A 71,634-nucleotide genomic window follows, 5' to 3' on the forward strand; every position below is an offset into this window, starting at 1 on the left:
GGAGGGTCCGATACCCTCCCTCTAGAGGTCCAAGGGAATGACATGTGAAAAGAAGCCAGTACTAAAACTGAGAAGGAAGATAGATGAGAACATCTTGTGTACTTCCTCCAGTCTCAAGAAGTGAAAAGGTAAAGATGCCAGAATAAGCCCCATCTGGGAAAGTAGGCAAGTAGAGTACAGCCAATACGGCCCAGAACGATGCAAAAAAAGTCACTGATATGCAACAAAGCCCTGTGACACAGAGGACAATGGACACTACATAACATAGACACAACCTACAGAACATAGACACAAGTTGAAACTGCCCAGCAGTCTCACCTGATGGACCCAAGATTCCTACTGCAAGATGAGCCAGAGGCCGATGATGCCAAAGGAAAGAAAGCTCTATGGCAATAGCACATGATAGCAAAACATAAGTCCTTACAAGAAGTTGGTACCAAAGCTGTTAAGAGGATGCTCAAGCTCAGTAGGCCTAGAGAAGAAGGCAACAACTGCTGGGGGACCGGGGCGATCGCTCCGGACCCAAAGGCGAGCTCCTGGGCCAAAAGGTTTTGCGATGACATCAAGACTCAGAGAAGGCCGATGACGTGAAGCTCGTGAGAACACGGAGACGGGTCGGAACCGTCCTGCCCGGCAAAAGGTCGGGTGATGCTGAGGAGAAACCCTCTCCCTTTACTTCTAAGGGGCCTATCCCTCTACAGCCCTCTCCTCTAAGCTAACTTCAAATTGCCTCCTGCAAGTCCAAAGGGTTTTCCCTTGTCCCCACCACCGGTCCCAACACTTAGCTTTTGGAAGACGAGCCGACAAAATCCATCCTCAATGGAAATGAGCACACGGGCGCCATGGATGTTGATACGGTCCCCAGGGTCTGTTTTGGTGGCTGCAAAAATTCAGAAAAAAAATTCAGACCGCAGTGAGACGTCCCAAAAGCGACCCCTTCCGCAAGGCCTCCCTCCCTCCTAAGGGCCCAGGCTCGCTTACCTGCCGCTTCCAAACTTCACCTCCGCAGCTGCTCACGGCACCTAAGACAACAAAACAGAAAACGTCACTGTGGCCCTCGAGAATATTAATCCCCAGGGGTCCTCCGCACCAGTACCCTGGCTCACCTCAAATCTTCATCCGATTCCAGAGGCGGCCCAGAAAATACCTGCAAAGCGAAAAGGTACATGCTTAGCACACTGCCACATACCGCTCGCCTATTACTTGCCCCACTTAAAGGCCAACTCACCTGATTGTCTCTATTTCTTGGCACATCCAAGGCAGCAGCAGCACCTGCAAAGAAACAAAGCAAAAAACATCCTGAAAGACTCTGAAATCACAACCTCCCCCCTCCAATTAAAGTACACTGTACCTATAGCTTAAGCTTGCACCCACCTGGCTGCCAGCATCCCCGACCGGGACATCTTGCCGGTGGACCGCCTAAAATGCGCAAAAAATAACAGATGCTTAGAGCTGCACCAGAAATTGATAAGTGAGGAAGAAAAACTAGTTCAGTCCACTAGTCACCACTTACCTCACTCACTTCACCTTGATGGCTGAGATCCAGCTTGACCTCCTAAAAATAAAGACAAAGAACAATGCTGTAACACAGCCACCATTTGCGCTTGCTCCACAAACACAAATGGTGACTGACCTTCCGGTGGGAACCCCGTCACCCGGTCCAGGGCGCTCTGCCACGGATTTAATCCCTCCGCATCTGAAAGAAAGCGATGACAAAAGTCAAAGTGCTGCATGAGAACTTCACAGCCCCAGCTATCTTGTGTCAATCTAGGAATACCATCTAGAGGCCAAACTACAGCCTACACCACAAGTTACAAGTCCCCAGGCCTTGTCCTATTACACCCATATGCCAGACCGTGCAGCAGGGCAGAGCAGCTCCGGGCCAAATTTACGCAGACACCTGTGACACAGGAAAGGACAAAGGAGGGGATGCGATGAAGAGAGAAAACCCTCGTAGAGAAGAACGATCGCAAGGACCGAGAGACCGAGGAATGAGATGACCTAGGCGAGACCGACGGTGAGCCGATGAGGCTCAAAGAACCCCGGCGGAAGGACTTATTCCGAGAACCGCAAAGACGGATGCCCGAGAATCGTACGGTCAGAATCCTCTACCGCTCTTTGCATTCTGACAAGTCCTAATCCGCTATAATGGATCATTGCGGCATACAGCTGTGAATACAGCTCAGAACAAGACCATAAAAGACATCTGACTCGACGCTTCTAAAGAGAGATGCGATTCTGATACACCTCCAAGCTCTTGAGTCAAAGGATCGATGGTATCGGCACCGGGCCAAAGAGCACCGAGAGCAGAGATGCTAAGAATAACACCCAACATTTCCAATAAGCATCTCAAAGGGCTAAGGCAAAAGACCTGCAACAGAAGATGCCCAAAAGACACAGAACATACAATAGACAAGTGACACACACCGGGACTGCTCTGCTCTGCACACCTCGGCATTGTGATCAAAAGTGAGACTTGCCCTTTATGTGGCCTAAGGGGCCCCTTCCTGGACATCCCCACCTCCATATCTGACTCAAAAATCCCTCCCGGCGAGCCCTGACCCAACACCGCACATTCATTCCCTCAGTGGATTGTAGCCCTCAACTTATCTCTCAGGCATCTGGAGATGGGAATCCTCCTCAGGCACAACAGAAGGCCGGCTCACCCTCTGGGAAGCTCCTGTCATCACCGGGCTGTCGTCTCCTAGTCAGCCACAATAAAGAAAACCAAACATCACTACAGGAACTTAGTGGCACGTCGGCCAAAGCCCCGACAATTCCGCTACTCACCGTCCCCTAAGAAGGCCGGGGTCCTCCGACCGCACGCTTCGGCCGCGCTCCGAGGCCGACGCCGTCACCGCGGGGTATGCCTGGGTTAAGAGGAGACAAGGTGGTGTGGCATTGCTGAAACTTAAGTGGACCCTCCCTCCTCCTCCCTCCCTGACTCACCGCAACTCCACGGCCGTGGATGTACCGGAAGGTACCTCAGAAGAGAAAATGTAAAGGCTTCGTTGCAGAGTCCCGTAACACTTCCAGAGCGCTCACGACGGTGGCAAACCGGGTCTGTCGGGCGGTCGGCGAGAAGGTTCGGCATAAAAAAAGCAGACCCCCTAAAACACACAAATGACAATGGATGCTTAGAACTGCACCGGAAATTGATAACCGAGCAATAACAACTCATTCTGCCCACCGGTCACCGCTTACCTCGCTCCATCGACCTTGACTACTGCTATCCAGCTTTACCTCCTGAAAGCAAAGACAAAGAACAATGCTGTAACATAGCCACCATTTACAGTTACCCCACAAACACAGACGGCGACTGACCTTCTTGCGGGAACCCCCTCGCCCGGTCTTGGGCGCCCTGACACAGATTTCATCCATCTGCATCTGAAAGAAAGCGATGACAAAAGTCAGAGTCCTGCATGATAACAGCTCCAGGCATCCTGTGTCAATCTAGGAATACCAGCTAGAGGCCAAACTACACCCTATATTACAGATTTCAAGGCCTTGGGACTTGTCCTACTGCACCTATACACCAGACTACACGGCGGGGCAGAGCAGCTCCGGGCCAAACCCATGCAGGCACCCGTGACAAAGGAAATGACAAACGAGGAGATGCGATGAAGAGAGAAAACTCTGGCAAGAGGAATGACCGCAAGGACCGAGAGAATGCGGAGCGAGATGATCTCGGCGAGACCGACGAGGCTCGAAGAAGATGCTAACGGAAGGGCTTATTCCGAGAACCACAAAGATGGATGCCCGAGAATCGTCCGGTCAGAATCCTCTACCGCTCTTTGCATTCTGACAAGTCCTAATCCTCTGTAATGGATCACTGCGGTGCAGAGCTGTGAATATAGCTCAGAACAAGACCATAAAAGACCTCTGACTCAATGCCTCTGAAGGGAGATGCGATTCCAATGTGCATCCAAGCTCGTCGGTCAAAGCTCCGACGGTATCGGCACCCGGCCGAGGAACACAGATGCTAAGGATGATGCCTGGCATTTCCGATAAGCTGGCCCCTCGAAGGGCTAAGGAAAAAGACCTAAGACACAAGATGCCCAAAAGACACAGAACATACAACAGACAAGTGACACGACACGCACCGGGACTGCTCTGCCCGCCTCGGCATTGTGATCAAAAGTGAGACTTGCCCTTTATGTGGGCTAAGGGGCCCCTTCTTGGACATTCCCACCTTCAAAGCTGACTCAAAAATCCCTCCCGGCGAGGCCCGACCCGGCACCCTGCTTTCATCCCCTCAGTGGGTCGTAACCCTCGACTTATCTCTCGGACGTCCGGGATGTGAATCCGCCTCGGGTGCAAAATAAGGCTACCTCGCTGTCCAGGAAGTTCCTGCCATCTCCTAGTCAGCTACAACAAAGAAAACCAAAACATCAGAAAATGTAAAGGCTTCATTGCAGAGCCCCATAACACTTTGGGAGGGCTCACGAGGGCGGCGAGCCGGCTCTGTCGGCCGGTCGGTGAGGGGATTTGGCATAATACAAGTAGACTGCTCAAAACACGCAAATGACGATGGCCGCTTAAAGTTTAGAGTACCGGCACTCGGCACCCGAGCGATAACAACTTTTTCCTTCCACCGGTCACCGCTTACCTCACTAACTTGACCTTGACTGCTGAGATCTGGCTTTATCTCCTAAAAGAAAGAGACAAAGAACGGTGCTATAACATAGCCATCATTTACACTTGCCCAGCACAGACAAACAGTTACTGACCTTCCTGCGGGAATCCCCTCACCCGGTATGGGGCGCTCTGCCACAGATTTAATCCATCTGCATCTGAAAGAAAGCGATGACAAAAGTCAAAGGGCTGCATGAGAATTTCACGGCTCCGACCATCTCGTGTGAATTTAGGAATATCATCTAGAGCCCAGCTACAACCTACATTACAAATTTCAAGTCCCCAGGCCTTGTTCTATTACACCTATGTGCCAGACTATGCGGCAGGGCGGAGCAGCTCCGGGCCAAACCCGTGCAAGCACCCGTGACACAGGAGATGACAAATGAGGAGACACGACAAGGACAGAAAACTCTCTGCGAAAAGAACGACTGCAAGCACATCAAAGGGCTAAGGCAGAAGACACGAGACACAAGATGCCCAAAAGACACAGAACGTAACAATAGACAGGTGACACGACACGCACCGGGATTGCTCTGCCCTGCGCACATCGGCATTGTGATCAAAAGCGAGACTTCCCTTTATGTGGGCTAAGGGGCCCCTTCTTGGATATCTCCATCTCCAAAGCTAATTCAAAAATCCCTCCCGGCAAGTTCCAACCCGACACCCCGCTTTCATCCCCTCCGTAGGTCAGAGCCCTCGACTTATCTCTCGGATGTCCGGGGATGCGAACGTGCCTCGGGTGCAAAAAGAAGGCTGGCTCTCGCTACCCGGGAAGGTCCTGCTGTCGCTGGGCTGTTGTCTCTTAGTCAGATACAATAAAGAAAACCAAGATCAAACTATGAGTTTAGTGGCAAATCGCAACAAGTCGGCAGCTCGCTTCGCTCCTAAGTGCCCCTAGATTCTCAAGGCCCTAGCTTTATCCCTAGTCTAAGGCTGCGGCTGCTATTGTGAGAGGCACCCAGGGTAGCAAGGGACAGAGTTACAAGGCGTTTCCATAAATGCATGGGATGTGTTTGCATGCCATAAAACTTGTAAATGAGGCTGCTATGCTTATGGAAAGGCCTTAAGCGGCTCCCAAATACACCGTGCCGCCTTCAAAAGCCCCCTGCTGTAACTCCTAACCCGCTACCCTGCTCGTCCTCCCTCTCCCGGTCGCAATCCTCAACTTCCCTATCGGAAGCCTCAATCTCGGACACCATCTACGGCACGAGGTAGATCCCTTTTTGGACACAATGAATTCACTGAAAAAATTTGAAGTATCCCACTCAACACAACCCGGAATAGCAGGAAGTTGCACTGCTCCAAAAAAAAAAAACCTTAGCACAAAACCAGAAATTATAAAACCACCTTACCAACCCTAAACATGTAACCCAAATGAGTGAACTTAAATATTACCTGTATTCCATGGTATCTTCTTCCCAATGTCTTCAAAGCCTCTGTTGCTTTAGAGGCTAAAAGAGCCTGCTGAAAGCAAGCTGAGATAAGCAGAAAGATCCCCATCACTGAAATGAGAGGAGAGCTCTTACCCCACTCACTCCCAGAGAGGGAATGACTCCCCTTGCAAAAGCCTGGGCTTAATATACCCCTGGCCGGGTCCGCCCCTCGTTCCCATGATGCCCAGGGAAAAGGGAGGAGCCAAATCCTGCAAGGTATAAAAGCCCTCCTAGGAGTTGCCACTGTTTGGCTCCTCTGACTTAAATTTGAGGTGAGTAAAGGGCTTGGTAGGAAACTCTGCAGGGAAACGACGATGCTTTCTTTTTTTGCTTTTATATTGAGCAAAAGGGTGGCCGGCCGGTAAGAAATCAAACTTTGTGTTTTGGGAACTCAGCTAGGTAATTTGTTGTTAAGTTGCATAATTATTCCCTAGTAATTACTGAGTAGTACTCCACCTGTGGCTTAGTAGGGTAGAGAAGAATAGTAATTTTATTAACGATGTAACTCTCCTTGGGACCTCTAATTAAGGCTATATACATTATAAATAAAAATAAGACTTCTTAATACCCTCCTAGCTGCTATTAGGGTTACGTCCGTGCGGGGCTCGCTCCCGTATGACGTTCGGTACCGGGGCTTGGGTAGGAGCACCCTGAGATGCAATTTAAATCCTTAAAATGCTCAAAAAGGGAGAGCTTTCTTTGACTGAAGTCTTTAAAATGAGGGAACGGGCAGGAGTTGCCTCCACTTGAACCGATACAATGGCAAATTAATGGCTTCTCCCCTTCAATTTAATCCCCTAACCTATTGGGAAAAGAGGGGTTTTCCTCACTTTAAAACTCTCTGGTGCTGGAAAAAGGGGGATTTTTCCTCAATTCAAACCCTTAGAAAGGAGGGAGAACTGGGCTTCCCCCTCAATTTAAACCTTACAATGATGGAAAAGGGGGAGATGAAAGGGACCTCACATACTGCCCTGCCCGCTCAGGTGCTGCCCCTTGGCACGAGAGCTTTTCCCTGGGTGTTTTCTTGAAGCGATGCTCCTTACCCGGGTGCATCCGGCCGCTCCCCGGCTCCTGCGGAGCGCTGCGACCGTTGTTCCCGAAGCGTCTCTCGGGATGCCTCCGTTGGCCCCTCTCGACCGGCAGCTCCCCATGTAGGTGTGCCTCGGGAACCCTCTGAAAGCGACCTCTGGCAGAGCCGCCCCCTCCTCATCCACGCCGGTCGCGCTCGGTGCTGCCGCACCTCGGAGCGGGGGGATGAGGCGGAGAAAGGTCCTGCCGGTCGTTCCCTCCCCTACGTGGGCCGTCGTCCGCCCCCGAAACGCCGGGGTGTGGGGCTTTCCTTTCCGTGGAAAAGGACCGGCCTTCTCGTCCGGGTGCACGTGGCCAAAATTGGGATCCCGCCTCCAAAATTCCCTATGTCCTAGGCTTGTACTTACCGAGGAAATTCCCTGCCGATCGCAAGCGATTACCGGTAATGGTTCTTCCATAATTGTTACTGACTTCCGTTTCCTTTGAAGTGTTTGACGTGTTCCTCGAGGGGGTCGAGGGTTTGGCCGGGTCGTTTATGGCCCGTCCCGGCAGGCCCGGACCGAACCCGAGCGCCCCCGTTGCCGGTCCGCCCTGAATTTCGGTGAAATATTGATATTGTTTATAAATACTCCCTTTCCCTGCTACTCGGTCTTTCCTCGTGTATCTGCAGGGAGAGGGTTTACTCTATCCCTTGATCCCACCCGCAGCTCTCCGGCCCAAATGCCGATGCTTGCGGACACGATCTAAGCAGAAAACTACTACGAGTGTTGGCTTTTTGAAGGAAAAGTCTTATTGTACATCTGGCTGTACAATTTAAAAAAATGCATCTATTGATGGTCATTATGGGAAAGCTTTTCAGAGGAGAAAATACCCATTTTGGTAGCACAGATCCCATTTTGACAATACTGCATTTTTGTGGGTTTGGGAATCCTGCCTGTACAAGACATCTGAAAATCGGTATTTTACAATTTGATATTTGGAAACGGGGTCATTTTGATATTTTGGAACTTGATATTCTGTTGTTTTGAAATGGAATTAGTTTGGTATTTTGGAACCTGGTATTCTGATATTTGGAAACCGGGTAACTTTGGTATTTTGGAACTTGGTAATTTGTAACTGGGTTACTTTGGTATTTCTGAACGTGTTCTGGCAATTTGAAACTGGGTTACTTTGCTACCTCTGAACGTGGTGTTCTGGTATTTTGAAACTAGGCTATTTTAATATTTTGGAACTGGGTATTGTGGTTGTTTGAAACTGTTTTTCTGGTATTTTGAAATTTGGGTTTCTATGATTTTGAACTAGGTTATTCTGGTATTTTGTTCCAAAATACCAGACAAATAACAAACAAAACAAAGAACAAAATTTTTCTGTAGGCTGTTTTTTTGGTGTATTTGTAGGCTTTTTTTTTTTTCCCTGTGTATTGTATGATGAGCTTTTACTGGTTTTGTAACCTCAGGGTTTGGTTTTTTGTAATCTGCGCCTGGCAGGGACCTGGGGCATCCCGGTCGAGTCTCTAGGCTTCGTTTGCTGTCTTCCGCTACGATTAACAGTTCCTGGCATGGGAACTGTTAAATTACAGACTATATGATGAGACGCTTCCTGAAACAAATTAATTCCAGCTAAATGACTCTTCCTGCTCTGCAGTTCCTATACCTGGCCCGGTTTAAATCCGTACCTAGCCCGACTCTTCGGTCCTTCCGTTTCCTACCGCTCTGCTCGGGGCTTTGCACCTCACGCTCTTTCCTCCCTCGGTGGCGTCACGGCAGAATGTGGCGAGGTTTTGGCCGGCACTTGACGTCTCCGAGATGAACTTACCGAGAATTCTTCTGCTTTTCGCTGCACCTGCCACAACAACATTTGTTCACTGAAATAAATGCTTTCCACAATGAACTAAAGGTGTAAGGGAACAAGCGCTGCACTGTTGGGGAGGAGGATAGTTTGGCAAGGGAATTACACAGATCTGGAGGCTTGGCAGAATTGAAAAAAAGGCAAGAAAAACACAAGGACTCCAAGCCCAAGCTACATCCACTACACAAAACGTATTGGCCATAAAAGCAAGAAATTCCCATCTGCTTCTAAAAAACCTAAGCAGCACAAAATAAAATCTATTTTGCTAGAGTTCTGCTTACCATAAAAAACCCTGATTAATTTAATCATGACACTTAAACTTCAGGCATATTAGAAAACTTGTACTGTCTGAAATGTCAGGGGAGGCTGATGCAGCAGCTCCACCCCAGTCACTGTGCTGGAAAGCACAGGAGGCACCTGCTACATCACAGGTACTTTTGGAAATAAATAAAACACAGCACTTTAGGTTGTGACAGATTGTAAAGCACTGTACCTAAAAGCCCCATAACATAAACATGTACTGAAGCTGAAGCAAGCACCACATTTGAAGCTTCTTTCCATCCTGTTCCTTCCACCCACTTGCTGCAGTTCCCTGGGAGCTGCCAGGAGCACTTACTTGCACTGAAGCATCTCCCATGATGAATTTTGCCCCTTCAATAACAGCTAAGTAGGAGAACCGGAGCTGATCTGCAGTCTGGATGAGCCCCATCCTGTACTTCCTCATTTCCAGGAGAACCTGCTTAACGTCCACGGAAGAAGGGTCTTTCCGTTTGTCCATCTGCAGATAAAAACGTGAAACGTGTTTTCTGCTCTGATGAGGTTCACTACAATGACTCACTTTGTGGTAAGGCCTTCACACCACCCTCCACATTACAGAACGAATGAACTCCAATACAATTGGTATCAACGGCTCTTTACTGGGTCTCCAAAAACACACAGGGGAAAACACTGGGCCTCAAAAATGCTGCTTTCCCTGAAAGCAAAGCCTGTCTTTGCGAATCACTCTGAAAACTGGAGACTTTTCTTCCCCTAACTCAAAATGGCCACTTAGGAATGAGACCTGCCTTGGAATACACTCCCAAAACAGCAGAATAAAACAACAGGAAATCACAGGGAACCCCTCCAGCCCCTGCTCCAGCTCCTTTAAGGCTGCACCAAAGCTCCCCTGAAGGTGCCTGTGCAGGAGAGGTGGCCCTGCAGGTGGCCCTTACCAGCAGCAGACAGGTGTCCACCAGGCAGAAGGTGCCCGACCTCCCGATGCCAGCGCTGCAGTGCACCACGACCGGGCCGTGCCCGGGGCTCGGCGAGCCCGACTCCCGCACCTTGAACGGGAAATTCAGGAACGAGGCCGGCGACTCTGGGACCCCAAAGTCGGGCCAGGTGGTGTAGTGAAAGTGCAGAATCTCCCGAGTTTCCTGGGTCTGCAAAAACAGGGTTTGGGAACAGTTTTAGTTTGGATACACCAGTCAGAAGGACTGACTTAAATTCCAAGGACAAAGTTTCAGGGAGTCTCAGGGAGTTTTTATAGCTGCACAGCCAAGAAACTAATTACAAGTAATTGTCTCTTGTTGTGAAGGTCTCCACTGGGACCAAAGGGAATTGGGTAAGTAAATTTACTTATTTACAATTCAGCTATTTCAGTGCAGCTCAGAAGCCTGTGTCACTCTGGGTATGGCTGAGACATGAAACCGCCTGGAGTGTCCCCAGGTACGTCTCAGAAATATCCAAGAGTTTCATTTCCATGACATCTCATGCAGAATCATCAAATCCAGACCAATTCGTGACCCCCAATTTCAAGCCAATCTCCTGGCCCGGCTGCGGCGCGATTCATCTGGTGCCCCGAGATGGGACCCTCTCTGCCCGGCTGCCGGATCCAGGGGTAAGCGGACCTCCCGGTCGCGACCCTGAATTTTCAGGGGGAGCTCGGCTGTCCTTTGGCTCGCGGCGGGGGCGGACAAGGACCATCTGCACCAAATTAAGGTATTTGCTATTCCTTTTAAACACAGAAATACCTGCAGGTCCAGGGTTCGAGTCCCTGAGGGTGGGTTGAAAGTCCCGAAGAAGACTGGGTCTCCCAAAATTAGTCCTGGGCAAGAAAAAAAAGTACTTTTAAGGGGTTGGACCCCACTGGGAAAGGTACCTTTAAGGGGCTGGACCCCACTGGCGTGTGCTATTGTACTGCTATTTTTGTTTTGTCTGTCGCTATTCTGCTGCTGTGTGAGTGAGAGTGGATGAGACGTGCTGTCAAAGTACAAAGCGAGTGAGAGGCTCTATCTGCGGTTCCGTACCCCGGCGACGGGCTCGACCGGAGGAAAGCGAAGCGTTTGGCAAAGAGCGAATGAGCATAAATCACATAAACTGTCGGTTTGGAATTCAACCTTACTGTCCAAAGGGGGTGGATTTTAGAGGAGAAAGATTTTAGCTATTGAATTGAAAACATGCAGACCCCCAACGCCTTTCTGATATAGCTCCATCTGATTTCCCTTTTGAAATCCCGTGTTAAGTGTGAGAAAACGGTTCTAAAGCTTGTCTTTGTGAGCATGTATTAATTGTGAGAGAAAGTGGTATTGTATTTCTACTAGATGGAGTGGGTGGTGTCCAAGCTGCCAGAGGAGAGAGCTTGGTATCAGACTAGAAAGAGCAGGAATAAAGAACTTGGCAGAAAAGGAAAGTGCAGATAATGTTAAAGGGGAGAGTGGCAGAGAATAGTGAGAAATTTGAGAGGAGCTGGTTAGAAAAGTACAGCAAGCGTACGGAAGAAGAGATGAGGAAAAGGCAAAAGCAATGGCAAAGGTGATGGCAGAGGTTGTAAGAATTGTGGACATTGTGGTTAATAGGTTTGGGTGTTTAGTTCCCTTTTCTGCTTGGTGTTTTGTGCGGAGCTGCGAGGCTCCTGTTATGTGGTGCTTGTGCAGAGCTGAAAGGCTCCTGTTTGGAGGGGACCCGTGCCCCTGTGCCTTTTGTGTTTTGTTGTGAAAAGCCAAAATTGGCAGGTTTCGGTTCTGAGGTGAATCCGGAGCTCCTATCTTGTGGGGAACCCTCCCCTGCCACCGGTCTGTGGTTTATTGTGGAGAACTAGAATTGGCAGATTCTAATCCTGCGGTCAATTCTGCAGCTGCTGCCTTGTGGGGATGGTGTTGTCCCTGTGCAGGCCCAGGTATTTGTCATGCAGCCTCATCTGCGGGGGCTGTAAAGAAACCTATGGGGAGAATGTTTTGCTGTCCTTCCTTGGTTAATTTGTTAGTCACCTCTCTACTCCTGGGGTGGACTTGGTAAAAAAAAAAAATATTGAGATAAGGAACAATTGGTTACTAAAAGATGATTGATTACTAAAAATGTGATTGGTTATTTTAAAAAAAAAAAAAGGCGACTCAAATGCCTGATTCACAGACTGCAACTCTTGCAAAACTTTTAAAAGCAGTCTCGCTCCCTCCGCTGAAGAATCAATTGGAAGAAACCCCACCGAAAACCTGTGGGAGACAACAAAAGTGGTGCGACAAGCACTTCATAGAATAAAAACTAAAACTCCACTTGAATAAGTTAATGCAATTAAACTCTTGTTTCACTCAGACATATTTTTTTGGGGGAAGTTTGTTTCTTTTCTCTTTTCTAGGAATGTCAAATGTCCCGACATCAAAGATAAAGCAAGCAGTTTGAGAGCAAGGAAACTGCAAGCAGCAAAATCACACCTAAATGTGATAACCGTTGCTTCGCTGTCACTTTGTGTTAGCCCTATAAAGTTTTACTTCTTTTTTAATAATCGGTCTAGTGGGCCAAATTTTCACTTTTCTTTTATAGGAATCTACCAACACATGAGATGGAGCTGTGTGAACACCAATGAAATTGAAAGTGTCACCATAATTGCTTGCATTGTCAGTTGGTTAATGTTTGTAATTTGTTTGTGGTTTCATTGCAAGTGACAGATCAAATAGTAGTTAAAGCATTCTACATATTCTTGAGTTTAATTTTTGTCTAACTTGTTTTGTCTTTTTACTGAAAAATGGTGTGGCTCAGGTCTTATGGATGTATAATTTGTTTCAACCAATATGATCCTGAGAGTTGGTATAAGAATTTATACATATTTGAAATCCTACAAATATGGACTAACCCTCCCGGTTCTGCCTCAGAAGGCTTCAAAATTATTATAATCTGGCTAAATTTTTTGGATTTTCTAATTAGTGAATTAAAGAATCGTGACAAAACACAAGCAAATGCTACATGAGAAATGATTGAATCCCCCTTCCTAAACCAGGAGGGATACAGAAAAGCCTTCTACCAGCTCTCAAACTAAAGTGCTGTTCAATCTCATGCCATATGTCTTAAGAGGATGTTTTAACTTTTCCTCGCCCCTCCTATTTATAGCATATTCTGCAATCTCAGTTGTAGGTGCAGAATGGGATGAAGGCAATTTATTCACCGAAAAAAAAAAAGGCTACATGAGGTAAAAAGAAAAAAAAAACAAACCCTAAGTTTGAAAGAGAATTCATTTCATTTTTAATCCCACCAAAAATAAAGCCACAGTTTGTAGTTTGTGTCAAGATTAAATGACGAGACTGCTATAATCTGTCTCCTGGAAAACAGAGCATAGCCCTGATGTAAAGATATGTTTGCATGAGAATATTTTGTATGAAAATGTTTTGTGTGTTAGTTTGGTATCATAAAAACTAATCCTTCATAATGTATAGAATTATATAGCAGAGTAAGAATATTATTATAACAAAAACTGTATAAAGAAGTTACAACCAAAGAAGCCTCCTGAAGATACCTGACTAGGACTTTGAAGTGTAAGTTAAACCACTAAGATTAGATAAAGGGAAAACCCATTCTTTGCCCAACTCAGGCCTAGGAAAAAAAACAAAACAAAACCAAAAAAAAAAGACAAAACAAACAAGACTGAAAGAAGAGAAATACCCATAGATAGTAAAATAACAAATCAGATGATCCCATTAGTAAGAGATGTTGAAATTCCAGGGAGATCAAAACGGGCTCCCCCAGTGATTATTGAACTACTGGAAGGGGTACAACCAGTGTCAGTTAAACAATATCCACTAAGGCATGAAGCATGAGTAGGAATGGAACCAATAATAGTAAATTTATTGATCAGAAGTTGTTGAGAGAGTGTAGACCTTCCTGCAATACCCCAATTCTACCAGTACAAAAGCCAAATGGAAGTTATTGATTAGTTCAGGACCTGAGGACACTTTACTCACAAAATTACCAAGTGACTGAGTGTGGTTTTCAGTTTTAGATTTAAAGGATGTTTTCTTTTGTCTGCCATTAGCTGAAAGCAGTCAGGAGATTTTTGCCTTTGAATGGGAAAACCCCAGAACAGGGAGAAAAAGCCAGCTTACGTGGACTGTATTGCCACAAGGATTCAAAAATAGACCCGTGATATTTGGAGATCAATTAGCCGAGGAACTGGAAGCCTGGACGCCGCCGCTTGGGAAAGGGAAGGTACGCTCTTGCAGTACATTGATGATCTATTAATAGCAACAAGGACCTGTGAAGACTGCAAGAACTGGACTGTAAGTCTTTTAAATTTTCTGAGACTAAGTGGATATAGAGTCTCTCCTGAAAAGGCTCAGCTAGTCCTCCACAATGTTACATATCTGGGGTATGAACTGGCAGGAGGGGAGAGAGCCTTGAGAGACAACAGGAAGGAGGCAATTTGTCAAATTGCCCTGGCCAACTGAAGAACCAAAGAACTGAGAAGTTTTCTGGGAATGACAGGATGGTGTAGATTACGGATCTGCAACTATAGACTCATTGTGAAACCTTTATACCAACTCCTAAAAGAGACTAGGGGAACTCACCTATGCTGGACACCAGAGACTAATAATGTATTTGTAACTCTACTGGGCATACCAGATGTCACTAAACCTTTTCTGTTGTTTTGATATGAGAGACAAGGACTGGCGCTGGAACTTTTGGCACAGAAGCTGGGACCCTACAAAAGGCCGGTGGCTTATTTCTCCAAGCAGCTGGACGTGGTCAGCCACGGAGAGCCTGCACTGCGTGCAGTGGCAGCCGTGATCCTGAACGTAGAAGCTCGCGAGTTCACACTGGGACAGCAGATAACTGTTTTTGTCTCTCACACGGTGTCAGCAGTGCTCACACAGAAAGGAAATCACTGGTTAACCCCATCTCGCTTTCTCAAATACCAGGCTGTCCTAGCAGAATCGGAGGATGTGAGTATCCAAGTAACTAACATTTTAAACCCAGCAGCTTACCTGGGGCAAGGCTGCTGAGGAGCCTGTACGGCATGACCGCATCGAAACCGTGGAGGCGGTTTACTCCGGCCGCCCGGACCTAAAGGACTCTCCGCTAGAAAATGCGGCAAACTGGTTCACCGATAGGAGCGGTTATGTCAAGAATGGTAAGCGGCTCGCTGGGTATGCAGTTACAGCCACAGACGCTGTCATTGAGGCAAAACCATTACCTGTGGGGACATCAGCTCAAAAGGCTGAAATAATAGCCCTAACTCGAGCCTTGGCATTGGCCGAAGGAAAACCTATCAACATTTGGACTTATTCGAGGTATACTTTTGGGGTGGTACACGCTCACGGGGCTATCTGGAAAGAAAGGGGTTTATTAACCTCACAGAAGAAATCAAGCAAGCTACTGAAATTGTACAGTTACTGGAATCAGTGGTAAAACCTTCAAAAGTGGCTATAATGCATTGTAAGGGACAGTCCCAGGGTAACACTATCCCTGAACTGGGAAATGCTATGGCAGACAAAACAGCAAAGGCAGTGGCCAGTGGGGTTCAGATCCAAGCCCTAGCTCTAATTCCTTCTAGCATCCTTATAAGTAGAAAAAAAAAAAAACACCATATGACACTGATGATTTAAATTGGATACAAGAAGACAAGGGACAAATGAGCACAGATGGGTGGGCTAGGATAAAGGGTCTCATAATCATACCCAGAAAACTCTTAAAATTATTTATCCAAAGCGAACATTGCATCAGATCACCTTAGATTACAGTTCTTGAAGGTTTGAGGAGGTATGAGACAAACTTACAGCATGGTTACCCAACTTACCTTGCTTAAACAATTGTTTGTAATAGCTATTTGTGTTATTGCATTGTTACTTAGTGTTTGTATTAGTAGTTACTGTTGTATGATATTATGTACCTGGAATCGAGATGCTTATGCTCCATGGCACAAGCATAAACTTAGAACTAAGATAGAGAAGGGTTCTTACTTTAAAGACATGCAAGATTTGTAAAGAATTACAAATACCCAAAGAAAAGGGGGGGATTGAAGAAGGGGCAGTCAATAACTAACTCACGTAAGCACAAGTTAACTAGCTGGAGACAGCAAATGTTAGTTCAGACAGCAGATGCTAATTACACAACCTAAGAAGCCAAATTCACCTTAATCTTGTCAAGATAGAGGTGTAATAAATAAGGGTATTTTGTTCATTGAAAACAGCTGACACAGGCCACAACGTACATAACAGGAAATGTCTTAACAAATCCATATGTAAAGGTTGTAAGTGCTGTAAGTGTACTATTGTTTAAGCTCCAGGAAGAAAAGCGGGGGATACTAACTGACCAAATATGGAAAGGGTCACCCAGAGGGCACTTGAAGAAGACTACTTGCCTTCAGCTATCGACCACCAGAAGGCAGAAAACGACCCCCTAGCAACAAGCTCACACATGCGTAGAGTACTCCCTTGAAGATAAGTTACCAGGAAATGATCCTGCATAAAAGAAGGACTGAAATTTGCAAACCCCTGCGGCAGTCGGTGGAGCGGGGACTCCCCTGTCGCCCAGCGCTGATTTTGCTTATGCCTTGCTTGCTGTAATTAATAACTTCTCTAATTTGATTAAACCTCCTTGTCTGCCTCAGTCAATCACAATTTGGTGCCGTGACTTGGATGGGAATGGTACGGTGAGACAAGAGATAGGGGAGGCGCCCCACCTCTGGTGGCCTCGGTATCCTCAGTCTTTACCTCGCTCCCACCGACGAACCTAAACTCAAGGCATGAAACAAAGGGAACCGGTCGGCCCCATAAACTTTGTGCACAGAGGTCCGGACGAAGACGCTGGAAGCGTGAGTATTTGCGGAAAAGGGATCCGTTCGGTCGGGGTCGGGTATCCTGGAGTGTGGCGAGTGCGGTGTGTGAGAGGGGGGCCGGCAGCCGGACTCCCCAAGCGAGTGTGGACCCTCAGTAGTGCGGTTCCCATTGCCCGCGAGGGCGTGGGCCACGAACCAGGGGAAGCGAGTGATTCCACACACAGAACGCCTGAAGGCACTCCAGAGGATGGGACAGGGGAAAAGCAAGCCCTCTAGTTCCATGAGGTTTCCCCCAGTACCTGAGGATAGTCCGTTAGGGCTTTTATTGAATAATTGGAGGCATTATTCGAGTACACAGAATAAAGATAAGGCCAAGATGATTTATTATTGTATAGAGGTCTGGGGAGGAAAGCAGATATCACAAAATGTATTTTGGCCTATATTTGGGTCCTACGAGGACTGGGTGAGACAGGATTTGAATTTATGGGTAAATTCCAAAACTCCTTTTAGTCGAGAAGAGAGTGAATATGCAAAAATATGGATAGAGACCCCCGGGGTACTCCTGTTTACTTTAAAGGAAAAATCTGAAAACTCGGGGGTAAGAAGAAAAGATAAAAAGAAAGAGGAAGTCCCGTTGATTCCACCCCCCTATATACCTCCGCAGGCCCCGCAAGCACCCCCACTCCCACTCCCTGAGCAGCCCCTAGAGGAAGAGGAAGGGAATCCTGAACCCGAACGGGAGGGACCAATGACAAGGGGCAGAGCTAGACGTCATAACCTCTATCCATTAAGAGAAGTGCCTATGGGGGGACCCCAACCAGGAATTGGCTTTATTTCAGTTCCCCTTAGCTCTGGAGATGTACGGGACTTTAAGAAGGAAATGGGGAACCTATTAGAAGACCCCCTGGGAGTTGCAGAGAAGCTAGATCAATTTTTAGGCCCTAATATATAGACCTGGGATGAGTTGCAGTCAATTCTAAATATTCTTTTTACTGCAGAAGAAAAGAACATGATTAGGCGAGCGGGAATGCAAATTTGGGATGCCCAACATGCCCAAGGCCCACAGGCAGATATCAAATGGCCTTTACAAAACCCTAATTGGGATCATCAGGATCCAGCACACAGAACTCATATGCAGGACTTAAGGACAATAGTTATACAAGGGGTCCGAGAGGCAGTACCGAGAGGACAAAACATAAATAAGGCCTTTAATGAGAGGCAGAGAAAGGAGGAAACTCCAACAGATTGGCTAGAAAGGGTAAGAAAGAATCTACAGCTGTATTCAGGCCTGGACCCAGACACACAGTTGGGTCAGGCACTTCTGAAAACTCAATTTGTAGCCAAATCATGGGATGACATCAGGAGGAAGCTAGAAAAACTAGAAAATTGGCAGGAGAGAGGATTAGATGAATTGTTGAGGGAAGCGCAGAAAGTATATGTCAGGAGGGATGAAGAGAATCACAAGAGACAAGTCAGAATGATGGTGGCAGCAGTAAGGGAAAGCAGAAAACAAGACTCTCCCCGCCGAATGGGGCAAATACCCAGAAAGGCCCCTAGGAACACAGAGGGAAATCAGAGAGTGGAAAGGAGGGAAGCAGTCGTATGTTTTTATTGTGGGGAGAAGGGACACATCAGAAGGGATTGTAGAAAGAGGATAAGAGATGAAAAGATGTTCAAAGAAGATTAGAGGGGTCAGGGGCTCTACTTACTGGGGACCAAGAAACATCCAGAGCCCTTGATAAAAATAAAAGTCGGTCCCCAGTGCCAGGAATTTGAATTCCTGGTAGATACGGGAGCAGAAAGATCAACTATCCAAGTTTTACCATCTGGATGTAAAGTCTCCCGAGACACCGCCCTTGTAGTGGGCGCCAAGGGTGAACCTTTTGAGGTCCCTGTTATTAAAGATGTCCTGATAGAAACCGAATCAAAAATAGGAATAGGAAGCCTTTTGTTGGCACCAGAAGCAGAGTATAACCTCATGGGTAGAGATCTCATAGTAGAATTGGGAATAAACCTAGAGGTAATTAATAAAGAATTGAGAATCAAACTATGCCCCCTTAGAGTAGAGGATGAAAAGGAAATTAACCCTGAGGTATGGTACACGCCTGACAGTGTGGGCCAACTGAACATTCCGCCCTTCTCCGTAACCATAAAAGATCCAGAAATTCCAATAAGGATCAAGCAGTATCCCATATCCCCAGAAGGGAAACGAGGACTAAAGCCTGAAATACACAGACTAATAAGCAAGGGACTCCTAGAAGCCTGTATGTCCCCTTTTAATACACCCATTTTACCAGTAAAGAAACCAGATGGATCCTATCGATCGGTGCATGATTTAAGAGAAATTAATAAGAGGACAGTGGCCTGGTTCCCGGTGGTTGCTAACCCATACACCCTATTAAGTAGACTAGGGCCAGAAAATCACTGGTGTAGTGTAATTGATCTAAAAGATGCATTTTGGGCCTGCCCCTTAGACGAAAATAGTAGAGATTATTTTGCCTTTGAATGGGAGGACCCAGATACTCATAGGCGACAACAGTTGCGATGGACCGTGCTGCCACAAGGGTTCACAGAATCACCAAATTTATTTGGACAAGCATTAGAACAAATCCTCCAAGAATATCAAACAAGAGAAAACATTACTTTGATTCAGTATGTGGATGACCTCCTGATTGCAGGAAAAAAAGAAGAAGAAGTTCAGGAGGAGAGCATTAAACTGTTAAACTTTTTAAGCTTGAAGGGACTAAAAGTATCAAAGGCAAAATTACAGTTTGTAGAAGAAGAAGTAAAATATTTAGGCCATTATTTGAGTAAAGGAGAGAAAAAAATAGACCCTGAAAGAGTGAAAGGAATCCTCTCACTCCCGCCACCAAGGAGCAAGAGACAAGTAAGGCAATTGCTAGGATTAGTAGGCTACTGTAGACAATGGATTGATAATTATAGTACCAAGGTTAAATTTCTGTATAACAAGCTCAGTCATGACGGGTTATTGAAATGGAGCAGAAAGGATGAGCAGAGCTTAGAACAACTGCAACAGGATTTAATTAACGCTCCAGTACTAAGTTTACCTGATTTTAAAAGACCATTTTATCTATTTGTAAACATTGAAAATGGGACAGCATATGGAGTATTAACTCAATATTGGGCTGGGAGAAGGAAACCGGTGGGATACTTGTCAAAGCTATTAGACCCAGTAAGCAAGGGATGGCCTACATGCCTACAGGCAGTGGTAGCCTGTGCTCTCTTGGTAGAAGAAGCACGTAAAATAACTTTTAATGGGGAACTCAAGGTACTATCTCCACATAATATTAGGGGAATATTGCAACAAAAAGCTGAAAAATGGATAACAGATTCGAGACTTTTAAAGTATGAAGGGATCTTATTAGATTCCCCAAAGCTAACACTAGAGGTCACTACACTACAAAATCCGGCCCAGTTCTTATACGGAGAACCAAATGAGAAAAAATTAGCCCATGATTGCATGTTAACCATAGAAGAACAAACCAAAATCCGACCGGACTTAGAAGAAGAAGAATTAGAAGAAGGGGAGAGGCTGTTTGTAGACGGATCATCTCGGGTAATCGAGGGAAAGAGAGTATCTGGCTATGCAATCATTAAAGAGGAAGGGTCAGAAGTCTTAGAGTCAGGACCTCTAAGTAGATCCTGGTCAGCTCAAGCTTGTGAATTGTATGCAGTCTTACGAGCTCTGAGATGGCTGAAAAATAAAACAGGGACAATATATACAGACTCCAAATATGCATATGGAGTGGTACATACATTTGGAAAAATATGGGAAGAACGAGGGTTAATAAACTCTCAAGGGAAAGACTTAGTCCATCAGGAGCTAATAAGACAGCTACTCCAGGCCTTACGGGAGCCTAGAAGAATTGCTGTAGTACATCTTAAAGGACACCAGAAAGGATTAGATTTTAGGAGTAGAGGTAATAATGGGCCAGACCAAGAAGCAAAAAGGGCAGCACTTTTGGTTATACAACAAGTTCAGGATAAGGAACAACCAAAGGAGAAATTCCTCAATAAAACTAGAATGTATAGTTTTACAGAACAAGAAAAAGAGAAACTATCACAAATGGGGCTAAAAGAAAATTCAGAAGGAGAATGGAAACTCCCAGATGGAAGAGTAGTACTACCTAAATCAATAGCAGTAGAAATTTTACCAAGGTTACATAGCCAAACTCATTGGGGAACACAAGCACTAGCAGACCAGTTTGCCACCAAGTATATGTGTATTGGAATATATAATTTGGCAAAACAAATTGTTAAAGGCTGCATAACTTGCCTTAAAGTGAATAAGGCTTATTTAAGAGAACACCCATTGGGAGGGAGACCACTAGCACACAGGCCCTTTGCTAACATACAACTAGATTTCACCGAATTGCCCAAAGTAGGAAGAAGTAAATACTTATTAGTTATAGTAGACCATCTAACGCATTTTGTCGAAGCATTTCCCACAGCAAGGGCAACAGCACAGACAGTGGTCAAAGTTCTATTAGAAAATATTATCCCTAGATATGGAATAATTGAGACTATTGACTCCGACCGAGGACCCCACTTTGTATCTAAAATCATCAAAGAAGTAATGGGAATTATGGGAATAAAGTGGGAATATCATACCCCCTGGCATCCCCAAAGTTCAGGACGAGTAGAAAGAATGAATGGGGAAATAAAGAAGCAATTGACAAAGCTTATGCTTGAAACCAAGTTGTCGTGGGTGAAATGTCTACCATTAGCTTTGTTAAACATACGGACTCAACCAAGATCTGACATGGGAATCTCCCCTTTTGAGATGCTGTATGGAATGCCTTATAATATGGGGGAACCTCAAGATCACCCAAATTTAAGAGACCAAAACATGAATCATTACATTATTACCTTAATGAAATATAGAGAAGAATTATGGAAAAAGAGCATGATAACTCAAAGACCCCCGCTAGAACTTAAACTACATCGAATTCAACTATTTAATTACACCCACGATTATTGTATTCAAGTGTCCATCATACCCCGAATCATGTATCATCCTAGTGAATACATGTACCAACAACACACCACAGCAGATCATCACCTAGTAAAAAGAGAACCTTTTACTGCATTAACCATAGCAACCCTTCTCACTATAGGAGGAGTTGGGGCAGGAACTGGAGTAGCATCCTTAGTCACCCAGCAAAAAGAATTAAGAGCACTAAGGGTCTCAGTAGATGAAGATCTAAGCCGAATAGAACAAGCAATTGATGGCCTAGTAAAATCAGTAAGATCTCTATCAGAAGTAGTCCTACAAAATAGGAGGGGATTAGACTTATTATTCCTTCAGCAGGGAGGACTGTGTGTAGCACTCAAAGAAGAATGCTGTGTTTATGCAGACCACACTGGGGTAGTGATAGACACCATGACTGAACTAAGAAAACGGCTAGAACAATGGAAAAGAGAAAGAGAGGCACAACAGAGCTGGTATGAATCCTGGTTTAATCATTCACCCTGGTTAACCACTTTGTTATCTACCATTGCAGGGCCTCTAATTCTGTTAGTCCTAGGACTCACATTTGGGCCGTGTATATTCAATAAGCTGATCTCCATAGTAAAAGGGCGCTTAGAAGTAGCACATTTAATGCTCCTTAGGGCTAAATACCAGAAGATACCAGAAAATCATGAAGAAGAAATGTTAGAATTAGCTAAACAAGAGCTAAAAAGATTCAATGAACAAAAATGAACAAGAGAAAAAGGGGGGATTGTAATAAATAAGGGTATTTTGTTCATTGAAAACAGCTGACACAGGCCACAACGTACATAACAGGAAATGTCTTAACAAATCCATATGTAAAGGTTGTAAGTGCTGTAAGTGTACTATTGTTTAAGCTCCAGGAAGAAAAGCGGGGGATACTAACTGACCAAATATGGAGAGGATCACCCAGAGGGCACTTGAAGAAGACTACTTGCCTTCAGCCATCGACCACCAGAAGGCAGAAAACGACCCCCTAGCAACAAGCTCACACATGCATAGAGTACTCCCTTAAAGATAAGTTAATAGGAAATGATCCTGCATAAAAGAAGGACTGAAATTTGCAAACCCCTGCGGCAGTCGGTGGAGCGGGGACTCCCCTGTCGCCCAGCGCTGATTTTGCTTATGCCTTGCTTGCTGTAATTAATAAATTCTCTAATTTGATTAAACCTCCTTGTCTGCCTCCGTCAATCACAGAGGGGACAAGGATTATCTCAGAGGCTGCTAAATCATTCATTATTTAAAGCCGTGGCTCAGTTAAAGAGCAATACCAATTAAGCTCCTGGATAAAAAGCCTGGGAGATCGGGGTTGGGTTTTTTTCCATTGTTCCTTTCGGTGGCCTTTTGCAAGCAAACTATGAAGCGGACAAGCCGCAAGCGTGCTACAGCGCCCCTTGCTGGGACTCGCTCCGGGCTGGCGCTGTTCCACGGTGCGAGGGGACCGGAAAAGCCACGCGACCCACGGAACCGGCGGCACTCGCCGCCCGAGGACGGCCCCGCGCTCCCGGAACCGGGAGGAGCGCGGCTCGCGGCACGGAAGCGGCTCCTCCGGCAGGCGGGGGCGGCCCCGCGCCGGGAGACCCCCGCCCGCCCCCGGCGCCTGCCGAACGGCACCGGCACCGGCGCCTGACCGAAGGGGACCCGGCGGCGCCCGAGCCCCGCGCACGGACGGCACGGAGCGGGCGGGACGACCGGGGGCGGCGCGGCTCCGTGCCGCATCTCCCGCCTGCCGGCCCGGCGGCGCTCACCTCGGCTCCGCGCGGCTCGGACCGCCGCGGCTCCGTCGGTCCCTGTCGGCGGCCCAGCCCCCAAATTCCCACTCCTCCTCAGAAATTCCCCAGGGGCCGGGAGTGCTCCCGCGCGAGACATTCGGTGCCGGGGCATGGCCGGAAGCGACCTCAAATGCGGTGGCACGCTCCGATTCAAACCTTTCAAATGCTGGAAAAAGCCGGAGTTTCTTTCAATTTAACCCCTGAAACTGAGGCAACGGGGGGTGTTCACCTCAATTCAAACCAATACAATGGTAAATAAATAAATGTGTTCTCCCTTTCTATTTAATGGTCTAAGATATCAGAAAGAGAGGAGTTTTCCTCAACTCTCAAATGATGGGGAAAGGGCGATTGTTACCTTCATTAAAACCCTCAAAAAGCAGGGGCAGCAGGGCTTCCCCCTCAATTTAGAACTTAGGTTGATGAAAATGGAGGGGTTACCCTCAATTCAAACCCATAAAATGGTAACATCTGTGCTTTCCCTTTCCATTTTAAATGGAAGGGGGATCCCCTCGTTCAAACACAGACAATAATGAAGGAGGAGTTTCTTCCCTCCATTTAAACTCCTTTTGTTCTCGTAATCCCCATTTTTTCTGAGGGCACGGGGGGAGGGACTGGCAAGATGAAATCAGAAGGGAAAAATAGAAAGACCCCCCCCCGCAAACCCACGCACCGGCTCACCTGCTTAGCTGCAGCTGCCTGGCGCCTCCTTTGGCAATGCTCCGCATCTAACTGCATCCGAGTGCTCCCCCAGACCCTGTGAGATGCTCTCACCGTCCTTTCGTGAGAGACCCCCCCAGGACCTCACCGTAAGCCCCTCTCCTCCAACATAGCCCTGCAAAAGTGAGCTGAGGTAACCCCTCCTAAAACAGGCCCCGGCAGGAGCCGCCCTCTCCTCACCGTCACAGCTCACACCTGGGGCTGCTCCGCCCCCTCATCATTCTCACGGCTCACACCTGGGGTTGTTGCCGGTCCAAGTGTGAGGGCAGGTGCAGAAAGGATTTGCTGCTCCTTCCCTGGACGGCTCATTGTCTGCACCTGACACGCTGAGGCACTGGGCTTTCCTTTCCATAGATAATAGATAGTTGATGCCAGGTGCAGGTAAACTGTCAGGGTTGGTTTTTGAAATATTTTTTTAAACTAGAAAGTGTTCCATAAGTATGCATGTGACTTTTGAGATTTGATATACGAGACTTGTTGAGCTTTTGACGGGGTACCCTTCCTTCTCGGACCGGGGTAACGGAGCAGAGGAGGCTGCTGTTCTGCTAAGTTCTTTATTTCATAGTCTCATAGTTTTCTTGAAGGCAGAGTTCAGAGGGGGTTACATGATAAAGCCAAGCAGCAACAGCAGGCAAAACCAGCCTCTTCTATATGTTCTATATGCTCCATATACTCTATATGCTTTATATACTATACACACTATACTTGATGCACTCTATACAATGTACTATACACTCTATATTTTTTCTTACGGAAGTGTGGATTATATTTGTTAACTGACCAATAAGATTAATACACGATTCTAGTTTTTCTTAACCTATCCTGGCCTGATTTTAACAGTCGTAAGCCTTACACAAGTACTACATAGGTATTACACAGATTTGCGTATGCAGTTTCTATCGGCTCTTATTGTTTATGTGAACAGTCTATCTAAAAAATATGAACAGTGTAATTCTATCTATATTTTGTCTAAAGTAAAGAATTCTGTGAAAAGGTAACACTGCTGCAGCAAGAACTGTGTTTAAGGTCTCTGCTACAGCTTTTTAATGTTTAAGGCACTTAGCATATATTTCTACTGAAGTTAAAAATCTATGTTTCTATTTCACTTTGGTGTGGCTTCATGTATCTCAGCCTGTCCAAAGGTTTAAATTCAATCCCCGTGCTTTGGCTTCCCTCTGGGCCTGAGTCCAGAGGAGCTTTTGCTCCGACAGAGACTAAATCTCTCACCGGTTTTAGAGTACTGCATTGAAAGTCTGTGCGCTTTCTCTTCTTTCCCTGTTCTGAGCGAGTTCTTTGGAACTTCTTTCTTCATTGAATTTTTTTATTTACACTTCAGCAAAATGTGGAAATAACATATACAAACACAAGTACGAATACAATCCATATACATGCTGGCAAAAGTCCAATTTACACACAGAGCAATACATGAAATTCAGTGGCAAACACCAATACAGAACAATACAGGGCAATGCAAGCCAAATACATATCAATGCAATAAAACAATGCTACTGTTTCTGGAAAGTTTATTACATTTTCTTTTATTGTTATAAGAAACCCAAAACAGCAACATGTAGAGAACATAACAGTCATCCACCACCCACACCTCCTTTAGCTTACACACAAACCCACCCTTGCTCTCATCTTGACCGCTCCACTAACCCTCGGCGCTCTATGGGAATGTGGTTCCCAGGAGCCTCCAAATCATCCTCCCTCACAAAACCCCATCGCCGGCACGGTCCGCACCCAAACCTTGGCGATGAACGTCGCCTCGCAGACCGGCCAGGACCAAAGGAAAAAAAACCTGGGGGGGGGGGGGGGAACAAACCTGGCTGGGGTTTTTTTAATTCAAAATTTAAAAATGTGTTGAAAAACCTGAAAGGCAAAAATCTCACATACAACATTAGAACCCATCAACACACATGCTCTCACAGGCAGACAGAAGTAGAAAGACAGACAACTCTCACAGACACACACAGTCACACATTCTTCAGCTTCCTGCTTCCTTTGTTCTGCAGCCCTTACTCAAAAAACTCTACGGATGAAGATGCTTCAGCACATCTTCCAGCTGCTGCTCCTCGACATCAAACGGTAGATTCTGGGAAAATTGGTAGCATCAGTGACCACAGAGATCCAAAGCCACCTCAGGGACCTGAGAGACAACATGAGGCGGTCAGTGAGGGGCCGAAGGCTAGGAGTTATCTCCACGCTAGGCCCATAAATTTTCTACCCAAAACCCCATAGAAAAGATATGAACCTTTAAGTTTTATAACTGTTCTTCTTAACCATTACCCTGCCAGGGCAGGGCAGCTCCAACTGCAAAGAGCACATGGACAAGGTGGTGCGCCGACTATAAGCAAAGACGACACGACGGCTTGAGATAACTCTCTGGAAGATTAATTCTTGAGCCCGATATGCTTTAAGGCAACAAAACCTACAGAACTACCGCGGTCACGTGAGGAGGGTCTAATATGCTCCATATAGAAGTCTAAGGGAATAGGATGTGAACAGAAGGCACTACCAAAAGTGAGAAGGAAGATGGATGAGAACATCTCCTGCACTTCCTCTGGTCTCAAAAAGTAAAAATGTAAAGATGCTGGAATAAGCCCAATCTGGGAAAGTACACAAGGAGAGACCCCCCCCCCCCGCTGCCAACACGGCCCAGAACAATGCCGATAAAGCATCAAGACATAACAAAGCCCTAGGACACAGAAGAGGATGGACACAAACTACATAACACAGAGAGAAGTTAAAACTGCCCAGCAGTTTCACCTGATGGACCCAAGATTCCTGCTGCAAGATGAGCCAGAAAGTGATGATGCCAAAGGAAAGACGGCTCTATGGCAATAGCACGTGACAGTGAAACAACTCCTTACGAGAAGTTAGTGCCAAAGCTGTTAAGAGGATGCTCAAGAAGTTCAGTAGGCCTAGAGAAAGAGGTGATGACTGCTGGGCAACCGCTCCGGACCCAAAGGCAGGCTCCTCAGGCAAAAAGATCTGCAATGACATCAAGACTCAAAGCACAAAGCTTGCAAAAACATGGGTATGGAACTGCTCTGCCCGGCAAAGGGTCAGGTGATGCTAAGGAGAAACCCTCTCCCTTTACTTCCAAGGGGCCCATCCCACTACAGCCCTCTCCTCTAAGCTAACTTCAGATTGCCTCCTGTGATTCCAAAGGTTTTTCCCTTCTCCCAACCACGAGTCCCAACACTTAGCTTTCAGAGACGAGAGGAAAAAATCCATCCTCGACAGAAAAGAACACGTGGGCGCTGTGGACATCAGTACAGTCCCTGTAGTCTGCTTTGGAGGCTGCAAAAATTCAGAAAGAAACTTCAGACTGCGATGAGACGTCCCAAAAATGACCCCTTGTGCAACGCCCCCCTCCCTCGTAACTGCAAAGGCTAATCGCTTACTGGCCGTTTCCAAACTTCGGCTCCACACTGGCTCATGGTACCTAAGACGACAAAACAGAAAACGTGACTATCACCCTCCAGAAGATTAATCCCCAGGGCTCCTCTACACTGCTGCCCTGGCGCACCTCAAATCTTCATCCGACTCTGGAGGGGGCCTGGACAATACCCGCAAAGTGAAAAGGTACATGCTTGGCACCTCAAAGGACTAAGGCAAAAGACCTGTGACATGAGATGCACAAAAGACAAAGAACGCACAATAGACACATGACGTACCGGGACTGCTCTGCCCTGCGCACCTCGGCACTGTGATCAAAAGCAAGACTTAAGCTTTCTGGGTCCTAAGGGGTCCCTTCTTGGGTATCCCCACCTCCAAATCTGACTCAAAAATATCTCCGGTGAGTGCCAACTCGACACCCTGCTTTCACCCCTACTGTGGGTCACAGGTCTCGACTTACCTCTTGGATATCTGGGGATGTCAATCTGCCTCGGGTGCAAAAGGCGGCCGCCTCACCATGCAGGCAGCTGGTGCCTTCACCAGGCTGGTTATCTCTTAGTCAGCTACAATAAACAAAACCAAACAAACATCAGTGCATGAGCTTAGTGGCACCTCAGCCAAAACCCATCAATTCTGCCACTCACCGTCTCCTAAAAAGGCTGGAGTCCTCAGGCCGCACGCTCTGGCCGCGCTCCAAGGCCAACACCATCGTTGTAGGGTATAGCTGAGTTGAGTGGAGACGAGGTGATGTAGCATTGCTAAAACTTGAGCAGACCCGCACTCCCCCTCCCTCCCTCCCCAACGTATTGCAACTTCTCGGCCATTGCCAAAGGCAACCTGGAGGGTACCCTCACATGGAAAAGGTAAAGGCTTCGTCACAGAGTCCCATGATACTCACAGAGTACTAACGAGGGCAGCGAGACAGGTCCGTCGGCCGGTCGGTGAGGAGTACGGCATAAGACGGTGGGACGGCCTGAAACACACAAATGACAATGGATGCTTAGAGCTGTATCAGAACTTGGCACCCAAGGAATAACATGTGGTTCTTTCCACCAATGACTTCTTACCTCATTCACTTGACCTTGACTGCTGAGATCTGGCTTTACCTCCTAAGAACAAAGACAAAGAACAATCCTGTAACACAGCCACCATTTATGTTCGCCCTGCAAAGACAAACAGTGACCGACCTTCAGGTGGGAACCCCCTCACCCGGCATGGGGCGCTCTGCCACGGATTTAATCCGTCTGCATCTGCAAGAAAGTGATGACAAAAGTCAAAGGGCTGCATGAGAACTTCACAGCTCCAGCCATCTTGTGACAATCTAGAAATATCAACTACAGGACAAACTGCACCCTACATTACAAATTTCAAGTCCCCAAGCCTTGTTCTATTACACCTATATGCCAGGGTATGCAGCAGGGCAGAGCAGCTCTGGGCCAAACCCATGCAGGCACCCATGACAGAGGAGATGACAAACGAGAGGATACAACAAGGAGAGAGAACTCAGGGTGGAAAGCATGACTGCAAGCACATCAAAGGGCTAAGGCAAAAGACCTGTGACACAAGACGCCCAAAACACATGGCATGCACTACAGACAAGTGACACAACATGCACTCGGATTGCTCTGCCCTGCGCACCTCAGCATTGTCATCAAATGTGAGACTTTCACTTTATGCGGGCTAAGGCGTCCCTTCTTGGGTTTCCCCATCTCCAAAGCTGACGCAAAAATCCCTCCCGGCGAGGCCCGACTCGATACTCCGCTTTCATCCCCTTGACTTATCTCTCAGACGTCCTGAGATGTGAATGCACCTGGGACGCAAAAGAAGACCGCCTCACCATCCTGGAAGTTCCTACCATCGCCGGGCTTTTGTCTTTTAGACGGCTACAATAAAGAAAACCAAACATCAGTACACGAACTTCGTGGCACATTGGCCAAGCCCCCAACAGTTCCACTACTCACCGTCTCCTAAGAAGGCCGGGGTCCTTGGGCCCCACGCTTTGGCCGCGCCCCGAGGCCGATACCGTCATCGCAGGGTACACCTGAGTTAAGAGGAGAGGAGGTGATGCGGGACTGCGGAAACTTGAGCGGACCCTCGCCCCCCCCCCCCCCACCCCGACTTGCCGCAACTCCTCGGCCGTCGCCAAAGGCTACCGGGATGGTACCTTCGCATGGAAAAGGTAAAGGCTTCATCGCAGAGTCCCGTGATACTTGCGGAGGACTCAGTAGGGCGGCAAGACAAGTCTGTCAGCCAGTCAGCGAGGAGTTTGGTGTAATACAAGGGGACTACCTGAAAACACACAAATGACAATGGATGCTTAGAGCTGTACCAGAACTTGGCACCCAAGAAATAACAAGTGGTTCTTTCCACCAGTGACTTCTTACCTCATTCACTTGACCTTGACTGCTGAGATCTGGCTTTACCTCCTAAGAACAAAGACAAAGAACAAGCCTATAACACAGCCACCATTTATGTTTGCCCTGCAAAGACAAACGGTGACCGACCTTCATGTGGGAACCCCCTCACACGGTATGGGGCGCTCTGCCGCAGATTTAATCCGTCTGCATCTGCAAGAAAGTGATGACAAAAGTCAAAGAGCTGCATGAGAACTTCACAGCTCCAGCCATCCTGTATGAGTCTAGGAATACCATCCTGAGACCAAGCTACAACCTACACCACAAATTCCACATCCCCAGGCCTTGTCCTATTACACCCATACTCCACAGTATGCTGCAGGGCAGAGCAGCTCTGGGCCAAACCCACTCAGGCACCCGTGACACAGAAGATGACAAACAAGGGGACACAACAAGGAGAGAAAACTCTAGGCTAGATGATCACAAGGACCGAGCAAATAAGGAATGAGATGACCACGGCGAGACCGATGGTGAGCCAACAAGGCTACAAGAACCCTGGCAGAGGAGGATGATAACAGAAGGGCTTATTCCAAGAACCGCAAAGATGGATGCCCGAGAATTGGACGGGTGGAATCCTCTAGCTAGCTTCACATTCTTACAAGCCTTCATCCTCTATAATGGATCATTGCAGTGCACAGCTGACAATGCAGCTCAGAACAAGACCTGAAAAGACACCCGACTCAACATCGCTGAAGAGAGACGCGATCCTGATGCACCAACAAGCTCACGAGTCAAAGGATCAATGGTATCGGCACCACACTGAGGAACACCAAGAACAGAGACGCTAAGAACAATGCCCAGCGTTTGCGATAAGCATCTCAAAGGGCTAAGGCAAAAGACCTGTGACATGAGATGCACAAAAGACAGAACGCACAATAGACAGGTGACATGTACCAGGCCTGCTCTGCCCTGCGCACCTCGGCACTGTGATCAAAAGCAAGACTTAAGCTTTATGGGGCCTAAGGGGCCCCTTCTTGGGTATCCCCACCTCCAAATCTGACTCAAAAATACCTCCTGGTGAGGCCCAACTCAACACCCCGCTTTCACCCCTACTGTGGGTCACAGGTCTCAACTTATCTCTTGGATGTCTGGGGATGTCAATCTGCCTCGGGTGCAAAAGAAGGCTGCATCACCATGCGGGAAGCTCGTGCCTTCACCGGGCTCGTTCGCTCTTAGTCAGCTACAATAAAGAAAACCAGACAAACATCAGTGCATGAACTTAGTGGCACCTCAGCCAAAACCTGTCAATTCTGCCACTCACCGTCTCCTAAAAAGGCTGGCCTCCTCAGGCCGCATGCTTTGGCCACGCTCTGAGGCCAACGCCATCGTCATCGTCACAGAGTATACCTGGGTTAAGAGGAGACGAGGTGATGCGGCATTGCCGAAACTTGAGTGGGCCCTCGCTCCTCCCTCCCTCCGCAACTCACTGCAACTACCCGGCCGTTGCCGAAGGCAACCTGGACGGCACGTTCAAATGGAAAAGGTAAAGGCTTCGTCACAGAGTCCTGTAATACTTCCGGTGGGCTAACGACAGCGGCGAGCCAGGTCCATCAGCCAGTTGGCAAGGAGTTTCACCATAATACATGGGGACTGCCTAAAGCACGCAAATGACAATGGATGCTTAAAGCTTAGAGTGACAGAACTTGGCTTCGAAACAATAACAACCAGTTCAGTACACCGGTCACCACTTACCTCACTAACTCGACTTTGACTGCTGAGATCTGGCTTTACCTCCTAAAAACAAAGACAAAGAACGATGCTGTAACACAGCCACCAATTACACTTGCCCCGCAAACAAACGGTGACTGACCTTCCGGCAGGAAACCCCCTCACCTGGTATGGGGCGCTCTGCCACGGATTTAATCTGTCTGCACCTGCAAGAAAGTGATGACAAAAGTCAAAGGGCTGCATGAGAACTTCACAGCTCCAGCCATCTTGGGACAATCTAGGAATATCATCTAGAGGCCAGACTACACCATACATTACAGATTTAAAGGCCTTGGGCCTTGTTCTATTACACCTATATGCCAGAGTATGCAGCAGGGCAGAGCAGCTCTGGGCCAAACCCACTCAGGCACCCGTGACACAGGAGACGACAAAAGAGGGGATGCAATGAGGAGAGAGAACTCTCGGCGAAAAGCATGACTGCAAGCACATCAAAGGGCTAAGGCAAAAGACCTGTGACACAAGATGCCCAAAAGACACGGCATGCACAATAGACAAGTGACGCAACATGCACTGCGATTGCTCTGCCCTGCGCACCTCAGCATTGCAATCAAATGTGAGGCTTTCCCATTATGTGGGCTAAGGGGCCCCTTCTTGGACATCCCCATCTCCAAAGCTGACTCAAAACTCCCTCCCAGCAAGCCCCAACCCGACACCCCCGCTTTCATTCCCTCCGTGGGTCATATCCCTCAACTTATCTCTCAGACGTCTGGGGATGTGAATCTTTCTGGGGCGCAAAAAAGGCCGCCTCTCGCTGTCCCAGAAGCTGCTGCCATTGCCAGGCTGCTTTCTCTCAGTCAGCTACAATAAAGACAACCAAACATCAGTATATGAGCTACGTGGCATGTCAGCCAAAACCCAACAATTCCACTACTCACTGTCTACTAAGAGAGCCCGGGTCCTCAGGCCGCACGCTCAGGCCGCGCCCCAAGGCCGACGCCATCATGGCAGTGTATACCGGGGTTGAGTGGAGACGAGGTATACAGCATTGCTGAAACTTGAGTGGACCCTCGTTCCTCCTCCCTCCCTGACATGCTGCAACTCATCGGCCATTGCTGAAGGCTACCAAGACGGTACCTTCACATGGAAAATGTAAAGGCTTCATCGCAGAGTCCCATGATACTTGCAGAGGACTCATGAGAGCAGCAAGCCAGGTCCCTCAGCCAGTCGGTGAGGGGTTTCAGTGTAATACAAGGGGACCGCCTGAAACACACAAATGACAATGGATGCTTAGAGCTGTACCAGAACTTGGCACCCAAGAAATAACAAGTGGTTCTTTCCACCAGTGACTTCTTACCTCGTTCACTTGACCTTGACTGCTGAGATCTAGCTTCACCGCCTAAGAACAAAGAAAGAATAATGCTGTAACACAGCCACCATTTATGCTTGCCCTGCAAAGACAAACAGTGACCGACCTTCCTGCGGGAACCCCCTCACCCAGTATGGGGCGCTCTGCCATGGATTTAATCCGTCTGCATCTGCAAGAAAGCGAAGACAAAAGTCAAAGAGCTGCATGAGAACTTCACAGCTCCAGCCATCCTGTATGAGTCTAGGAATACCATCTTGAGGCCAAGCTACAACCTACACCACAAATTCCACATCCCCAGGCCTTGTCCTATTACACCCATACTCCACAGTATGCTGCAGGGCAGAGCAGCTCTGGGCCAAACCCACTCAGGCACCCGTGACACAGAAGATGACAAACAAGGGGACACAACAAGGAGAGAGAACTCTGGGCTAGACAATCACAAGGACCGAGCAAATGAGAAATTAGATGACCGCGGCGAGACCGACGGTGAGCCAACGAGGCTGCAAGAACCCTGGCAGAAGAGGATGATAACAGAAGGGCTTATTCCAAGAACCGCAAAGATGGATGCCCAAGAATTTGACGGGTGGAATCCTCTAGCTAGCTTCACATTCTTAAAAGTCCTCATCCTCTATAATGGATCATTGCAGTGCACAGCTGTCGATGCAGCTCAGAACAAGACCTGAAAAGACACCCGACTCAACGACACTGAAGAGAGACGTGGTTTTGATGCACCTCCAAGCTCACGAGTCAAAGGATCAATGGTATCGGCAACGCACTGAGGAACACCAAGAACAGAGATGCTAAGAATAATGCCCAGCATTTGCAATAAGCATCTCAAAGGGCTAAGGCAAAAGACCTGTGACACAAGAGGCACAAAAGACAGAGAACGCACAATAGACGTGTGACGTGTACCAGGCCTGCTCTGCCCTGCGCACCTCGGCACTGTAGTCAAAAGCAAGACTTAAGCTTTCTGGGGCCTAAGGGGTCCCTTCTTGGGTATCCCCACCTCCAAATCTGACTCAAAAATATCTCCCGGTGAGTCCCAACTCAACACCCAGCTTTCACTCCCTCTGTGGGACACAGGTCTCGACTTATCTCTTGGATGTCTGAGGATGTCAATCTGCCTCGGGTGCAAAAGAAGGCCACCTCACCATGCAGGAAGCTCATGCCTTCATCGGGCTGGTTATCTCTTGGCAAACTACAATAAACAAAACGAAACAGACATCAGTGCATGAACTTAGCGGCACCTCAGCCAAAACCTGTCAATTCTGCCACTCACCATCTCTTAAAAAGGCTGGGGTCCTCGGGCTGCACGCTTTGGCCAAGCTCCGAGGCCAATGCCATCGCCATTGTCACAGGGTATACTGGGGTTAAGAGGAGACAAGGTGATGCAACACTGCCGAAACTTGAGGGGGCCCTCAATCCTCCCTCCCTCCACAACTCACTGCAACTACTTGGCCGCTGCCGAAGGCTTCCCAGACGGTGCCTTCACATGGAGAAGGTAAAGGCTTCGTTGCGGAGTCCCGTAATGCTTCTGGAGGGCTCACCAGGGCAGCAAGCTGGGTCTGTCGGCCGGTCAGCGAGAGGTTTTGATGTAATACAAGCAGAACATCTAAAACACACAAATGACAATGGATGCTTAGAGCTGTACCAGAACTTGGCACCCAAGGCATAACAAGTGGTTCTTTCCACCAGTGACTTCTTACCTCGTTCACTTGACCTTGACTGCTGACATCTGGCTTTACCTCCTAAGAACAAAGACAAAGAACAATGCTGTAACACAGAAACCATTTACACTTGCTCTGCAAACACAAAAGGTGACGGACCTTAATGCAGGAACCCCCTCACCTGGTATGGGGCGCTCTGCCACGGATTTAATCTGCCTGCATCTGCAAGAAAGTGATGACAAAAGTCAAAGCGCTGCATGAGAACTTCACAGCTCCAGCCATCTTGTGACAATCTAGGCATATTATCTAGAGGCAAAAATACACCCTACATTACAGATTTAAAGGCCTTGGGCCTTGTTCTATTACACCTATATGCCAGGGTATGCAGCAGGGCAGAGCAGCTCTGGGCCAAACCCATGCAGGCACCCGTGACACAGGAGATGACAAACAAGGGGATGCAACGAGGAGAGAGAACTCTCAGCAGAAAGCATGACTGCAAGCACATTAAAGGGCTGAGGCAAAAGACCTGTGACAAGATGCCCAAAAGACACAGCATGCACAATAGACAAGTGACACATCATGCACTCAGGTTGCTCTGCCCTGCGCACCTCAACATTGCGATCAAGTGTGAGACTTTTCCATTAGGTGGGCTAAGGCACCCCTTCTTGGGTATCCCCATCTCCAAAGATGACTCAAAACTCCCTCCCAGAGAGCCCTGACCCAACGCCCCGCTTTCATTCCCTCCGTGGGTCGCAGCCCCTCAACTTATCTCTCAGACGTCTGGGAATGTGAATCTTCCTGGGGCGCAAAAGAAGGCCACCTCTCTCTGTCCCAGAAGCTGCTGCCATTGCCAGGCTGTTGTCTCTCAGTCAGCTACAATAAAGACAACCGAACATCAGTACACGAGCTTAGTGGCATGTCAGCCAAAACCCAACAGTTCCACTACTCACCGTCTTCTAAGAGGGCCCGGGTCCTTGGCCGCACGCTCTGGCCGCGCTCCAAGGCCAATGCCATCATAGCATGGTATGCCTGGGTTGAGTGGAAACGAGTAGTTGCAGCATTGCTGAAACTTGAGTGGACGCTCACTCCTCCTCCCTCCCTCCCTGATTTGCCGCAACTCCTTGGCCGTTGCCGAAGGCTACCCAGATGGTACCTTCACATGGAAAATGTAAAGGCTTCGTTGCAGAGTCCCCTGATACGTGCAGAGGACTCACGAGGGCGGCAAGACGGGTCCGTCGGCCGGTTGGTGAGGAGTTTCAGCGTAACACAAGGGGAGCACCTGAAACACACAAATGACAAAGGATGCTTAGAGCTGTACCAGAACTTGGCACCCAAGGAATACCAAGTGGTTCTTTCCACCAGTGACTTCTTACCTTGTTCACTTGACTTTGACTGCTGACATCTGGCTTTACCTCCTAAGAACAAAGACAAAGAACAATGCTGTAACACAGCCACCAGTTACACTTGCCCTGCAAAGACAAACAGTGACCGACCTTCCTGTAGGAACCCCCTCACACGGTATGGGGCGCTCTGCCACAGATTTAATCCGTCTGCATCTGCAAAAAAGTGATGACAAAAGTCAAAGTGCTGCATGAGAACTTCACAGCTCCAGCCATCTTGTGTCAATCTAGGACTATCATCTAGAGGCCAAACTACACCCTACATTACAAATTACAAGTCCCTTGGCCTTGCCCTATTACACCTATATGCCAGACCATGCAGCAGGGCAGAGCAGCTCTGGGCCAAACCCACTCAGGCACCCGTGACACAGAAGATGACAAACAAGGGGACACAACAAGGAGGGAAAACTCTGGGCTAGATGATCACAAGGACCAAGCAAATGAGCAATGAGATGACGGCAGCGAGACCGACAGTGAGCCAACGAGGCTGCAAGAACCCTGGCAGAAGATGATGATAAGAGAAGGACATATTCCATGAACCGCAAAGATGGATGCCCAAGAACTGGACGGGTGGAATCCTCGAGCTAGCTTCACATAGCCTTCATCCTCTCTAATGGATCATTGCAGTGCACAGCTGACAATGCAGCTCAGAACAAGACCTGAAAAGACACTCGACTCAACATCGTTGAAGAGAGACGTGATCCTGACGCACCTCCAAGATCACGAGTCAAAGGATCAATGGTATCGGCACCACACTGAGGAACACCAAGAACAGAGATGCTAAGAATAATGCCCAGCCTTTGCGATAAGCATCTCAAAGGGCTAAGGCAAAAGACCTGTGACACAAGATGCACAAAAGACAGAGAACGCACAATAGACAGGTGACATGTACCAGGACTGCTCTGCCCTGCGCACCTCGGCACTGTGATCAAAAGCAAGGCTTAAGCTTTATGAGGCCTAAGGGGTCCCTTCTTGGGTATCCCCACCTCCAAGTCTGACTCAAAAATACCTCCTGGTGAGTCCCAACTCAACACCCCGCTTTCACCCCTACTGTGGGTCACAGGTCTCAACTTATCTCTTGGATGTCTGGGGATGTCAATCTGCCTCGGGTGCAAAAGAAGGCTGCATCACCATGCGGGAAGCTCGTGCCTTCACCGGGCTCGTTCGCTCTTAGTCAGCTACAATAAAGAAAACCAGACAAACATCAGTGCATGAACTTAGTGGCACCTCAGCCAAAACCTGTCAATTCTGCCACTCACCGTCTCCTAAAAAGGCTGGCCTCCTCAGGCCGCACGCTTTGGCCACGCTCTGAGGCCAACGCCATCGTCATCGTCACAGAGTATACCTGGGTTAAGAGGAGACGAGGTGATGCGGCATTGCCGAAACTTGAGTGGGCCCTCGCTCCTCCCTCCCTCCGCAACTCACTGCAACTACTCGGCCGTTGCCGAAGGCAACCTGGACGGCACGTTCAAATGGAAAAGGTAAAGGCTTTGTCACAGAGTCCCATAATACTTCCGGCGGGCTAACGACAGCGGCGAGCCAGGTCCATCAGCCAGTTGGCAAGGAGTTTCACCTTAATACATGGGGACTGCCTAAAGCACACAAATGATAATGGATGCTTAAAGCTTAGAGTGACAGAACTTGGCTTCGAAACAATAACAACCGGTTCAGTACACCGGTCACCACTTACCTCACTAACTTGACTTTGACTGTTGAGATCTGGCATTACCTCCTAAAAACAAAGACAAAGAACGATGCTGTAACACAGCCACCAATTACACTTGCCCCGCAAACAAACGGTGACTGACCTTCCTGCAGGAAACCCCCTCACCTGGTATGGGGCGCTCTGCCACAGATTTAATCTGTCTGCATCTGCAAGAAAGTGATGACAAAAGTCAAAGGGCTGCATGAGAACTTCACAGCTCCAGCCATCTTGTGACAACCTAGGAATATCATCTAGAGGCCAAACTACACCATACATAATGGATTTGAAGGCCTTGGGCCTTGTTCCATTACATCGATATGCCAGGGTATGCAGCAGGGCAGAGCAGCTCTGGGCCAAACCCACTCAGGCACCCGTGACACAGGAGACGACAAAAGAGGGGATGCAATGAGGAGAGAGAACTCTCAGCAAAAAGCACGACTGCAAGCACATCAAAGGGCTATGGCAAAAGACCTGTGACACAAGATGCCCAAAAGACACGGCATGCACAATAGACAAGTGACGCAACATGCACTGCGATTGCTCTGCCCTGCGCACCTCAGCATTGCGATCAAATGTGAGGCTTTCCCATTATGTGGGCTAAGGGGCCCCTTCTTGGACATCCCCATCTCCAAAGCTGACTCAAAACTCCCTCCCCGAGAGACCCAGCCCGACACGCCGCTTTCATTCCCTCCGTGGGTCATATCCCTCAACTTATCTCTCGGACATCTGGGGATGTGAATCTTCCTGGGGCGCAAAAGAAGGCGGCCTCTCGCCGGCCCAGAAGCTCCTGCCATTGCCAGGCTGTTGTCTCTCAGTCAGCTACAATAAAGACAACCAAACATCAGTATATGAGCTTAGTGGCATGTCAGCCAAAACCCAACAATTCCACTACTCACCGTCCACTAAGAGAGCCCGGGTCCTCAGGCCGCATGCTCTGGCCGCGCTCCAAGGCCGACGCCATCATCGCAGGGTACACCTGGGTTGAGTGGAGACGAGGTTATGCAGCATTGCTGAAACTTGAGTGGACCCTTGTTCCTCCTCCCTCCCCAACATGCTGCAACTCCTCGGCCGTTGCTGAAGGCTACCCAGACGGTACCTTCGCATGGAAAATGTAAAGGCTTCATCGCAGAGTCCCATGATACTTGCAGAGGACTCAGGAGGGCAGCAAGCCAGGTCCATCAGCCAGTCGGTGAGGGGTTTCAGTGTAATACAAGGGGACCGCCTGAAACACACAAATGACAGTGGATGATTAGAGCTGTACCAGAACTTGGCACCCAAGAAGTAACAAGTGGTTCTTTCCACCAGTGACTTCTTACCTCATTCACTTGACCTTGACTGCCGAGATCTGGCTTTACCTCCTAAGAACAAAGACAAAGAACAATGCTGTAACAAAGCCACCAGCTACACTTGCTGAGGAAACACAAACAGTGACTGACCTTCCTGGGGGAACCCCCTCACCCGGTATAGGGCGCTCTGGCACGGATTTAATCCGTCTGCATCTGCAAGAAAGTGATGACAAAAGTCAAAGGGCTGCATGAGAACTTCACAGCTCCAGCCATCTTCTGACAATCTAGAAATATCATCTAGAGGACAAACTGCACCCTACATTACAAATTTCAAGTCCCCAAGCCTTGTTCTATTACACCGATATGCCAGGGTATGCTGCAGGGCAGAGCAGCTCTGGGCCAAACCCATGCAGGCACCCATGACAGAGGAGATGACAAACGAGAGGATACAACAAGGAGAGAGAACTCAGGGTGGAAAGCATGACTGCAAGCACATCAAAGGGCTAAGGCAAAAGACCTGTGACACAGGACACCCAAAAGACATGGCATGCACTATAGACAAGTGACACAACATGCACTGCGATTGCTCTGCCCTGCGCACCTCAGCATTGTCATCAAATGTGAGACTTTCACTTTATGCGGGCTAAGGCACCCCTTCTTGGGTTTCCCCATCTCCAAAGCTGACGCAAAAATCCCTCCCAGCAAGGCCCGACTCGATACTCCGATTTCATCCCCTTGACTTATCTCTCCGACGTCCTGAGATGTGAATCCACCTGGGACGCAAAAGAAGACCGCCTCACCATCCCGGAAGCTCCTACCATCGCCGGGCTTTTGTCTTTTAGACGGCTACAATAAAGAAAACCAAACATCAGTACAGGAACTTCGTGGCACATTGGCCAAGCCCCCAACAGTTCCACTACTCACCGTCTCCTAAGAAGGCCGGGGAAGTCGGACCACACGCTTTGGCCACGCCCCGAGGCCGATACCGTCACCGCAGGGTATACCTGACTTAAGAGGAGAGGAGGTGATGCGGGACTGCTGAAACTTGAGCGGACCCTCGCTCCCCCACCCTCCCTCCCCGACACGCCGCAACTCCTCGGCCGTCGCCAAAGGCTACCGGGACAGTACCTTCACATGGAAAAGGTAAAGGCTTCATCGCAGAGTCCCATGATACTTGCGGAGGACTCATGAGGGCGGCAAGACAAGCCTGTCAGCCAGGCGGCGAGGAGTTCGCTGTAATACAAGGGGACTACCTGAAAACACACAAATGACAATGGATGCTTAGAGCTGTACCAGAACTTGGCACCCAAGGCATAACAAGTGGTTCTTTCCACCAGTGACTACTTACCTCATTCACTTGACCTTGACTGCTAAGATCTGGCTTTACCGCCTAAGAACAAAGACAAAGAACAATCCTGTAACACAGCCACCATTTATGTTTGCCCTGCAAAGACAAACAGTGACCGACCTTCAGGTGGGAACCACCTCACACGGTATGGGGCGCTCTGCCGCAGATTTAATCCGTCTGCATCTGCAAGAAAGTGATGACAAAAGTCAAAGAGCTGCATTAGAACTTCACAGCTCCAGCCATCCTGTATGAGTCTAGGAATACTATCTTGAGGCCAAACTACAACCTACACCACAAATTCCACAGCCCCAGGCCTTGTCCTATTACATCCATACTCCACAGTATGCTGCAGGGCAGAGCAGCTCTGGGCCAAACCCACTCAGGCACCCGTGACACAGGAGATGACAAACAAGGGGACATAACAAGGAGAGAAAACTCTAGGCTAGACTATCACAAGGACCGGGCAAATGAGAAGTGAGATGACCGCGGCGAGACCGACGGTGAGCCAACGAGGCTGCAAGAACCCTGGCAGAGGAGGATGATAACAGAAGGGCTTAGTCCAAGAACCGCAAAGATGGATGCCCGAGAATTGGACGGGTGGAATCCTCCAGCTATCTTCACATTCTTACAAGCCTTCATCCTCTATAATGGATCATTGCAGGGCACAGCTGACAATGCAGCTCAGAACAAGACCTGAAAAGACACCCGACTCAACCTCGCTGAAGAGAGACGTGATCCTGATGCACCTCCAAGCTCACGAGTCAAATGATCAATGGTATCGGCACCACACTGAGGAGCACCAAGAACAGAGATGCTAAGAATAATGCCCAGCCTTTGCGATAAGCATCTCAAAGGGCTAAGGCAAAAGACCTGTGACACGAGATGCACAAAAGACAGAGAACGCACAATAGACAGGTGACATGTACCAGGCCTGCTCTGCCCTGCGCACCTCGGCACTGTGATCAAAAGCAAGACTTAAGCTTTATGGGGCCTAAGGGGCCCCTTCTTGGGTATCCCCACCTCCAAATCTGACTCAAAAATACCTCCTGGTGAGGCCCAACTCAACACCCCGCTTTCACCCCTACTGTGGGTCACAGGTCTCAACTTATCTCTTGGATGTCTGGGGATGTCAATCTGCCTCGGGTGCAAAAGAAGGCTGCATCACCATGCGGGAAGCTCGTGCCTTCACCGGGCTCGTTCGCTCTTAGTCAGCTACAATAAAGAAAACCAGACAAACATCAGTGCATGAACTTAGTGGCACCTCAGCCAAAACCTGTCAATTCTGCCACTCACCGTCTCCTAAAAAGGCTGGCCTCCTCAGGCCGCACGCTTTGGCCACGCTCTGAGGCCAACGCCATCGTCATCGTCACAGAGTATACCTGGGTTAAGAGGAGACGAGGTGATGCGGCATTGCCGAAACTTGAGTGGGCCCTCGCTCCTCCCTCCCTCCGCAACTCACTGCAACTACCCGGCCATTGCCGAAGGCAACCTGGACGGCACGTTCAAATGGAAAAGGTAAAGGCTTCGTCACAGAGTCCTGTAATACTTCCGGTGGGCTAACGACAGCGGCGAGCCAGGTCCATCAGCCAGTTGGCAAGGAGTTTCACCATAATACATGGGGACTGCCTAAAGCACGCAAATGACAATGGATGCTTAAAGCTTAGAGTGACAGAACTTGGCTTCGAAACAATAACAACCAGTTCAGTACACCGGTCACCACTTACCTCACTAACTCGACTTTGACTGCTGAGATCTGGCTTTACCTCCTAAAAACAAAGACAAAGAACGATGCTGTAACACAGCCACCAATTACACTTGCCCCGCAAACAAACGGTGACTGACCTTCCGGCAGGAAACCCCCTCACCTGGTATGGGGCACTCTGCCACGGATTTAATCTGTCTGCACCTGCAAGAAAGTGATGACAAAAGTCAAAGGGCTGCATGAGAACTTCACAGCTCCAGCCATCTTGGGACAATCTAGGAATATCATCTAGAGGCCAGACTACACCATACATTACGGATTTAAAGGCCTTGGGCCTTGTTCTATTACACCTATATGCCAGAGTATGCAGCAGGGCAGAGCAGCTCTGGGCCAAACCCACTCAGGCACCCGTGACACAGGAGACGACAAAAGAGGGGATGCAATGAGGAGAGAGAACTCACGGCGAAAAGCATGACTGCAAGCACATCAAAGGGCTAAGGCAAAAGACCTGTGACACAAGATGCCCAAAAGACACGGCATGCACAATAGACAAGTGACGCAACATGCACTGCGATTGCTCTGCCCTGCGCACCTCAGCATTGCGATCAAATGTGAGGCTTTCCCATTATGCAGGCTAAGGGGCCCCTTCTTGGACATCCCCATCTCCAAAGCTGACTCAAAACTCCCTCCCCGAGAGACCAAGCCCGACACCCCGCTCTCATTCCCTCCGTGGGTCATATCCCTCAACTTATCTCTCGGACATCTGGGGATGTGAATCTTCCTGGGGCGCAAAAGAAGGCCGCCTCTCGCCGGCCCAGAAGCTCCTGCCATTGCCAGGCTGTTGTCTCTCAGTCAGCTACAATAAAGACAACCAAACATCAGTATATGAGCTTAGTGGCATGTCAGCCAAAACCCAACAATTCCACTACTCACCGTCCACCAAGAGAGCCCGGGTCCTCAGGCCGCACGCTCTGGCCGCGCTCCAAGGCCGACGCCATCATCGCAGGGTACACCTGGGTTGAGTGGAGACGAGGTTATGCAGCATTGCTGAAACTTGAGTGGACCCTTGTTCCTCCTCCCTCCCCGACATGCTGCAACTCCTCGGCCATTGCTGAAGGCTACCCAGACGGTACCTTCGCATGGAAAAGGTAAAGGCTTCATCGCAGAGTCCCATGATACTTGCAGAGGACTCAGGAGGGCAGCGAGCCAGGTCCCTCAGCCAGTCGGTGAGGGGTTTCAGTGTAATACAAGGGGAGCGCCTGAAACACACAAATGACAAAGGATGCTTAGAGCTGTACCAGAACTTGGCACCCAAGAAATAACAAGTGGTTCTTTCCACCAGTGACTTCTTACCTCATTCACTTGACCTTGACTGCCGAGATCTGGCTTTACCTCCTAAGAACAAAGACAAAGAACAATGCTGTAACAAAGCCACCAGTTACACTTGCTGAGGAAACACAAACAGTGACTGACCTTCCTGGGGGAACCCCCTCACCCGGTATAGGGCGCTCTGGCATGGATTTAATCTGTCTGCATCTGCAAGAAAGTGATGACAAAAGTCAAAGGGCTGCATGAGAGCTTCACAGCTCCAGGCATCTTCTGACAATCTAGAAATATCATCTAGAGGACAAACTGCACCCTACATTACAAATTTAAAGGCCTTGGGCCTTGTTCTATTACATTGATATGCCAGGGTATGCAGCAGGGCAGAGCAGCTCTGGGCCATTCCATGCAGGCACCCGTGACACAGGAGATGACAATCAAGGGGATGCAACAAAGATAGAGAACTCTCGGCAAAAAGCATGACTGCAAGCACATCAAAGGGCTAAGGCAAAAGACCTGTGACACAAGATGCCCAAAAGACACGGCATGCACAATAGACAAGTGACGCAACATGCACTGCGATTGCTCTGCCCTGCGCACCTCAGCATTGCAATCAAATGTGAGGCTTTCCCATTATGTGGGCTAAGGGGCCCCTTCTTGGACATCCCCATCTCCAAAGCTGACTCAAAACTCCCTCCCAGCAAGCCCCGACCCGACACCCCGCTCTCATTCCCTCCGTGGGTCATATCCCTCAACTTATCTCTCGGACATCTGGGGATGTGAATCTTTCTGGGGCGCAAAAGAAGGCCGCCTCTCGCTGTCCCAGAAGCTGCTGCCATTGCCAGGCTGTTGTCTCTCAGTCAGCTACAATAAAGACAACCAAACATCAGTATATGAGCTTAGTGGCATGTCAGCCAAAACCCAACAATTCCACTACTCACTGTCTACTAAGAGAGCCCGGGTCCTCAGGCCGCGCTCCAAGGCCGACGCCATCATGGCAGTGTATACCGGGGTTGAGTGGAGACGAGGTATACAGCATTGCTGAAACTTGAGTGGACCCTCGTTCCTCCTCCCTCCCTGACATCCTGCAACTCCTCGGCCATTGCTGAAGGCTACCCAGACGGTTCCCTTACATGGAAAATGTAAAGGCTTCATCGCAGAGTCCCATGATACTTGCAGAGGACTCATGAGGGCAGCAAGCCAGGTCCCTCAGCCAGTCGGTGAGGGGTTTCAGTGTAATACAAGGGGACCGCCTGAAACACACAAATGACAATGGATGCTTAGAGCTGTACCAGAACTTGGCACCCAAGAAATAACAAGTGGTTCTTTCCACCAGTGACTTCTTACCTAGTTCACTTGACCTTGACTGCTGAGATCTAGCTTCACCGCCTAAGAACAAAGAAAGAATAATGCTGTAACACAGCCACCATTTATGTTTGCCCTGCAAAGACAAACAGTGACCGACCTTCCTGCGGGAACCCCCTCACCCAGTATGGGGCGCTCTGCCATGGATTTAATCCGTCTGCATCTACAAGAAAGTGAAGACAAAAGTCAAAGAGCTGCATGAGAACTTCACAGCTCCAGCCATCCTGTACCAGCCTAGGAATACCATCTTGAGGCAAAACTACAACCTACACCACAAATTCCACAGCCCCAGGCCTTGTCCTATTACACCCATACTCCACAGTATGCTGCAGGGCAGAGCAGCTCTGGGCCAAACCCACTCAGGCACCCGTGACACAGAAGATGACAAACAAGGGGACACAACAAGGAGAGAGAACTCTGGGCTAGACAATCACAAGGACCGAGCAAATGAGAAATGAGATGACCGCGGCGAGACTGACGGTGAGCCAACGCGGCTGCAAGAACCCTGGCAGAGGAAGATGATAACAGAAGGGCTTATTCCAAGAACCGCAAAGATGGATGCCCAAGAACTGGACGGGTGGAATCCTCTAGCTAGCTTCACATTCTTAAAAGTCCTCATCCTCTATAATGGATCATTGCAGTGCACAGCTGACAATGCAGCTCAGAACAAGACCTGAAAAGACACCCGACTCAACATCACTGAAGAGAGATGTGGTTTTGATGCACCTCCAAGCTCACGAGTCAAAGGATCAATGGTACCGGCAACGCACTGAGGAACACCAAGAACAGAGATGCTAAGAATAATGCCCAGCATTTGCAATAAGCATCTCAAAGGGCTAAGGCAAAAGGCCTGTGACAGAAGATGCACAAAAGACAGAGAACGCACAATAGACACGTGACGTGTACCAGGCCTGCTCTGCCCTGCGCACCTCGGCACTGTAGTCAAAAGCAAGACTTAAGCTTTCTGGGGCCTAAGGGGCCCCTTCTTGGGTATCCCCCCCTCCAAATCTGACTCAAAAATATCTCCCGGTGAGTCCCAACTCAACACCCAGCTTTCACTCCCTCTGTGGGTCACAGGTCTCGACTTATCTCTTGGATGTCTGAGGATGTCAATCTGCCTCGGGTGCAAAAGAAGGCCACCTCACCATGCAGGAAGCTCATGCCTTCATCGGGCTGGTTATCTCTTGGCAAACTACAATAAACAAAACGAAACAGACATCAGTGCATGAACTTAGCGGCACCTCAGCCAAAACCTGTCAATTCTGCCACTCACCATCTCCTAAAAAGGCTGGGGTCCTCGGGCTGCACGCTTTGGCCAAGCTCCAAGGCCAATGCCATCGCCATTGTCACAGGGTATACTGGGGTTAAGAGGAGACAAGGTGATGCAACACTGCCGAAACTTGAGGGGGCCCTCAATCCTCCCTCCCTCCACAACTCACTGCAACTACTTGGCCGCTGCCGAAGGCTTCCCAGACGGTGCCTTCACATGGAGAAGGTAAAGGCTTCGTTGCGGAGTCCCGTAATGCTTCTGGAGGGCTCACCAGGGCAGCAAGCTGGGTCTGTCGGCTGGTCAGCGAGAGGTTTTGATGTAATACAAGCAGAAGATCTAAAACACACAAATGACAGTGGATGCTTAGAGCTGTACCAGAACTTGGCACCCAAGGATTAACAAGTGGTTCTTTCCACCAGTGACTTCTTACCTCGTTCACTTGACCTTGACTGCTGACATCTGGCTTTACCTCCTAAGAACAAAGACAAAGAACAATGCTGTAACACAGAAACCATTTACACTTGCTCTGCAAAGACAAACAGCGACCGACCTTAATGCAGGAATCCCCTCACCTGGTATGGGGCGCTCTGCCACGGATTTAATCTGCCTGCATCTGCAAGAAAGTGATGACAAAAGTCAAAGGGCTGCATGAGAACTTCACAGCTCCAGCCATCTTGGGACAGTCTAGGCATATTATCTAGAGGCAAAAATACACCCTACATTACAGATTTAAAGGCCTTGGGCCTTGTTCTATTACACCTATATGCCTGGGTATGCAGCAGGGCAGAGCAGCTCTGGGCCAAACCCATGCAGGCACCCGTGACACAGGAGAAGACACAAACAAGGGGATGCAACAAGGAGAGAGAACTCTCAGCAGAAAGCATGACTGCAAGCACATTAAAGGGCTGAGGCAAAAGACCTGTGACAAGATGCCCAAAAGACACAGCATGCACAATAGACAAGTGACACATCATGCACTCAGGTTGCTCTGCCCTGCGCACCTCAGCATTGCGATCAAGTGTGAGACTTTTCCATTATGTGGGCTAAGGCACCCCTTCCTGGGTATCCCCATCTCCAAAGATGACTCAAAACTCCCTCCCAGAGAGCCCCGACCCAACGCCCCGCTTTCATTCCCTCCGTGGGTCGCAGCCCTTCAACTTATCTCTCAGACGTCTGGCAATGTGAATCTTCCTGGGGTGCAAAAGAAGGCCACCTCTTGCCATCCCAGAAGCTGCTGCCATTGCCAGGCTGTTGTCTCTCAGTCAGCTACAATAAAGACAACCGAACATCAGTACACGAGCTTAGTGGCACGTCAGCCAAAACGCAACAATTCCACTACTCACCGACTCCTAAGAGGGCCCAGGTCCTCGGGCCGCACACTCTGGCCGCGCTCCGAGGCCGACGCCATCATCGCAGGGTATGCCTGTCTTGAGTGGAAATGCGGTTATGCAGCATTGCTGAAACTTGAGGGGATGCTCGCTCCTCCTCCCTCCCTGACTTGCCGCAACTCCTTGGCCGTTGCCGAAGGCTACCCGGATGGTACCTTCACATGGAAAAGGTAAAGGCTTCATCGCAGAGTCTCATGATACTTGCAGAGGACTCACAAGGGCGGCAAGACGGGTCCATCAGCCGGTTGGTGAGGAGTTTCAGCGTAATACAAGGGGAGCGCCTGAAACACACAAATGACAAAGGATGCTTAGAGCTGTACCAGAACTTGGCACCCAAGGAATAACAAGTGGTTCTTTCCACCAGTGACTTCTTACCTCATTCACTTGACCTTGACTGCTGACATCTGGCTTTACCTCCTAAGAACAAAGACAAAGAACAATGCTGTAACACAGAAACCATTTACACTTGCTCTGCAAAGACAAACAGCGACCGACCTTAATGCAGGAACCCCCTCACCTGGTATGGGGCGCTCTGCCATGGATTTAATCCGTCTGCATCTGCAAGAAAGTGATGACAAAAGTCAAAGTGCTGCATGAGAGCTTCACAGCTCCAGCCATCTTCTGACAACCTAGAAATATCATCTAGAGGACAAACTGCACCCTACATTACAAATTTAAAGGCCTTGGGCCTTGTTCTATTACATTGATATGCCAGGGTATGCAGCAGGGCAGAGCAGCTCTGGGCCAAACCCATGCAGGCACCCGCGACACAGGAGAAGACACAAACAAGGGGATGCAACAAGGAGAGGGAACATTCCACAGAAAGCATGACTGCAAGCACATTAAAGGGCTAAGGCAAAAGACCTGTGACACAAGATGCCCAAAAGACACTGCATGCACAATAAACAAGTGACACATCATGCACTCTGATTGCTCTGCCCTGCGCACCTCAGCATTGCGATCAAATGTGAGACTTTTCCATTATGCGGGCTAAGGGGCCCCTTCTTGGGTATTCCCATCTCCAAAGCTGACTCAAAACTCCCCCCCAGCAACCCCGACCCGACACCCCGCTTTCATTCCCTCCATGGGTCGCAGCCCTCAACTTATCTCTCGGACATCTAGGGATGTGAATCTTCCTGGGACACAAAAGAAGGCCACCTCTCGCTGTCCCAGAAGCTGCTGCCATTGCCAGGCTGTTGTCTCTCAGTCAGCTACAATAAAGAAAACCAAACATCGGTACACAGGCTTAGTGGCACATCAGCCAAAACGCAACAATTCCACTACTCACCGACTCCTAAGAGGGCCCGGATCCTCAGGCCACACGTCGAGGCTGGCGCCATCATCGCAGGGTATACCTAGGTTGAGTGGAGACACGGTTATGCGGCATTGCTGAAACTTGAGTGGACCTTTGCTCCTCCTCCCTCCCTCCCCGACTTGCCGCAACTCCTCGGCCGTTGCCAAAAGCTACCTGGATGGGTACCTTCATATGGAAAAGGTAAAGGCTTCGTCACAGAGTCCCATGATACTTGCAGAGGGCGGCAAGACGCGTCTGTCGGCCAGTCGGTGAGGGGTTCAGTGTAATACAAGAGGAGCGCCTGAAACACACAAATGTCAATGGATGCTTAGAGCTGTACCAGAACTTGGCACCCAAGGAATAACAAGTGGTTCTTTCCACCAGTGACTTCTTACCTCGTACACTTGACCTTGACTGCTGAGATCTGGCTTTACCTCCTAAGAACAAAGACAAAGAACAATGCTGTAACACAGCCACCACTTACACGTGCTCTGCAAACACAAACGGTGTCCGACCTTCCTGCGCGAACCCCCTCACCTGGTATGGGGCGCTCTGCCATGGATTTAATCCGTCTGCATCTGCAAGAAAGTGATGACAAAAGTCGAAGTGCTGCATGAGAACTTCACAGCTCCAGCCATCTTGTGTCAATCTCAGAATATCATCTAGAGGACAAACTGCACCCTACATTACAGATTTAAAGGCCTTGGGCCTTGTTTTATTACACCTATATGCCAGAGTATATGCAACAAGGCAGAGCAGCTCTGGGCCAAACCCACTCAGGCACCCGTGACACAGGAGATGACAAACAAGGGGACACAACAAGGAGGGAAAACTCTGGGCTAGATGATCACAAGGACCAAGCAAATGAGGAATGAGATGACCACGGCAAGACCGACGGTGAGCCAACGAGGCTGCACGAACCCTGGCAGCAGAGGATGGTAAGAGAAGGGCTTATTCCAAGAACCGCAAAGATGGATGCCCAAGAATTGGACGGGTGGAATCCTCTAGCTATCTTCACATTCTTAAGAGTCCTCATCCTCTATAATGGATCATTGCAGGGCACAGCTGACAATGCAGCTCAGAACAAGACCTGAAAAGACACCCGACTCAACGTCGCTGAAGAGAGACATGATCCTGATGCACCTCCAAGCTCACAAGTCAAAGGATCAATGGTATCGGCACCACACTGAGGAACACCAAGAACAGAGATGCTAAGAATAATGCCCAGCGTTTGCGATAAGCATCTCAAAGGGCTAAGGCAAAAGACCTGTGACATGAGATGCACAAAAGACAGAGAACGCACAATAGACAGGTGACATGTACCAGGACTGCTCTGCCCTGCGCACCTCGGCACTGTGATCAAAAGCAAGACTTAAGCTTTATGGGGCCTAAGGGGTCCCTTCTTGGGTATCCCCACCTCCAAGTCTGACTCAAAAATACCTCCTGGTGAGTCCCAACTCAACACCCCGCTTTCACCCCCCTGTGGGTCACAGGTCTCGACTTATCTCTTGGATATCTGGGGATGTCAATCTGCCTCGGGTGCAAAAGAAGGCTGCATCACCATGCAGGAAGCTCGTGCCTTCACCAGGCTGGTTATCTCTTAGTCAGCTACAATAAAGAAAACCAGACAAACATCAGTGCATGAACTTAGCGGCACCTCAGCCAAAACCTGTCAATTCTGCCACTCACCGTCTCCTAAAAAGGCTGGGATCCTCAGTCCGCACGCTTTGGCCACGCTCTGAGGCCAACGCCATCGTCATCGTCACAGGGTATACCTGGGTTAAGAGGAGACGAGGTGATGCGGCACTGCCAAAACTTGAGGGGGCCCTCACTCTTCCCTCCCTCCGCAACTCACTGCAACTACTCGGCCGTTGCCAAAGGCAACCTGGACGGCACGTTCAAATGGAAAAGGTAAAGGCTTTGTCACAGAGTCCCATAATACTTCCGAAGGGCTAACGACAGCAGCGAGCCAGGTCCATCAGCCAGCTGGCAAGGAGTTTCAGCATAATACAAGGGGACTGCCTAAAGCACACAAATGACAATGGATGCTTAAAGTTTAGAGTGCCAGAACTTGGCATCGAAACAGTAACAACCGGTTCAGTACACCGGTCACCACTTACCTTACTAACTTGACTTTGACTGCTGAGATCTGGCTTTACCTCCTAAGAACAAAGACAAAGAACAATGCTGTAACACAGCCACCATTTACACTTGCTCTGCAAAGACAAACAGTGACTGACCTTCCTGCAGGAACCCCCTTAACTGATACGGGGGCCCTCAGCCACAGACTTAATCCCTCGGCATCGGAAAGAAACTGAGGACAAAATTCGAAGTGCTGCATGAGAACTTAACAGCTCCAGCCATCTGTTGTCAATCTCAGAATACCATCTTGAGGCCAAACTACACCCTACATCACAAATTCCACATCCCCAGGCCTTGTCCTATTACACCCATACTCCACAGTATGCTGCAGGGCAGAGCAGCTCTGGGCCAAACCCACTCAGGCACCCGTGACACAGGAGATGACAAACAAGGGGACACAACAAGGAGGGAAAACTCTGGGCTAGATGATCACAAGGACCAAGAGAATGAGGAATGAGACAACTTAGGTGAGACCGACAGTGAGCCGACAGGGCTCCAAGAACCCTGGCAGAAGAGGATGCTAACACATAGGCTTTATCCAAGAACCGCAAAAATGGATGCCTGAATTGTACGGGTGGAATCCTCTAGCTATCTTCTCATTTTCACAAGTCCTCATCCCCTTTAGTGGATTGTTGTGGTGCACATCCGTCAATGCAGCTCAGAACAAGACCTGAAAAGACACCTGACTCAACATTGCTAAAGAGATGTGATTCTGATGCAGCTCCAAGCTCACGAGTCAAAGGATCAATGGTATCGGCACCACACTGAGGAACACCAAGAACAGAGATGCTAAGAATAATGCCCAGCATTTGCAATAAGCATCTCAAAGGGCTAAGGCAAAAGACCTGATACACGAGATGCACAAAAGACAGAGAACGCACAATAGACAGGTGACATGTACCAGGCCTGCTCTGCCCAGCACATCTCAGCTCTGTGATCAAAAGCAAAACTTTTGCTTTATAGGTCCTAAGGGGCCCCTTCTTGGGTATCCCCACCTCCAAATCTGACTCAAAAATACCTCCTGGTGAGTCCCAACTCAACAACCTGATGTCACCCCCTCTGTGAGTCACAAGCCTCGACTTATCTCTCAGACGCCTGGGGATATGAATCTGCCTTGGACGCAAAAGAAGGCCGCCTTGCCATCCAGGAAGCTCCTGCCGTCACTGGGCTGTTCTCTCTCAGTCAGCTACAAAAAAAAACCAAACCCAACATCAGTACATTAGCTTAGTGGCGCCTCAGCCAAAACCCGACAATTCTGCTACTCACCGTCTCCTAATAGGGCCAGGGTCCTTGGGACACACGCTTTGGCCATGGTCCAAGGCTGACACTGGCATTGCAGGGTTTACCTGGATTAGGAGGAGACAAGGTGATATGGCATTGCTGAGACTCGAGCAGACCCTTGTTCCTCCTCCCTCCCCAACATGCTGCAGCTCCCCAGCCATTGCTAAAGGCTGCTCAGAAAGACCCTTCAAATGGAAAAGGTGAAGGCTTGGTCAAAGAGTCCCATAATACTTTCAGAGGGCTCACAAGGGTGGCGAGCCGGGTCTGCCAGTCATGGAGGTTCGGAGAACACAAGCAGACCACCTTAAACACACAAATGACAATGGATGCTTGGAGCTGTACCAGAACTTGACACCCAAGGAATAACTTTTTCTTTCCACCGGTCACCACTTACCACGCTCACTTTACCTTGACTGCTGCTACCCAGCTTTACCTCCTAAAAATAAAGAACAATGCTGGAACATTGCCACCATTTACACTTGCCCTGCAAACACAAACAGTGACTCACCTTCTTGCGGGAATCCCCTTCAACCGGTGGGGGACGCTCTGCCACAGATTTAACCCGTCTGCATCTGAAAAAGTGATGACAAAAGTTAAAGTGCTGCATGAGAACTTCGCACCTCCAGCCATCCTGTGTCAATCTAGGAATAACATCTAGAGGCCAAACTACACCCTACATCACAAATCTCAAGTCCCAGGGCCCTGTCCTATTACAACTATATGCCAGACTGTGCAGCCGGGCAGAGCAGCTCCAAACCAAACCCATGCAGGCACCTGTGACACAGCAGATCACAAATGAGGTGAAGGGATGAGGAGAGAAAACTCTCAGTGAGAAGAATGACTGCAAGCACATTGAAGAACTAAGACAGAAGACATGAGATGCCCAAAAGAGACAGGGCGCACAATAGACAAGTGACATGACATGCACTGGGTCTGCTCTGCCTGGCGCACCTCGACCTTGTGATCAAAAGTGAGACTTTCCTTTCATGGGGCCTAAGGGGCCCCTTCTTAGACATCCCCATCTCTGAAGCAGACTCAATATTCCCTCCCAGTGAGCCCCAATCCGACACTCCGCTTTCATCCCCTCGACTTATCTCTCAGATGTGCAGGGATGCAAATCCTCCTCGGGCACACAAAAAGGCCACCTCGCCATCCAGGAAGCTCCTGCCATCGCCAGGCTGTTCTCTCAGTCAGCTACAATAAAGAAAACCAAACCAAACATCAGTGCACGAACTTAGTGACACCTCGGCCAGAACCCAACAATTCCGCCGCTCACCATCCCCTAAGAAGGCCAGGGTTCTCAGGCCGCACGCTTTGGCCGTGCTCCAAGGCCGACGCCATCGTCGCCACATATTCCTGGGTTAAGAGGAGACAAGGTGATGCAGCATTGCTGAAATTTGAGCAGACCCTCACTCTTCCTCCCTCCCTGACTCACCACAACTACCCAGCCGTTGCTAAAGGGTGCCCGGACAGCAGCTTTGAATGGAAAAGGTAAAGGCTCCGTCGCAGAGTCCCGTAACACTTCTGGAGGGCTCACAAGGGTGGCAGACCGGGTCTGTTGGCCAGTCATGGAGGTGCTTCCGCATAATACAAGTGGACCCCCTAAAACACAGAAATGATTGTGGATGCTTAGAGGTGTACCAGAACTTGGCACCCAAGGAATAACAACTTTTTCTTTCCACCGGTCACTGCTTACCTCGCTCACTTCACTTTGACTGCTGCTATCTGCCTTTACCTCCTAAAAACAAAGACAAAGAACAATGCTGGAACATTGCCACCATTTACACTTGCCCTGCAAACACAAACAGTGACTGACCTTCCTGCGGGAACCCCCTCAACCGGTGGGGGGCGCTCTGCCATGGATTTAACCCATCTGCATCTGAAAGAAAGTGATGACAAAAGTCAAAGGGCTGCATGATAACTTCACAGCTCCAGCCATCCTGTGTCAATCTAGGAATAACATCTTGAGGTCAAACTACACCCTACATAACAAATCTCAAGTCCCAGGGCCCTGTCCTATTACACCTATAGGCCAGGCTATGCAGCAGGGCATAGCAGTTCTGGGCCAAACCCATGCAGGCACCCGTGACACAGGAGATGACAAACAAGGGGACACAACAAGGAGAGAAAACTCTCGGCAAGAAGAATGACTGCAAACACATTGAAGGGCTAAGACTAAATACATGAGACACAAGATGCCCAAACGAGACAGAACGCACAACAGACGAGTGACATAACATGCACCAGGACTGCTCTGCACACATAAGTGTTTTAATCAAAAGTGATACTTACCCTTTATGGGGCCTAAGGGGCCCCTTCTTAGACATCCCCATCTCTGAAGCTGGCTCAATGTTCCCTCCCGGCAAGCCCTGACCTGACACTCTGCTTTCACCCCCTCAACTTATCTCTTGGACATCCAGGGATGCAAATCTACCTCAGGCATAAAAGAAGGCGGCCTCACCGTCCAGGAAGCTCCTGCCATCACCGGGCTGTTCTCTCAGTCAGCTACAATAAACAAAACCAAACCAAACAACAGTGCACAAAGTTAGTGGCACCTCGGCCAGAACCCAACAATTCTGCCACTCACCGTCTCCTACGTAGGCCGGGGTTCTCGGGCCGCACACTTCAGCCACACTCCGAGGTTGACGCCATCGTTGCGGGGTATACTGGGGTTAAGAGGAGACAAGGTAATGTGGCATGGCTGAAACTTGAGCGGACTCTCAATCCTCCTCCCTCCATCCCCAACTTGCTGCAACTCCTCTGCCGTTGCCAAAGGCAACAGGATGGTAGCTTCGAATGGAAAATGTAAAGACTTCATTGCAGAGTCCTGTAATGCTTCCGGAGGATTCACGAGGGCAGCAAACTGGGTCTGTCGGCCGGTTGGTGAGGAGGTTGAGCATAATACAAGTAGACCCCCTAAAGCACACAAATAACAATGGATGCACCAGAAATTGATACCCAAGCAATAACAAGTCATTCTGTCTACCAGTCACTGCTTACCTCACCCACTTGATCTTGACTGCTGAGATCTAGCTTTCCCTCCTAAAAATAAAGACAAAGAACAATGCTGGGACACAGTCACCATTCACACTTGCCTTGCAAACACAAATGGTGACTGACCTTCCTGCAGGAACCCCCTCACCCGGTGTGGGGCACTCTGCCCCAGATTTAACCCAACTGCATCTGAAAGAAAGTGATGACAAAAGTCAAAGTGCTGCGTGAGAACTTAACAGCTCCAGGCATCCTGTGTCAATCTAGGAATATCATCTAGAGGCCAAACTACACCCTACAAAACAAATTCCACATCTCCAAGCCTTGCCCTATTACACCTATAGGCCAGACTGTGCAGTAGGGCAGAGCAGCTCCGGGCCAAATCCCTTGCAGGATTTGCATGCAGCAGATGACAAAGGAGGGGACACAACGAGAAGAGAAAACTCTCGGCAAGAAGAATGACCACAAGCACATCAAAGGGCTAAAGCAAAAGACATGAGACAAGATGCCCAAAAGACACAGAACACACAATAGAGAAGTGACACAACATGCACTGGGACTGCTCTGCCCTGCACACCTCAGCACTGTGATCAAAAGTGAGACTTTCCCTTTATGTGGCCTAAGGGGCCCCTTTGTGGGTAGCCCCGTCTCCAAAGCTGACTTAAAAATCGCTCCCAGCAACCCCCTACCCAACACCCCGCTTTCATCCCATTGACTTATCTCTCAGACATCCAGGGATGTGAATCCTCTTTGGGTGCAAAAGAGGGCCACCTTGCCATCCAGGAAGCTCCTACCATTGCCAGCCTGTTGTCTCTTAGTCAGCTACAATAAAGAAAACCAAATATCAAGGCTTCAACTTAGTGGCATGTTAGCCAAAACCCAACAATTCCACTACTCACCATCTCCTAAGAAGCCCGGGGTCCTGGGGCCACACACTTTGGCTGCGCTCCAAGGATGGCACCGTCATCGTAGGGTTAAGAGGAGACAAGGTGATGCAGCATTGCTGAGACTTGAGCAGACCCTCGCTCCTCCCCCCTCCCTCCCCAACTCGCCCCAACTTCTCGGCCGTTGCCAAAGTCTGCCCGGACGGTATCTTCGCATGGAAAAGGTAAGGGCTTCATTGCAGAGTCCCATAATGCTTTGGGAGGGCTCATGAGGGCAGCGAGCCAGGTACATCGGCCAGTCGGTGAGGGGGCTCAGCACAATACAAGTGGACCCTCTAAAACACACAAATGACAGTGGATGCTTAGAGCTGTACCAGAACTTGGCATCCAAGGAATAACAACTTTTTCTTTCCACCAGTCACTGCTTACCTTGCTCACTTGACCTTGACTGCTGAGATCTAGCTTTCCCTCCTAAAAATAAAGACAAAGAACAATGCTAGAACACAGTCACCATTTACACTTGCCCTGCAAAGACAAATGGCGACTGACCTTCCTGTGCAAGCCCTCTCACCCGGTATGGGGCACTCTGCCACCGATTTAACGCATCTGCATCTGAAAGGAAGTGATGACAAAAGTTAAAGGGCTGCATGATAACTTGGGACTAGAAAACTGCAAGATGCCACCATACCACTCCCGCCGAACCCCGCACCAACCGGCCGTGGTTGCTCCATCTGAGGTGTGGCTCAGGTGGTTATGCAAAGGTAAAGGTTACCCGTAAAGCCTTCTTTCTATTCCACCTACCCCCCAGTCTATTCCACAGGGCAGAGCAGTTCCAGGCTAAACACAAACTCAAACAACACATTATGCTACAAACAGTGGGACGCAAGGATGATAAAAAAAGCTCTCTGAGAGAAGAATGACGGTGAGGACCGAGATGACGCCAAAAGAGATGACCGATGGCGTAGCGACAGTAGACGGAAGCGGCTCTAAGGAGCGGAAGAAAAGACTGTAATACAGTGACCTATTATAAGAACTGTCAGTCACGATGATCAAGACAGCTGCAAAACAATGCTATGTTCAGAATGCTCCCTGTATCCTTACAATGTTATAAGCCCCAGGACATTACAACTCACAGCTGGAAAGGATGTATGGCAATACAGCCAGGAATGAGGCCTCAAAAGACATCTGACTCAACACTTCTGAGATGCGATTCCGAGACATGGCTGAGCCCATCGGTAAGAGAACAAATGATATCGGTGACATGCCGAGAAATACAAATGTTTGAGAACCTAGAGATGATGGCTGACACTTGCCATAAGGTCCTTGAGGATAAAAGGCAGACATATCTGATCCAAGGGATCCTGAAGACATGCTAGACAACACAACACACCAGACAACACAACACAGACTGGAACTGCTCTGCACTGCATACCCTACAGTTGCAATCAAATGTGGAGCCTCTCCCTTTAGCTGTCCTAAGAGGCCCCTTAGAGAGCATCCCTTACCCCTACACTAATTATTAAGTTTTTCCCAGGAATTTCCAACTCACTACGCTGCTGCCATCCCATCTCCAGGTCATAGCCCCTGACTTATCTTTCGGATGACCGGCAATATGAATCCACATTGGATGTGAAATGAGTCCTCCTCAGTTGTCTCAGAAGGCCCCATAATAGCCAGGTTAGCCTCAAAGTCACCTACAATAGAAAAAAAAAAACACAACATCAATGCACAAATCTAGTGGCATATAGGCCAAATGCCCACAATTTGGCTACTCACCACCTCCTAAGCACATCCAGGTCCTTGGGTCTCTGGCTTCACCCAGAATCAAAAGCTGGGGCCATTATTTCAATAGACACATAAGACAGCGAGGGGCAAAGTTATAGGGTATTTCTGTGAGTATGGTGGATGCATTTGTGTGCTTTAAGATGCATAAATGCATCTGCTGTGCTTGGGAAAAAGCCTTAGGTAGCCCTAAATAGACACCTTTTCCCACCCTATAGCCTTCAAAACCCCTTCTGGCACTTCCTAAACCAGCTACCCTGCTCACACTCTCCCAGCTGCAATCCATAACTTACCTATTGGAAGCCACAATTTTGGGTATCATCTTTGATATGAGCAAGGTCCCTTTTATGATGCAATGAATGCACTAAAAAAATTTGAAGCTTCATACTCAATACAACCTGGAAGTTACAAAGCTCCTAAAGAAAAAAAAAAAAACAAGAAAAAACCCTGAATTTAGAAAAGCACCTTACCACCCCTGAACACTCAGGCCAAAATTACAAGCCTAAATACTCCCTGTGTTCAACACCATCTTCTTCCCAATGTCTTCAAAACCTCTGTTGCTTTAGAGACCAAAAGCATCTACTGAGGGGAAAAAAAACTGATATAAGCTGAAAGGCCCCCTTCATTGAAATGAGAGGACATCTCCCATCCCAGTCAATCCCAGGGAGGAAATGAAGCCCTTTGGCAAAGGCTGGGGTTAATATACCCCTGGCTGGGTCCGCCTCTCATTCCCATCATGCCCCAGAAAAGGGAGGAGGTAATTACCACAAGGTATAAAAGCTGTCAAAGGAGCTATAGCTGCTTGGCTCCTCTGATTTAAATTCAAAGTGAGTAAAGGGCTGGAGAGAGAAAAAAAGCTCTTCAGGGACTTGGTAATACCTTCTTTTTTACTACAGCTACATCAAGTAAAAGGGCAGAGACCAGGTAACAAATAAAACTTTGTATTTTGGCAGTGTAGATAGCTAAGTGGGATAACTAGCTGTTAATTTGCACAGTTGTTCCTTAGTGATTGGCACGTAATACTTCACATGTGACTAAGTAGGGTGGAAAAGAGTAGTAATTATATGAATGGTGAAGCTCTCATTGGGAACTCTAATTAGGGCTAGATACATTATAAATAAAAATAACAAAACTAATAGACTCCTGGGTGCTGTTAGGGTTACATATGTGCTGGTCTTACTCCCATAGGAGATATTTGGTACCGGGGCATGGGTAGAAGTGCCCTGAAATGCAGATTTAAACCCTTAAAATGCTGAAAAAGGGAGCACTTCCTTTAACTGAACCCCTAAAATGAGGAGATGGGGTGTTTACTTCCACTTAAGCTAATATGATGGCAAATAAATGGCTTCTCCCCTTTAATTTAATCCCCCAAAATATTTGGAAAAGAGGGGGTTTCCTCACTTTAAATCTCGCAAATGATACAGAAAGAGTAATTTTTCCCTCAGCTCAAACCCTTAAAAAGGGGGGACAACTGGGCTTCCCCCTCCATTTACACATTTGGATGATGAAAATGCAGGAGTTACCCTTAACTCAAACCCATAAAATAGCACAGTCAAGGTTTTCCCTTTCCATTTAAACTAGAAAATAATGGGAAATGGGGATTTGCTGTCAATTGATACCCCTAACAGCATAGAAGGGGTGGGGTTTCCTTCAAATGATACTATTAAAATTGCAGGGGAATGGGATTCCCCCTCAATTTTGATAGAGACAATTATAGAAAAGGAAGTGTTTTCCCTCAATTTAAGCCCCTTTTCTCCTAATAATACCTCTCTTTTCTGGGGCCTCTGGGGAGGGACTGACAAGATAAAAGGGGAAAGTTGAAAGTTTCCCTGTGGCGCCCGGCATGCTCGGGTGCCCAGGTGCATCTGGCTGCTCCCTAGCTCCTGCTAGGATGCTCCAACTGTTGTTCCTGGAGGGACACGTGGGATACCTTCATCAGTCCCTCTGAACTAGTAGCTCCCTGTGCAGGTGTGCCCAGGCAACCCTCTGAAGGCAGCTGGTCATGCCTGGACCTGCTGTGCCTTGGAGCGGGGGGGTGAGGTGGAGAAAGGTCCTGCTGGTTGTTCCCTCCCATTCATGGGCCATTGTCTGTCCCTGAAACACTGGGGTGCCGGGCTTTCCTTTCTGTGGAAAAGAACCGGCCTTCTCAGCCAGGTGCCTGTGGCCAAAATTGGGATTCTGCCTCCAAAACTCCCTATGTCCTAGCTTTGTAATTACTGAGGAAATTTCCCTCAGATCATAAGCGATTACAGGTAATTTTTCCTCTGCAATCATTACTGAATTGTGTTTCTGTGGAAGTGTTTGACACATCCCTTGAGGGGACGAGGGTTTGGCCGGGTTTTTTATGGCTCATCCTGACAGGCCCCGACAGAATCCGAGCTCCCCATCGCTGGTCTACCCCGAATTTCCGTGAAATATTGATATAGTTTATAAATACTCCCTTTGCCTGCTACTCAGTCTTTCCCTGTCCATCCAGGGAGCAGATTACTCCATCCTTTGCTCCTGACCACAGCTCTCCTGCCCAAATGCTGGTTCTCACAGACAAGAACTAAGCAGAAAACTGCTACAAGTGTTGGCTTTTAAAGTAAAATTCTTATTACATCTGGCTAAATGAGCAAAATAAATACAAGTATTGATGGTCATTGGGCGAAAGCTTTTCAGAACAGAAAATAACCATTTTGATAGCACAGATCCCATTTTGACAATAATGCATTCTTTGCGTTTGGAAATCCTGCCCATATAGGGCATCTGAAAATTGGTATTTTGGAATTTGATATTTTGAAATGGGGACATGTTGATATTTTGGAACTTAATATTCTGGTATTTTGAAAGGGAATTATTTTGGTATTTTGGAACTTAATATTCTGGTATTTTGAAAGGGAAATATTTTCGTATTTTGGAACTTGGTATTCTGGTATTTTGAAAGTAGGTTACTTTGCTATTCTGAAACTTTGTTTTCTGGTATTGCAGAACTGGATTACTTTGGCAATTTGGGACTTGGTATTCTACTGTTTTGGAACCGAATTACTTTGGTATTTCTGGACTTGGTATTTTGGAACTGGATAACTTTGGTATTTCAAAACTTGGTTTTCTGGGATTTTGAAACCTAGTTTTCTGATATTTTTTACCTTGGTTTTCTATTATTTTGGAACTAGGTTATTCTGGTATTTCGGAATCTGATTTTTTTTTTTTTTTTGTATTTTTGTAGGCTGGTTTTTTGGTATTTTTGTGGGCTGGTTTTTTTTTGTATTTTGTAACATGGGCTTTTAGTTTAGTATTTTTGTAACCTGGGTGGTTGCTATTTTGTAACCTGTGCTTGGCAGGGGCCTGTGGCATCCTAGTCCAGGCTCTCGGCTTCATTTGCCTTCTTTGACAGTGATTATCCTCTCATGGGAACTGTTACATCACAGACTGTACAATGAGACAGACTTCCCAAAACAGAAATAAATTCCAGCTATGGAAAATCTCACTGCCGCATTTAGAAACACTTCAGCAAAGACTTTGGAAAAAGCAAAGGTGATGTATGATTACCTGGGGCCCCAGAAAACTGAGGTGAAGGTGGGGAACAAGCAGACAGCAAACAGCTTCCACTGCTTCTTGCTCCAGACACTACTGCAAGTGCAGCTTCCCTGGAATTTCATGTCCAGTGTGTCTCTTCCAAGCTCAGCAGGCAAATGAACAGGTACTCCAGGATTTACTTCGTTTGTACTTCAGGCAGCACAGACCCTCCACGAGGAACTGGAATCCAAGGGTAGATCTAAAAATGGTCCTTCCTCCCACTTACCGCTCCACACTTTCTCCTTCCGCAGGTAGGATGCAGGTGCCTCGCAGAGGCAAGAACACTGCCTTTCAATTCAGTACAAAACCTGCCAGAAAAAAACAGGACACCGGGACCGAGAGCCAGCAGCAATTCCTTAGTGTTTCTGTTCACAGCTGTTCTCCTGCTGCTTTTCTTGACAGGGGCTTTTCTTTCAAGGTCATTCCTGTATGGTTTTATCTTGCCAAATGTTTTAGAAAGTTGAGTTTCTTGAGAACTGTTTCATCCTGACATTTTCAGTGCTGCACTTGCCACGATCCTTTGGATGCCCTAACTGCGCATCCAATTCAGGGAACACCAGTTTAGCCCTGGGCTGGGAAACAAAAGACAACAAACATTTAAAAATCGTCCCTGCCTTGAGGGTGTTCAGGCCCAGGAGAAAGCCCTTCCCACCACCCTCTTGGCCTCTTCCCAGTCTGAGTAACTGGAAATGTGCATCCAAACCCGAGTTAGACAGATTGGGGTGTGTTTCGCACACCAAAGACCACAGTCCCAAGCACTGGGAGCCTAAAGATGCTCTGGATTACAGTTCACAGCCTCAGTGAACCCTGCAGAGTAAAGCCAAGTGGTTTCTCTTTTGCTGAGGGAGGAAAACGCATGACAGCAAGGGCTGTCACAGCTGACCCAGCCCTCGTGGGGTCAGCTGAACAGGATAACCCATTGAGTCTTGCTCTGCTGTTGAAAAACACTACAAACCCTGTGGCTCAAGGGTTCAAAATCTACTTTTTAGGTCAGCCAAAAGGCCTCTGGCTGAGACAATTCACTGAATTCACTGGCAGATCCCAAGATCTGTTTCCAAGTGCATAAAAACCTACACCTACAAAAAGGTCCCAAGCAAAGTGGAGTTAAAGGTGCTCTGAGCACGGGTTCCTTGAACTTCAGGGAAATGATCCCGAGTCTGGCTTTGGGATGCTCCCACCTGCACCTTGTGTTCTCCACACCAGCCATCCTGCCTGGGAAGGCCAGGGGTTTTGGACACCCTCTGGGAACCCCCAGACCCCCTGCCAGTGAGCAATGGCGCTGTCTGTGCCTGCAGCCCTCACCCCAATTTTTGTCAGTGGATGGTTCTTGATGTGGCAGTTGGGGACAGGGGTAAGGAGTGGCCCTGGCAGTGCTGGGGCAGCAGTTGGACCTGATGGTCTCAATGGGTTTTCCAGCCTCAGGGATTCTATGGGACAGCCTGTGACTGACCCAGCTGCACAGACAGGCACAGGGAAGCTGTTACACACAGATTATATTGCCATGAGCCAGAGCACTTCAGGGCATCCTTGAGAGAGTTGCAGAGAGCAGGAAAAAAAAATACAGTTACGGCACTGATCATGCTCTGTGGTTTGCAAGTGGGGCATGATCACCATTTTGTTTTTGTCTTGATAGCTCCAAAGAAAATAACTGTTGACCTGGCAGCAAAGATGCCACCTTCCTGATACTCCTGGCCCAGAACCATGGCCCAGCAGGCAGCTGCGGCAATCTGAATTATTTGTGCAGTTCAGAAGCTGCACATCCCTAGACCAATCCCTTGGGAGCATGAACCTTCCCACAGGCATTTTGTACTTCAGTGTGTACTTTCAGCACACTGGGACCATTCAAATCAGAATGAGGTCACTTGCTGACAGCACAGCATTAGATCAGAGATATTGAGAGACTCACCAGACAACATTCACTATGGACTCTCTGTGGATGCTAAAAGGCAGGAGCAGAGAAATTTTTCAGCTCTGTAGTTTGTGAAGTTTATCCTTTCTCATCCTTTAGCAGAGAAACAGAGAAATCCAGCTTCTCACAACTTCTCTGTGAGAGCTTTCGTTCTCATGAGAATTGGATGGGTGGTAACAGTTTGTAAGAATGTAAACTATTTCTACACCTGCTATTGTTGTCAGAACACTAGAATTGTTTTCAGTCTTGTGAGAATAATATTTGGAAATGGGTCTCTTACTGCTCGGCCTATCACCTTGAGAGGTGGTGAGTGAATAAGCCAATCATGTAATTTCTTAATTGTGAACTACACTATAAAAGAGGAGAAATTCATTAAATGAGGTCTTAACTCTGCTTTGGCCATATCTTTTAACCTGGACCTATGTCGTGATTCGCTGTTCTCTGGGGATAACAGCGACAGACTCGCCATTCCCATTGTTCTGGCTGCAGCATCCTCATTTCTCACAGGTCTGTTTCAAGGACTCCCCTCAAAATATGGATTGCTGGTCCCAGTAGGGAATCCCCAAGGGCATTTTTACTCCCTGCAAACTGCAGGAATGACCAAGAACAGGTTCTGTCATAAGAAAAGCAGAGGATTGTGATGATTACACAGCTCTCCCTGTGAGGGCTTCAGTTTCTACCTGCAATTCTTGAGCAGCTCTGCCTTGGTCCCACCCGCCTGCTCCAAAATGCCTCCGTGGGGTTTAACTCCAGCTCTTTGGATCTGCCCATCCCCATGGCTCTGACAGACAGCACAGCAGGGAAACACCTGAACAGGTACAGCCAGAAGCACACCAACGCCATCAGGCCTTGCAGCACAGCTTCCTGTGCTTCAAGGCTTCCGGTTTTTTGGTACAGATTCACTGGAATTTAACATCATCTAGAAAAATCATCTGGCAAGACTTAACATTAACTCAGGAATTCCAGTGCATCCCTGCACCACTGCGATTACAACTACTGTACAAGCTGTGAGAGGCAGCGAACAAGCAGTGGATGGAAAATGATCCTCTCCTGGTCCCTGCTGGATTCCAGGAGCAGGGATCCTTTCCCTCTTTCCCCCTACCCCCCACGGTGCCCTCCTCCCCCTCCCGCCCCACCCCGCACCCTTTTCAGCCTTTCTTCCACAGCTTTTGCCTCCGGACCTCAGATCCTTTTGGTCTCCAGGAGCTCCCAGCAGCTCCACAGCCTTTCCTCTCCCATCCTGATCCTTTCTCCAGGAATGGAGCTCTGCATTGCAATTCCCTTCTCTTTTCTCCGACAATTCCCACCAACCCAGACCTAAAGCTGACACAAGGAACGCTCGGTGCCCACAAATCCAGACCTGGCCATCCCTAAACCAGCAACTCCCGGACAATTTGCGTTCATTCCAACCTAACACTGAGGACTCACCTAATCCTTCAAAATTCCCAAGAAATATCCCGTTGCCTTCAGCTCCCAGGGGATTCTGCTTTGTGCTCACACGGATTTGGGACTTCCCTGAAAAACCCGTGCAGGGCACGCTGGAATCCCCGATCCCGTGAATCCGGGGAGTGTGAAAAGCTCGGTCCAGCCTGGGCCCCCAGAAATTTTTGCCAAATATCCCCCAAGTCCTCGGGACAACAGAACTCTCTGGTACTGCATTTTTCGCATTGTAAAGCCTGGAATTACTTTATTCCTAGCGCTGGGCTCTGCATACGGCCGAGAAAATCCCGGCCTCCACACAGACCCAGATTCCAAACTTTTTGATACATTTGAGCAAACCGAGAAATTCCCCTTCCCTGCTTCTTCTTAAGGGCATCCTTCTCTTCCCTTACCCGGCCTGCTCTCTCCCACTGGGCTGGGTTTTTCCCTTCCCATGCTAATTAGTCCCTACTTCTAGGAGGTTTAGGTACCTTTCTTCCCTGGCAGGGATTTCTTAACACAGCTACCGAGGCTTTGGGAGTCTTCTTTATCTTCTACTTTCTGGAAACACACCCTCTGATCCATAAATGCCACAATCCAGATGCCCAACTTCAACAAGACATCCTTTTCACCTAAAAACACTCACTCTCAACTCTTAGATCTTTTAAAGTTTTACCCCCGCAAAATTCCCCTGCTTTTCCACCGCTGAATTCCTCCGTCCTGATTCCAAGAATTTCTTGAATACCACGGGGCTTTTCTCAAGATTTACCCCCACAACCTTCCCTACGTGCCCACTGCTCACCACCTCATTTTTCCCTCAATGTCTTCGTTCTCCACCCCAGAGAGTTTGTCAAGTGTTGCCTCCAAAATGTTCCCCCTCTGTCCACTACTGAGTTCCCCATTTTGCCTTCAAAATATTCCTTCTGTCCCCTCCAGATTGCATCCACTTTTACCCCCAACATTTTACTTCCTCTACAATATTGATTAAACCTTTTCCACCCCAAAAATGTGCATTCCCTCCCTTAAACAGCACCTCAGCTTTTCCCTCAAAAATGCCCCAGAGAGAAACTCCGATTCAGCCCCCAAACTCCCATTTTCCTACACAAACAGTTCTTGTGGCCCCTCTCAATTCCCCCAGGCTTTCAGCTAAAGGAATAACTGGAAGCCTATTCCCTCATCTCTGCCCTCCTTTTGCTTTCCTGGAAAACCTTGCCATCCCACACTTTCTCCAAGAGATCTGCTGCGAGTACTGCAAGGTCTGCTCTGTCAGAGAGCCTGGGGGGTTTACAGCACTTGTTCCTCTGCATCTGTACCCTTTCATCAGGTTTCCCCTGGAACGGTGTTGTGGGAGAAGCTTGGAATTACCAGAAATGGATCAGGTTCACATTTTTTCCCCACCAGTTTTCATCTGGTTTGAAATTCCTGGAATGACCCTCAAATGTGCCCTAGAACAGTGCTGTGAAAGGATCAGTCAGAAGAACAGCCTGAAAGCAGAAAACCACCTCCAGCAGCAGCCGGAATGATCCCATTTCTGTTCTTACCTGGTCCTGCCAGAGCTCCCAACAGCCCTTCCCATTCCAAAACAAGAGCCATGCAAGACATTCCTGCTGTCTGTGAGGGTGAGGTGCCAGTTCTGGATGTTCTTTGCTGTGGAATCGGACAACAAACAGAGCGTAAACGATCTCGGTGGCTCTTCCAAGCCAAACCACCCCGTGATTCCTTGCGTGGATCAGCACCTGTCCCAACTCCATTCCAGAAACCTCCTCCCACTAACCCAGAACTTTCCTTTTTCCGCTCAACATCAGGGATTTGCTGCCGAGTGCCCCGGGCAGGGGACGCCTCAGCCTTCCCTGGGACGCCTCAGCATTCCAGCATTTTTATTCCAGGCATTAAAAGGATGCTCATTTCTCTTCCAGCATTGTTTTCATCCCAGACCCCCCTCGTCAGCTGTTCAATCCTCTGGCACTGGATTTGGACAAAAGAAGGGACGCACCTGGACTGCGGGAAATCACGGAGAGAAACCCCTCCAAAACCTGACAGAGAAAAACAACGGGAGATGCAGGAAGACATATCCCTCATTTGCACGTCTAGAATGCTTTTCTAAAGACTTCTCTGCATCTGGATGCTCTTTGCTCTTGGCTTTCTTTACAGGAATGCATTTGCTGCTAAACACATCTCAGGCCCTTGTTTGATCAGGATAACGCGGGATGGAGATGAAGACTCACACAGGGAATAGCCAGGGAGATTCCCAGATCTCTGAGCTCCTTCACAAGGCAGGAGATCCATTTGGCCCAGGAACCGAACCCTCCCGAGGAATTGTCGGATGCCATCTCCACATTTCACAGCTGATCCTTGTGCTCAAAGGATCCCCCTTTCTTCCCTTCAGCCAATTCCAAGCCTCGCTGCCCCCAGCCGGGAACAGTCCCCAGGCCGATCCCTGCAGTCTTCCCTGCCAGGATCCTGCTCAGGAATCCATGGGCTACAAATTGAAGAATTAATTCTTCCCACCCCTGCCCAGTTCTAATTCCAAAGGATTTGGTGTCTGCCTTACCCGGCTGGAGCCTGCTTCCAACTCTGTTCTTGCTGCTTCTGCTGCTTTCCATTTCCCAGGAATTCCACCAACGGAGCGACAGCGTTTTCCACCTCCTCCTCCAGGATTCCCTCTGTCGCGTTCGGGTGCTGGAAGGATATCAAAACCAGGGCCTCACTATCAGGAATTATATCCCCGGATTTGTTCCTTTCCAAATGTCACCTCTTCCCAACAAAGCACTGGCCATCCAAGGAATTCTAGAGAGCCATGTGCTGACCACTGCTTACTCCTCTGGAATGTCAGAGCTTGGAAAAAAAGGGCAGTTGAGGCTTTTCCTGGTGCTGCCCATGAAGTGTATTTTACCTAAGTGCCCCTGCCCATGCCTTTGCCTGTATCCACCAAAAATCCACCCGTTCATTCCCCAGCTGCTGCCTCCCTCTTTTCCTGGATCCAACAGAATTTTAACAGGTGAATATTCCCCTCTGGAAGAGCACCTTTCATTCCAAACCTAGGAACAAACAAATGAATCACTTTCCTTCGACCTTCCTTATTAGGATTCCACTGAGAGCAGTGGATGGAAAATGATCCTCTCCTGGTCCCTGCTGGATTCCAGGAGCAGGGATCCTTTCCCTCTTTCCCCCCACCCCCTGCGGTGCCCTCCTCCCCTTCCCGCCCCACCCCGCACCCTTTTCAGCCTTTGTTCCACAGCTTTTGCCTCCGGACCTCAGATCCTTTTGTTCTCCAGGAGCTCCCAGCAGCCCCACAGCCTTTCCTCTCCCATCCTGATCCTTTCTCCAGGAATGGAGCTCTGCATTGCAATTCCCTTCTCTTTTCTCCGACAATTCCCACCAACCCAGACCTAAAGCTGACACAAGGAACGCTCGGTGCCCACAAATCCAAATCCAGACCTGGCCATCCCTAAACCAGCAACTCCCGGACAATTTGCGTTCATTCCAACCTATCACTGAGGACCCACCTAATCCTTCAAAATTCCCAAGAAATATCCCGTTGCCTTCAGCTCCCAGGGGATTCTGCTTTGTGCTCACACGGATTTGGGACTTCCCTGAAAAACCCGTGCAGGGCACGCTGGAATCCCCGATCCCGTGAATCCGGGGAGTGTGAAAAGCTCGGTCCAGCCTGGGCCCCCAGAAATTTTTGCCAAATATCCCCCAAGTCCTCGGGACAACAGAACTCTCTGGTACTGCATTTCTGGCGTTGTAAAGCCTGGAATTACTTTATTCCTAGTGCTGGGCTCTGGATATGGCCGAGAAAATCCCGGCCTCCACACAGACCCAGATTCCAAACTTTTTGAAACGTTTTAGCAAACCGAGAAATTCCCCTTCCCTGCTTCTTCTTAAGGGCATCCTTCTCTTCCCTTACCCGGCCTGCTCTCTCCCACTGGGCTGGGTTTTTCCCTTCCCATGCTAATTAGTCCCTACTTCTAGGAGGTTTAGGTACCTTTCTTCCCTGGCAGGGATTTCTTAACACAGCTACCGAGGCTTTGGGAGTCTTCTTTATCTTCTACTTTCTGGAAACACACCCTCTGATCCATAAATGCCACAATCCAGATGCCCAACTTCACCAAGACATCCTTTTCACCTAAAAACACTCACTCTCAACTCTTAGATCTTTTAAAGTTTTACCCCCGCAAAATTCCCCTGCTTTTCCACCGCTGAATTCCTCCGTCCTGATTCCAAGAATTTCTTGAATACCACGGGGCTTTTCTCAAGATTTACCCCCACAACCTTCCCTACGTGCCCACTGCTCACCACCTCATTTTTCCCTCAATGTCTTCGTTCTCCACCCCAGAGAGTTTGTCAAGTGTTGCCTCCAAAATGTTCCCCCTCTGTCCACTACTGAGTTCCCCATTTTGCCTTCAAAATATTCCTTCTGTCCCCTCCAGATTGCATCCACTTTTACCCCCAACATTTTACTTCCTCTACAATATTGATTAAACCTTTTCCACCCCAAAAATGTGCATTCCCTCCCTTAAACAGCACCTCAGCTTTTCCCTCAAAAATGCCCCAGAGAGAAACTCCGATTCAGCCCCCAAACTCCCATTTTCCTACACAAACAGTTCTTGTGGCCCCTCTCAATTCCCCCAGGCTTTCAGCTAAAGGAATAACTGGAAGCCTATTCCCTCATCTCTGCCCTCCTTTTGCTTTCCTGGAAAACCTTGCCATCCCACACTTTCTCCAAGAGATCTGCTGCGAGTACTGCAAGGTCTGCTCTGTCAGAGAGCCTGGGGGGTTTACAGCACTTGCTCCTCTGCATCTTCACCCTTTCATCAGCTTTCCCCTGGAACGGTGTTGTGCGAGAAGCTTGGAATTACCAGAAATGGATCGGGTTCACATTTTTTCCCCACCAGTTTTCATCTGGTTTGAAATTCCTGGAATGACCCTCAAATGTGCCCTAGAACAGTGCTGTGAAAGGATCAATCAGAAGAACAGCCTGAAAGCAGAAAACCACCTCCAGCAGCAGCCGGAATGATCCCATTTCTGTTCTTACCTGGTCCTGCCAGAGCTCCCAACGGCCCTTCCCATTCCAAAACAACAACTATGGAAGACATTCCTGCTGTCTGTGAGGGTGAGGTGGCAGTTCTGGATGTTCTTTGCTGTGGAATCGGACAACAAACAGAGTGTAAATAATCTTGGTGGCTCTTCCAAGCCAAACCACCCCGTGATTCCTTGCGTGGATCAGCACCTGTCCCAACTCCATTCCAGAAACCTCCTCCCACTAACCCAGAACTTTCCTTTTTCCGCTCAACATCAGGGATTTGCTGCCGAGTGCCCCTGCAGGGGACGCCTCAGCATTCCCTGGGACGCCTCAGCATTCCCTGGGCTGCTGTTCCACGCCGATCCCGTGTCCAGCGCCGTTCTGGGCTGCAGTGCCGGGCTCTCCCCACAAGGCGGCAGCACCGGGAGCGAGCAGCCCCGGCCGGTCCCGCTGTCTCGGGGCAGCTGCGCCTTTAACCCGCACGGAGCCGGCGGGGCCGTGAACACAGCGGGCAAAAACCCCACCGATCCCCTTTATTTCACCTCCATGGGCACAGGATCGCAGCATTCCCTGGGCTGGAAGGGACCCGCAGGGAGCATCGAGTCCAAATCCTGGTCCTGCACCCCAAGAATCCCACCCTGTGCCCGAGAGCCTTGTCCAGACCCAAACTCTGCCCCTAGGATCCTGAAAACACAGTGGGGCTGGGAGAAGGATGACAATGGAAGATTTTTTATATAGATCTCCTTGTACGATCGTTATATAATATCATTAGATCGCCCAGGAACCCATCCCTGTACCTGGACAGCCAGAAGTGCACAAAATCCCAGCCCCTCCCAAGATGCAGCTCCTCACACCAAACCTTGGGAGAATCCCTGGTGCTTCCAACACCGCTGCAATCCCACCTGGAGCTGAGCTTACAGGGTGCTCTGCCTAATCCACATCCAAGCCTGGATAGCCCAAAGCCTGCAAGAAAAGAGGAGGCAAAGTGAAAAGGAGTGAGGGGGAAAAAACCAGAGTTTTAGGTTTTTCCCGTGTTTGCAACAGGATTGAAGGGCAGGATGGAGAGGTTTCGTGGAAAAGAAGTACCAAAGGCTGCTTCATTCCCAGCAATTAGCGCTGCTCAGGTTGAATCCAAGAGGACCAATCCACCAGGTTTAAACAGGAGCGGCCGACAGGATGGGTTATGACACAGATCTGTGAAGCTGGAGCCTTCTTTCTTCTCCCGGGCTCTCCCAGAAATTCTCCGTGTCCGGACGCGCTCCTGCTCTCCCTGCTGGGGACGACGGACTTGGATAGCCCGGGTGACTGGTGAGCCTAAAACAATAAGTGATGCAGTGATCCAAGTGTTTTTCACAAGGAAATGACATATTCTCTGGACCTGGGATAACCCATATCCCATGGCCTTCTCCAGGAAGAGTCCCAGCTGGATATGGTCTCCCAGAAAGGATTCCATAGGGGCTCACCTTTTGCTTGGAGCTCGGCTGAATTCCTCAGCAATGCCAGGGAATGTTGCCATTGGAGGCTTTGGGCAGATTGGGCTCATTTGCCTTTTTAGGTTTTGTTACCGTCT

At 48.7% G+C, this 71,634-nt stretch overlaps 5 long non-coding RNA genes across 13 annotated transcripts; all 5 read right to left on the reverse strand.

Annotated features, from left to right (window-relative positions):
• Positions 1-21: 21 nt before the first annotated feature.
• Positions 22-3,076, reverse strand: LOC138113856 (uncharacterized). 3 transcript variants are annotated; one of them, XR_011152364.1, is made up of 10 exons: positions 2,950-3,076; positions 2,791-2,870; positions 2,667-2,704; positions 1,634-1,696; positions 1,514-1,555; positions 1,375-1,419; positions 1,229-1,272; positions 1,107-1,147; positions 982-1,022; positions 22-880 (listed from the first exon to the last, which is right to left on the reverse strand). It is a non-coding gene; the product is annotated as an uncharacterized lncRNA (long non-coding RNA). The 3 variants fall into 3 exon arrangements; XR_011152362.1 differs by having other exon boundaries at positions 1,229-1,299; XR_011152363.1 differs by having other exon boundaries at positions 1,229-1,299; positions 2,607-2,704.
• A 5,484-nt stretch (positions 3,077-8,560) lies between these two features.
• On the reverse strand, positions 8,561-24,613 carry LOC138114142 (uncharacterized). The gene is made up of 5 exons (XR_011152500.1): positions 24,433-24,613; positions 10,958-11,031; positions 10,157-10,366; positions 9,562-9,723; positions 8,561-8,939 (listed from the first exon to the last, which is right to left on the reverse strand). It is a non-coding gene; the product is annotated as an uncharacterized lncRNA (long non-coding RNA).
• Positions 24,614-26,280: 1,667 nt separating this feature from the next.
• On the reverse strand, positions 26,281-29,118 carry LOC138113825 (uncharacterized). 7 transcript variants are annotated; one of them, XR_011152349.1, is made up of 8 exons: positions 29,064-29,111; positions 28,944-28,985; positions 28,775-28,849; positions 28,521-28,600; positions 28,337-28,439; positions 27,882-27,922; positions 27,241-27,777; positions 26,281-26,620 (listed from the first exon to the last, which is right to left on the reverse strand). It is a non-coding gene; the product is annotated as an uncharacterized lncRNA (long non-coding RNA). The 7 variants fall into 7 exon arrangements; XR_011152346.1 differs by lacking the exon at positions 26,281-26,620 and adding an exon at positions 28,007-28,100 and having other exon boundaries at positions 26,863-27,777; positions 29,064-29,118; XR_011152350.1 differs by lacking the exon at positions 26,281-26,620 and adding an exon at positions 28,007-28,100 and having other exon boundaries at positions 26,863-27,798; positions 29,064-29,118.
• Positions 29,119-34,446: 5,328 nt separating this feature from the next.
• LOC138113744 (uncharacterized) lies at positions 34,447-34,923 on the reverse strand. Its single transcript, XR_011152315.1, has 3 exons — positions 34,770-34,923; positions 34,604-34,688; positions 34,447-34,522 (listed from the first exon to the last, which is right to left on the reverse strand). It is a non-coding gene; the product is annotated as an uncharacterized lncRNA (long non-coding RNA).
• Positions 34,924-53,593: 18,670 nt separating this feature from the next.
• On the reverse strand, positions 53,594-54,082 carry LOC138113742 (uncharacterized). The gene is made up of 3 exons (XR_011152314.1): positions 53,931-54,082; positions 53,772-53,851; positions 53,594-53,689 (listed from the first exon to the last, which is right to left on the reverse strand). It is a non-coding gene; the product is annotated as an uncharacterized lncRNA (long non-coding RNA).
• Positions 54,083-71,634: the final 17,552 nt, after the last annotated feature.

The sequence above is a fragment of the Aphelocoma coerulescens genome, chromosome 8 (assembly GCF_041296385.1).
Source record: "Aphelocoma coerulescens isolate FSJ_1873_10779 chromosome 8, UR_Acoe_1.0, whole genome shotgun sequence".
NCBI lineage: Eukaryota > Metazoa > Chordata > Aves > Passeriformes > Corvidae > Aphelocoma > Aphelocoma coerulescens.